Here is a 72,089-nt window from a genome sequence, read left to right as displayed (position 1 = left end):
TGGATGTTTTATTGTCCTCTGATTGGGGTCTCCCAATGTGTTGTGATGCCCCCACAAGGTCTTAGGAGCAAATTCCTTAATTGATGTAAAAAGACATAAATCCATGCGACACATTCATTCCAGCATTGAGAGTGTCAAAGGTCATCATAAATTTATACTCACAGACTCTTCTCTCTCTCTGAGATGTGAAGTTACCTTTCAATACCAGTAATTTCATATCCCTGATGTTGTGGTCCATCATACAAAAATGTTTTGCCACAGGTAGATCCATTCTTTTTTCTGTTATTGTGTGACGATGAGCATTCATCCTTGTTCTAAGCTTTTGCCCTGTCTCCCTCACATACAGACCCCCAGTTGGACATTTAGTACAATGCGGGATCATCTCCTACAAAGAATTATACAGGACACGATAAGTTCTTTTTTTGGACTACCCCAGCCTTACAGTTATTATTACTACCATTCACCCTTTAACCATTTACCTCCCTGCGAGGAGTGAAAACTCTGTTCCATTAAATTGATACCTTTTGTTAACCCTTGCTCTGCCTCTCGCCTGTCACTGCATCCCGCAACCTGCTTACATAACATGAACAATGTTTGTGCAAAATAAAATAGTAAATAAATAATAAATAAAAGAGAACGTTGTTCTTTACTCTATTACGTAATTTTTTGCAATTTGCAACCCATATGATGAAACATGCACTGGAATAAAGCATTTTCACTCTAACCCTATTGCCTGTCAGATATCACATACAGATTTGTTGCAAGCATGAAAATAAGACTTTTTGCTAGCTAAACCATACAAAGCTACAAAGAAGAATGATGAAGGGCATGTTCATATGAGGCAGATATGAGGCAGATATTATATCTGAATTTTCCAGACAGAAAATTTGCAGTACCAGCGTTGTGGATCACACTTTACAAAATTTCATCAACACATCGTAGGGTAAACCTGAAGCAGAAATTGACCAATACTATTAATTATAGCTACGGATATTCATTAAGGAAATTGGAGCCACGGAATTTACATAAGAAAGTCATATATGAGCCTAACATGTCTGTATTTTCACACGTTTTTTCAATGTCAGTGGTTTCCACTCTTGTTCTGAACTTCCTACTTGGGAAATTTTTTTGAGAATTGAAAGAAAAAAAGGTACATCCACAAATCTCATTAAAAATGTTACTTCCCTATTGATTTATCCATAAGACATAGAAATGAAGGGTTAAAATCCACATGGCCTGGTCTGAAATTCACTGACACTTTTCTGGAGCCTCAGTGCCATTATTTGTAGTTTGACACTACGTCACAGTTATCATAATTTTTGCCACTAGTGTGTGGAGCAGTGGTCCCCAAACTTTCTTACCTTGAGAGCCACATTACGCTTTGATGGCTGGTCAGGAGCCACATCCAGTCCCCCCCAGTAGTGATACCCAGTGACCCCATTATCAGTATAATAATAGGCAAAGCTGTCCCACAGGAAGCACACCAAAATCTTGTACCCCTCTCCTTTATAGGTAGTTTGCTTGCGTCCAGTGATTCCCACTCTGCCCCATTCAGTATTCTCGCATCAAGCACACTCACCACACTATTACTTTTAGCTTCAAGCAGCCCACTAACTGGCAGTATTAATCTATAATTCTCTTTCACCTGCCAGAATATGACCATCCGGATGTGCTCTTCTGTTTCGGGGCTACTCACAAAAGTCACCATGTGGAGATGTTTTCTTCAAAGCTGATCACCAACTGGAGACCTTCTCTTTACATCCTGAGCCTGCGAGCCACATTTGGCTCCCAAGCCACAGGTTGAGGACCCTTTGAACGGAGTAACATTTATGAAGGGGGCTCCAGATAGTTGTAAGATGTGCCCACTTTATTAAAAGACAGAAGCCTCTTAATCTAATATATAAAGCTCAAAGTGTGTATGTATGTGTGTATGTATGTGTGTGTGTATGTCCGGGATAGGCATCCGCACCGTCGCAGCTACAGCCACAAAATTTGGCACAGTCGCACGTCTGGACCCCGAGAGCGTCCTAAGCAATGTTGTGAGGTGAAATTTTAACCCCGCGCATTCCAATTCACCAAACAATTTTGCCCCTATCTACATACTGGGGAAAAAGTGTGTGTATGTCAAGCCCCGCCCCTCATTATGATGTCATAATGCCCCTATTTGCATACTGGGGAAACAGTGTGTGTGTGTATCAAGCCCCGCCCCTCATTATGATGTCACAATGGTTGCCATGGCGACGCTGATGTCATCGTCATCATAGGTTGCAAGCCCCGCCGCTGCTCATTATGATGTCATAATGGTTGACTATGGGATGGAGGATGTGTGATGGGTATATGGGCACTGGACTATGGGATGGAGGATATGTATGACACAATATTTATTATACATGGATTACATATTGACGTTATTCCTTTTTAAATACCTTTCATTAATTTGTTTTATTTTATCTTTCTGTTGCTTTACTTTTGGTAATTTCTTGTACATATTTACATAGGTTGAAAAAAAACACACAGGTCCATCAATTTCATCCGTTCTCAATCAATTCTACATTATCTATGACTAGATTTATAACCCTCACTGCCAGGTGCTTTGAGAAAAGCATCCAGCATTTTTAAATGCTGTTATAGTAACTGCCATTACTACCTCTTGTGGTTGGGGATTCCACAGTCTGACTGCTCTAACTGTAAAGAACCCTTTCCTATTTCAATGCCTATTGTTCTGTCCTCACTAAATGAAGCAGAATTCATGTAGCTTATACAGGCAGCTAAACCGCTATACCGGGGTCCAATAAGGAGAATGTAGTTGAATCTGTGCTTTATTGAACATGAAGGTATATTGGTGCAGTGAAACTACAAGCAAAACATATATATACACTCAGTCAATACAGGGTACATCAGGAATTCATATATACATAATACATTATAAATCAACATCTGCACTAATAGATAACCAGGGGAAGGACTAATTAACAGGCTAATAAGAGACAGGAATTAGATGCAGGAAGCATAATTACATATCAGCGATGCAATCACAAGGGGAGAAAAGAAATGAGATGCTTCCTGAATGCAGGCAGAAGGAAAATGGAGAATTGGAGGGAAATAGAGGCTGAACTAACCATAATCCTTTGCAAAGGCTACCAGGATGCACTGCAAGACTTACCAGAATGCACTGCAATGGAGGTTAATACAAGCAAAGTGAAAGTAAAACTACAATAACACTGCGGTTATGACTCTGGTCACTAGATGGAGCTAAAAACACTGAAAACATTAACAAGCAGATAATCGAGGATTATGAATCAGATGTCGGAGACAGAACAGCCATGCTTCCACACATAATGACTGTTTCCTACTTCTTTGTAAGGTCCTGGGAAAGAATAAATTATGTTCAAATTCTTTGAAATGACCACACATGTGTAAGGGCTGGTGGAATGCACCAAATTATAAAATAATAGTAGGTGTGTTCGCAGCCCGGGGTCCACCATGCAGAGGAGGTACACTGCTGCTAGATAATGGCGGACGCTCAATATGGTGGTATAATGGCGGAACACATGCGGGTTAAACGTCACCCGGTGTGAACAGGGCAAACTCTGTTGCTTCACAGAGCCGCTGAACTGCTAAACACAAATACCGAGCCTGTTCAAGCTCACAGAGCTCAGGGAGATGAACTCTCAGTATATCGTCACAGGACTCGGGTCCAAGGACACAAGGCCAGCGTCCCTCTAGACCTACTGAGCATGCGGCGTCGCAACTGCAAACGCCGCTAACTGAGGCTGACTGCAGCGGAGCAACAGTGACTGCCGCGGTACGATAGTGCCCTATAGTAGGCGACACCATCAGACGCTAGTGCTGTGGACTGATGTGCACTGTGGCCTATAGCTTAGCTACTGACTGACGCTGACTCTAATACTGATACCCTAACCACATGCGTAATATCCAAGGGAGGGAAATCTTAATAAGTCATTCACCAGGTACATGCATCCGTCATCATCCACATATAGCAACTAGAGTCTATATTAGCGCATGGCCGAGTGGCCATGCGAGTCTTTTATAGCCGAGACCTTCCGGAACCTTCCAGATCCCCCTGATGGACCAATCAGAACAGGAGAAGGACCTGAGCATGTGACTCCCGATCCCCAATGGGGAATCGTCCCATGAGCATCGTCAGTGGAGTGACGGAAGGACTTAGATTCTGGAGTCTTTTGCTGCTGGCCAGGGTGCATTGTCATACCTGACCCAGAGGTGGCAGCAGCAACTGCTGGTCTGGGCAGAGCGCCGGGACCGACGAGACTGCTGAGCAGGCTCCACTGTGGCTGAAGGAGAATGGGAGACCGCTGAGTGCAAGGCTCTGGATTCCTGTTGTGCAGTGGCAGGAACCCGACACCTAACAACATGTACTGTATATATACATAGAAATGTGAATGCCTCTGTGGCAACTTTTTTTATAATCAAAACAAGACCAATGTATCTAACTTCTCATTATTAGAAAAACCTTCCATCCCATGTAATAATCTAATTGCCTCCCTATATGGGAGCTGAAAAATGGATTCCATATTCAAGATGTGACCTTATAAAGGATTTACAAAGGGGTAATAATTAGTGATGAGCGAGTATGCTTTTTACTCGAGTTTTCCCGAGCATGCTTGGGTGTTCTCCAAGTATTTGGGCGTGCTCGGAGATTTAGTTGTGTCGCCGCAGCTGCATGATTTGCAGCTGCTAGACAGCCTGAATACATGTGGGCATTACCTGTTTGTTAGGAAATCCCCACATGTATTCAGGTTGTCTAGCAGCTGCAAATCATGCAGCTGCGGTGACACAAACTACTCGGAGAATACCCGAGCATGCTCGGGAAAAGTCGAGTAACAAGCACACTCACTCATCACTAGCAATAATACATTGGGTTCATAGGTTTTTATTTCTCTTTTTAATCCCTACCACATTTACATTTAAAGTATATGTTGCAATTACTATGCCCTAGGGGCATTACTTTACAGTAAAGGGAATCTGTCAGCAGGATTTCACCTAACCCAAAGTGAAATTAGCGCTTGAATTGATATGCAAGTGAAGATGTAGAGCAGAAGATTTTGTCACTCCAGCTCTATTCAAGTAAGAGCTGTCAAGTAAGAGGCAGCAGCGCTGCAAAGGGGGATCGAGATGGAGTGCAGAGGCTTCAGATCTACCATAGCCCTTCAGATTAACTTGCTTATCAATTTAAACTCTGATTTCTTAAAAATGGAGTAACAGAATGGCCATGTAAAAGTATTGCTACACTTGTCTTTGAAAGAGGCATATAGTACACATATAAATAGTTTGAGGAGTGAAATCCTGCAGTCAATTTCCCTTTAATTAATATTAAAATTCATGTGCCGTGTTCTTATAATTGCGGCCAGCTTACCCTGGTGTTTCTGAAATCTTTATTCTATAAAATTTTGTGCTATCAGCAAAGATTGACACTTTACATTCAATCCTCTTCATAAGGTTTTTAATAAAGAGATTAAAAACAACTGTGTCACATTCATGTCTGACCATACTAATGCAACCCCTGGCCTGGTCACTGGGCAGCGCTGCACTAATACCATTATTAAAGCTGGACATCGGCAGCATGTGCTAGTTTAATATTTAGATTGCTGAGACTAGTCATACTTTTCCCAACCACTGGTGTTTTGCTGCAGTGAGATGGCATGTAATTAGATATCTGCTGGAAGCCATAGGTGGAACTCCTTACTACTGTGTATAAACCCCAGCAGACAGTCTCTAGCTGCCAGTTATTTAGTCCAGCTAGGCAAAGTCAGAAAGGACGGTCTAGATGGAGCACCAGGCAGGCGGCCAATTGAGGGAGGTCCACTGCAGCTCCAGCCGGGTACCTCGGGAGAGGAGTAGACGGAGTGATGAAGACGGATATACACCGTCGAAATGCGTTGTGGATAACAATAAATTAAGTTTTAAATAACCTCATCTGTGTCCTTCGCGCTCCCCTGTGACCAGGTTTTTCATTCATCATTTAGTCCAGCTAGACCTTCTTACTTTGTTAATTTGCTCCTGTGTGCTATTTTGTATATGAATAAATGGAAGAGGAACCAAGTTCAAGGAACAGGTTCTTTTTTATTTAGATGAAATTCATACAGAGGACACCTGGTAAGATGATATCAATTGAATTGGTGCTAACATAGCAATGGCATCTAAGCCTTTCAGGTGTCACAGCACCATTTATCATGATGATGATGACAATGAGTCTGCTTACACATTGTTATAGGAGTCTGTATATAAATTGTAGTCTGGAGTCAGTATATTTAGTTGTACAGTAGTCTGTATGTAAAATAGAATTCTATACATGCTTTATTCGCATTTTTCATAGATAAATAAAGACTATTATATTCTTTAAGTCTTTTCACTTGGAAGTCTTGGTCCACAAATTAAAACAGATATGTCCAAAAAATGCATCTCTTACCCATTGCAATGTTAAAAACAGACAGGACATGGTTTGCACACAGATGGCATCCGCTAGCTGTCTGATTTTCAATGAACCATAGATTTATATGGGTGATTTTAATTTGAGACAAAACTGGACATGTGTTCATGAATTTTGGACCTGTGAAAAGCAACATAGTTTAATGGAGGACTGTAACTAACCAGTGACTAAGTTACCCAGCGGTAACTAAGGTACACAGTGGGTAACTAAGCGACGTGCATCGCTTGTTACCTGCGTGTCGCTGGTGCTGATCGCTGGTGAAGCTGCCTGTTTGGCAGCTCACCAGCGATCATGTAGCGACACATCAGCGATCCTGACAAGGTCATATCGTTGTCGGGATCGCTGGTGCGTCACAATGTGTGACAGGGCCCTAAGTCTTTTCACAAGTCACTCCCTCCAGCAGGTACCAGGAAAACCCTGGTCTCCACACTTTAATCCATGTACAGGGATCTGGACATACACTGTACCTCCTGTGTTGTGTCCAAGGAGTCACTGCTGGCCGGTGGAAAAGGCTGGCAGAAAATAGTCAGAATTTTCAATCAGAACTAGGCGGTATGTTTCAGGAGTAAAACAAACATGTAGTTGGCTCGCCAAGAATGGGAATAAACAGGCTGAGTCAGAGAATCAGAGTTGAACCAGAGTAAAGCCCCGTCACACTAAGCGATATTTGATTTGTTTTGTGACGCAACAGCGATCTCGCTGTGTGTGACACGTATCAGCGACCGGCCCCCCCGCCGGGTATCGCTGATCGTGCTCTAATGTCCTGGGTCTTTTTTTGATCGTTGGTCTCCCGCTGGCCAGCACGCATCGCTGCCTGCCTACCGACAAAGACAGAGTTAGTGGGAGTGGTTCAGACATGGAGGTTACACATTGCTTATAATACGCACATGTTCTATCCATGACCACATACGTACATGAAAAAAGAACATATAAATGAGGCCTAAGCTGCAGTATTTTAAACAGAAACATTTTTAAAACTAAATGCAAAATGTGGCACATTTGCTGTTAAATTTGAGACGAACACGTGGTGAACGTGCCATAAAGATGCTTGTCTGTATGCAGATTGCTCAGTAGAGCCAACATAAATCTATGGTTATACGGCGACTTTAACCCCTGGACACAAAGTGAATTAAAAAAATGTAAGCGGTTTCTCTGCAGCTTGATGTTCCATGGCTATTTCGGAGGTGTGATCGGCTTTAAAGAGACAAACCTATCACGGCCAGTTCTTTGGTGTCAAAGTTTGCGACTTGTAATTAAGACTCGCAGGTATTTTGTATTTTGGCGAGTCATATAACAATTGCTTTAAGTTGCATGAAATATTGTGTACATGCACTGCTATAAAATTATTTTCTTTTAGGCATTGGCAGTGCGAAAATAATGAGTGGAGTCATACTCATCTTCTATAACTTCTGGGAGCTTAGCACTGGCCATTCCGCTGAATGGTGTCGGCTCCAGAAGCAGTGACTATGTATCCAGATGTCCCAGCACCGCTGAAGTCTGTACTTAGTTTCAGAGGTCAAATGACATCCAATAACTGGTTAAGTAAGCTGATCGCTGCAGCCAATCACAAGTGTTAGCTGTCCTGTCACAACCAGATGTGCCATTCATTACTTCTGGGGCCTGCACTTGAAACAAGGAGGTGACAGGAGGTATATATGCCTATGTTTTATTTCAGACCCATGCCTAGAAAAATGGAAATGCTTGCCAAAGCCAGGGTCAACAACAGCTAAACAAGCCAGCTTCATACAACCTTAGGCCAGAGTAAGACGGCTGTATTAATCAGAGTGAGATTGGAACTCACTTCCTGGACTGGGCGGCGGCTCTCCTGTCCATGTGCGACAGCTGCATGTATTTCTATGAACTGTCACGTTTGGGTCAGGAGAGCCGCCAGCCAGTCTGTGCACTGAGTATCGATCTCATTCCAATTTACTGTATACAGCCATCTTTTAATTTCTCACTGTGGATACATACAATTTTATGTAATTACAATTATTAATTGACAAAAATACATGTATTTTCCCCTCTAGGGATTTTATTAAAATCACATGTGATATTGTGCAATCATGACTTTATGCAATGTGAATATAAATTCTTTTAGCTTCAAATAGAAGGGTCCCTCTACTAAATTATAAATGCATGCTAATCCACAGGGGTTAATTGGTTTGTCTGAGTGGATAATAATAATGACCTATCTACAAGTAGTGAATATCAGATTGGTGGAGGTCTTAAGCCCCCGTCACACATAGCAATCTCGCTAGCGAGACACTGACCAGCGACCGGCCCCCCTGCCGGTTATCGCTGATCATCCTGAAATGGCCAGGACATTTTTTTGATCGCTGGACTCCCGCTGGCCAGCACGCATCGCTGCGTGTGAGAGGCGGGAGACGAGCGATCAGCGCGCTGGTAACTAAGGAAAACGCAGGGTTTCTAAGCAGCACGCGGTGCTTAGAAAGCCGATGTGTACCTTTGTTACCAGCACGCTGATGCAGGGAGCTGGTAACCAAGGTACACATCGGATTTCTAAGTGTACCTTAGTTACCAGCTCCCTGCATCAACGCACTGGTAACTAACGTACACAGTGACGCGCCCGCTCGGCGTCGCTGGTGCTGATCGCAGGTGAAGCTGCCCTGTTTGACAGCTCACCAGCGATCATGTAGCGACTCACCAGCGATCCTGACAAGTTGATATCGTTGTCGGGATTGCTGGTGAGTCGCTATGTGTGACGGGGCCATTAGACCCAGCCCCTCTTATCAGTTGTTATTCACTCTGACTAGATGGAAACTTTATGCTGGGGCTACACAGCAACCTTAGCCACAACAAAGATTGGATGGCCAAAAAATCTCCCTGTGCCGCTGCTACAACGCAGCGTAGTACATGTGAGTGAGGCCGCACGGAGAACCTACGGTTACGTTCCCACGTTGAGCTTTTGGTGCATTTTTAATGCTGCAGATTTTTGCTGTGTCAAAATCGCAGGGTCTTACAGTTCCAGCAAAGTGGATGGGATTTATAGAAATCTCGTGCACACTGAGGTTCTTTTTAATTAAGTATAAACTAACCCGCAGAGCGTGTTTCACATCCTCAGCATGTCAACTTCTCATCTGGTACACTGAGTTTTCTGTGTGGAATTTTCCCATAGACTTACATTAGGTGCAGAATTCCACAGGTATAAAACGGACATGCGGTTTTAGTGAATTTCAGTGGCGAAAATGAGTAGAAAACGTGTAACCTGCTAAGCATATCAATAGCATTTTGTCAAAGCCACATATCAGGAAGTATCAAAAACAAGGCAGCTTTATGTAAAGCATGACACACCAAGTGGAGACAAAAAACGCAGAGTTAAAAACGCGATATAAATGCATGTTAAAAAAACCACACACAAGAACGCAAAAGTACCTCATTTAAATAAGGCTAGTTTCACACTAGCGTATGCCCGAGATGCAGACAGCTGCAGGTTTCCTCTGTGAAGCTCCGCCCCCGGGCCACACCTCCTCTGTTCAGCCCCGCCTCTGTTGGCATGCCGTGTTACGGGCTGGTGGAACGCACCAAATAATAAAGATGGTATTTAGGTGCGTTCGCAGCCCGGGGTCCACCGTGCAGAGGTGTTAACTGCTGCTCGGTAATGGCGGACGCGATACGGTGGTATAATAACGGAACACACGGGGTTAACCCCACCTAATGTGTACAGAGGCTGACTCTTATCTCCCAGAGCAGCACAACCGCCAAATAATAAATGGCATAGCCTGTTATTGCTCACAGAGCTCAGCAGTGTGAGCGCTAGCGTATAGTCACAGAACTCAGCCCTTAGACCGCAGGACTGAAGTCCCTCTAGACCGCTAGTGCTCGGCACCGTGACTGCAATGCCAGCAAGGGATAAATAAATTACGCATGCAAGTGTGCACAGTGCCACTCAGGTGGACGCCACTAATCGCCCTGGGTTGGGCCAGATAAGCGCACAGGTTGCGCAAGGCATTGCACCGGCGTGGCTGTCACTTGCAGCGGTTTGATAGTGCTCTGCAGTGGGCGACACCATCAGACGCTAGTGTGCAGATGGCTGGTATGCACTGTGGCCTATAGATTAGCCACTGACAGGCGCTGACCAGGGCCAGACTGGGACTAAAATTCAGCCCTGGCTGTTATGATTGAGTCACCGTAGGAGGCAAAAATAGAAATGCTAGCTAAGTCCAGAAAACCAGAGAAGTTGGCAGCTATCGGATTGCAGACCCCTGAACCTATCAACACAACTAGCAGTAGCCGTGGGGGGCTCCTACGATGCCCTAGGCCCCTCGATCACAGCCGGAGGACTACATAGCCTAAAGACAGAAAGGGAAATCTAAACTGCCCCAGAGCAGACCCCAAAGCAAAAGGCAGCCCCCCACATATAATGACGGTGAAGCAAGAAGAAAGAACAAAACACAGACAGAAAGATAGACTGAGCAAAGATGGGGCCCAAGCTAGCTTAAATAGGAAAGGACAGGAAGGCTGCTGTATGCAATCCGTGAAAAACCCTATGAAAATAAGAGCCAACAAACTGACAGTAAAAAAGGCCCTGAAGACGCTAGGCTTCAAAAAAGCTATGTCAGTACTCAGGAATATTCTGAAGACAGAGCAACAGGCAAAAGGAGATTCAGCTCACCCCAGCAGGGAATGGCAGAATCCAGAAAAGCAAGGAAAACAAAACACTAATGCAAAAAGGCAAAGCAGAAATCTTAGCTTTAGATGAGCAGGAATCAGACTTGTTTCCTAGAAGTCCACAGAGAAATCACCCGCAGGCTAGAAGGGCGTCGGCAGCCTTATATCTAGTCATTAACTCCACTCAGCCAGTCATCATCATCAGCCCCAGGTGTTTGACAATCAGGCTCACTACCTTTCTTCACCAGAAGAGGGAGTTCCTCGGGCCTCAGTAGTGAAGGGGAAAATGAACTCACAACACCTGGCATTTGAAGTTGCACAGGCCTGTTAAGAATGAGTCACCGTAGGAGGCAAAAACAAAAATACTAGCTAAGTCCAGAAAACCAGAGAAGTTGGCAGCTATCGGATTGCAGACCCCTGAACCTAACAACAACTAGCAGTAGCCGTGGGGGGTTCCTACGGTGCCCTAGACCCCTCGATCACAGCCGGAGAACTACATAGCCTAAAGACAGAAAGGGAAATCTAAACTGCCCCAGAGCAGACCCCAAAGCAATAGGCAGACCCCAACATATAATGACGGTGAAGCAAGATGAAAAAACACTCACACAGATAGAAAGATAGGCTGAGCAAATGATGAGGCCCAAGCTAACTAAATAGGACAGGAGAGAAAAGCTGCTGTCTGCAATCCGCCAAAACCCTCTCAAAACAAGAGCCAACAGACTGATAGGGAAAAAAGCCCTGAAGACGCTAGGCTTCAAAAAGACTATATCAGTACTCAGGTAATTTCTGAAGACAGAGCAAAAAGGAATTCAGCTCACCCAGCAGGGAAAGGCAGAAATCCAGAATAACAAGGCAAAACAAAACCAAAACACAAATGCAAAAAGCAGAGCAGAAAACTTAGCTTTTGAGGAGCAGGAATCAGACTGGTCTCCAAGAATCCCTCAGAGAAATCATCCGCAAGGCAGAAGGGCGTCGGCTGCCTTATATCCAGTCAGCAATTCCAGTCACCCAGTCATCATCATTCTGCTCAGGTGCTTTGTAATCAGCCTCACTACCTTCCTTCACCAGAAAAGGGAGTTCATCAGACCTCAATGGTGAAGGGGAAAATGAACTCACAACACAGGCCCACTAGTCACATGGCGACTATATAATATCTTTGTACACTTGTAGGTTACAAGAAGTGAGAGGAGATTAACACGACTATATAACATATAGTCACAGCTGTGCCCAGTGTTTCAGCTCAGTCCTATTTATTGCTTTTAGGTACAGTACTCCTCCCAAAGCTCTGTCCCCTTTTGTACGCATGGTGGCAGAATTCCTGGCAGAACTGCTATCCATTGGGCAACCAGACCCCCTGGTCATAGCTGCCCCTATCATACCTCCCAAGTTTTGAAGAAGGGAAAGAGGGAGAAAGATAGCGGCGCGCGCAGTGCACCACTGCAAATTTTAGGCCACGCCCTGGCCATATCCATTTCGCAACTAGTCACACCCATGTCCACGCCCAACCGCACCCATTTAGCACTGCTGATCACACTGACTGGTACTGAGGGCACAGTGGCTGGCATTATGGGCACACTGACTGGCACTAAGGAAGAGAGAAAATAGAGAGAGAAAGAAAGGAGAGTGAGAAAGAAAGAAAGAACAGAGAGAGAAAGAAGAAAGAACAGAGAGAAAGAGGGGAAAGAAAGAACAGAGAGAGACAGAGAAAGAACAGAGAGAGAAAGAAGTAAAGAAAAGAAAGAAAGAACAGAGAGAAAGAAAGAGGAAAAAAAAGAAAGAGGGGAAAGAAAGAACAGAGAGAGAGAGAAAGAAAAAAGAAAGATTAGAGAGAGAGAGAAAGAAAATGAGGGAAAGACAGAACAGAGAATGAGAAAAAAAGAACAGAGAAAGAAAAAGAGAAATAAAGAAAGATTCTATAAAGATACTATAACAGCCCGACTCCCATTGTAGTGCCCACCTGAGCCTCCCAATGCAGGACATATCATGATCCGCTCACATGGCCGACATCCCCGATTCCAAGGTGATCCCGCTGTCGGAAGAGGACATGGTGACTGAACTGAAGCATTCCTAGTTCCGTCACAATCTCCTCATGAAATTATCTAATTTCCGGTCAGCTTCCAGCACATCACTTCCGGTGGAACGTCATGTGTGAGTTTTAAAATGCTCCTCGGGGCTCCGCCGTGTATTCCTGTGTCCGTGGGAAAAGCCCGCTTTGTATGCTTCGTACACACTTGGCTCCGCACATCCCGTACACATATGGCTCCACTCCGTACACACACGGCTCCGCTGCGTATACCCCCTGCAGTGCGGGAGGGTTGGAAACTATAACCGCCGTGCCCGCAGAGGGCTCGCAGCAGGAACAACAGCCAGGCCAGTGGCCGCATCAGCTGGGAAGCGGCCAGATGAGCGGGCGCTGCCGCCCGCGGCCCACATGACAGCAATCCAGTGCCTGGTTGGTTATATTAACAATCCGGGCCTGATTCTAGCAACAGCAGGGAAAATATTCCAGAGACAAAAACTTCCCCAAGGAACCAACTTCATTTCCCTTCCCCCTGATCCCCGTCCTCTCTGGTCAGGGCTGGAGTCCATGTGTGCGGTACTTGTACAGCTCAGTGCAGATGGACAATGCACGGAGGACTGAATAGTAGGAATAGTTATAGGGTCTCTCTCTTGGAGACCACAGTGCCGGGTACATGGAGCATATCCATTGTGGGGGTCTCATTAGTGACAGAGCAGAGTAATGCAGCCTTTTTGTAGCTGTATTTTTTATGAGTCAGACAGAGTCACTCACTCACATCATGGCCCAGTGCCAGCCCAAGCCCAGGGTCGCCACTCGCCAAGTCCGACTCGCCCACCCACGCCATGCACTCAAATTACAAATCGCCGCGGCCGCCAGGTTTCCTCCTGCTCCTGCTGCTGTCCGGGGGCGGGGCCTTGTTGACCGACGACGTGCAGCGTCACCACGTCGCATCATGTTTTTAACCCCCGCTGCCTGCCGCCTTGCCAGAAAATTTAAAGGGCCGGCGGCAGGAAAAAAGAGGCCGACCCGCGCCGCCAGCGGCCCATCACCTCTTGAAGATGGCAGCCCAGCGGGAAAATGCCCGGTTGGGTAAGTGGCCAATCCTGGCCTGGCGCTGACTCAGACTCTAAACCCTACCAACATACGCATCAAAAGGGAAGGGGATTCATAATGAGTCAGTTACCAGAAACATGCATCCATCATCATACACTCCAAACTATTTGAGTCTATACTAGCACATGGCCGAGCGGGACCTTCCTGATGGTCCAATCTGAGCTGGAGAAGGACCTGAGCATGTGACCTCCGATCTCCAATGAGAGATCGTCCCACGGGCATGCTCAGTGGACCGAAAGGAGGACTTAGTCCCTGGAGTAGCTCGCTGCTGACCAGCATGTGTTGCTATAGTTGGATCAGAAGTAGCAGCAGCAACTAAACCTACAGAGTTGGTCTGAGCAGAGCGCCTGGATCGACGAGTCTGCTGAGCAGCCTTCTGTGCGGCCAGAGAGGAATGGGAGACTGCCGAATGCAAGGCTCGGGATTCCTGCTGTGCAGTGACCGGAACCCGATGCCTACCATGCGGCCTGCATACCCTATCTTTAGCATTATGTAAGCAAGCCATGCAGAAGCCTCCGCATGCTTCTTTTTGACGGTGCGGTGACCTGCGTCAAACGCAACGTGTTGTATTTTAGTGCGCTCACCGCACCGTCAAAAAAGACACATGCGGGGGCATTTGCATTCATCAGCACGGCCTGCATACCTAATGCTAAAGATAGGGTACGCAGGCCGCATGCCGACAGAGGTGGGGCTGAATAGAGGAGGTGCTGCCAGGGGCGGAGCTTCACGGAGGAAGCCCGCAGCTGTCTGCACCTCGGGCATACGCTAGTGTGAAACTAGCCTAATAGGTGCGGAAATATGTGTAGATTTGGTTTCCAGTACCATCTCTATGCTGATGACACCCAATTATACGCTTCTTCTCCTGACATCACGCCAGCCTTTCTAGAAAACACCAGCGATTGTCTAAACGCTGTGTCTAACATCATGTCCTCATTATATCTGAAACTGAACCTGTCAAAGACTGAACTCCTTGTGTTTCCTTCCGCTACTAATGTACCTATACCTGAGATTGCCATTTCCGTGTGTGGTTCCACTATTACTCCCCAGCAACATGCCCGCTGTCTTGCGGTCATACTTGACTCCGAGCTTTCCTTTGCCCCCCACATTCGATCACTGGCTCGCTCTTGTCATCTGCACCTCAAAAACATTTCTAGAATTCAACGCTTTCTTACTTTTGACTCCGCAAAAACTCTTACTGTTTCTCTTATTCATTCTCGTCTCGACTATTGTAACTCTCTTCTAATCGGTCTCCCTCTTACCAAACTCTCCCCTCTCCAATCTGTCTTGAATGCTGCAGCCAGGATCATATTCCTCACCAATCGTTACACCGATGCCCCTACCTTGTGCAAGTCCTTACACTGGCTACCCATCCACTCCAGAATTCAGTATAAACTTATTAGCCTCACCCACAAAGCCCTCCATGGCTCAGCACCACCCTACATCTCCTCCCTTGTTTCAGTATACCACCCTACCCGCGCCCTCCATTCTGCTGGTGACCTGAGGTTAGCATCCTCAATAATCATAACCTCCCACTCCCGTCTCCAAGACTTTACACGTGCTGCGCCAATTCTTTGGAATGCACTTCCCAGGTCAATACGATTAGTCCCCAATCCCCACAATTTTAAGCGTGCCCTGAAAACGCATTTATTCAGACTGGCCTACCGCCTCAACACATTAACCTAATCTATCCCTGGGTGGCACAGTCAAAAGTTTTACCATAACCAGGTTCCCCGCATCATGTTCCCACATGCTTTATGCATCCATTAGCCCTCTGTGTCTGTACTGTTGCACACTTAACATTATGGCTGGTCCATACAATCAGGGCAACTGTTACCACACACCTTTCGTGTCTACCTCTTTCCTCATAGACTGTAAGCTTGCGAGCAGGGCCCTCATTCCTCTTGGTATTTGTTATAATCTATGTGATTATTGTTATGCTGTAATGTCTATTGTCTGTACAAATCCCCTCGGAAATGTAAAGTGCTGCGGAATATGTCAGCGCTATAGAAATAAAATTTATTATTATTATTATTATTAAATTCTACAGCATCATAAATTCATCAAAAGCTCATCATGGGAGAGTAGCCTTAGGGTACCAAATCTATGAGAAGCAGGTTGTAAAGATACTGAATGAATGAAACGTTTTGCGACTTGCTTGTTGTCGGACCATAGGAGATGTGATGCGACACCATTCACATGCATTACACTGGGCTGTAGCAGAAGTATAAAGCGATCTTTGACCCCATGATCTACAGTATGTCGCAGTCAAAGTCGTCATGTAGCCCCACTTGTGGGCTTGTTCAGATGATTAGGGCTTGTTCAGCTCTATGTGCTTTCTATATGCAAAACAGATTACATATGGACAGCACTTTCGTTAATGCAAGTCAGTGTGGAAGTTAAAGGGAATCTGTCACCCCTGGAACATTTCTAAGCTACTACTATAGGCATACAGGTGATAGAATTGTTAAAATAGTCCTACCTGTATGCCTCACAGCCGTGGTCCTGTTGTTGAGAAATCGTCTTTTAATCCTTTATGATCATGAGTCTTTGCAGGCTCTGGGGCGTGCGATGCCTGGAAGAAAACTCCTTCCTCCGGTGTTCATTTACGAACCACCCACCTCTCATCAGCATCACAGTGCCCTGTGATGTGTACTGGTTGTCCTGGAATCTTGTACCTGCGCCCTGCAAGAGCGCAATTATACAGTACCTATTCCGCCATTCTATGGGCATTGGCAGTGTTCATCTGCGCCAGCCCTGGCGAGTCACTGCAACTGCTGAAGTCCATTAACAGTGTAGCATCCACTGCTGAGAATTGCAGATTAGCTGCTATTTAGGTTTGGGGCTAAACGGCGACTTTGGCCAAAGTTTGCTATGTGTCACTGTTAGGGTATGTGCACATGCTGTGGATTCTGCTGCGGATCCACTGCAGATTTGGCCCTGCGGATCCGCAGCATTTCCACAGACATTGTACAGTATAATGTTAGCCTATGGGATTTCAAATCCGCAGTGCACATGCTGCGGATTATTCCGAGCGGATTTGCTGCGGTTTTAAATCTGCAGCATGTCAATTCTTTCTGCGGATTCCGCTGCGGTTTGGCACCTGTTCCATTGTCCAGATGTCAAACCGCAGGCAAATCCACAGATAAACCGCAGGTCGCTTTACCTGCAAATCCGCGCGGAAAAATCCGCAGAGCAATCCGCAGCGTGTGCACACACCCTTACACTGCACTGCAATATAAGTGATTTTTTGTGACTTACTTGTTGTCGCAGTACCCTCAGGTTCGTAACACAACCTCATTCCCTCATATTGCCCTGCAATGTAGCTGTGACACAGCAAACTTTGACCGTGTGAGTATGACCAGTGTTGGGGCCACACCGGATTGCAAGCGAACAGAGCACTGACCTGTGTTAGTCATCCTGCCAGTGGCCATAAATGTTTTATTTTTGGTGTGTGCAATGACCGGCTCATAACCCACTCGTGTCTGCAATGGTTCATGACTGGTCTGTGAATGCCAATATTTGTGAACTCGTTTGTTGTGGATAGTACAGATATACAGAATAAGGCTGGGTTCATATTGTGTTATGGAGCTGCGTTTAACGCATCCGTTACATAGCGGCATTAACACTATGTAACGGATGCATTAACGCACCTATAGATTGCCATAACGTAGCGCATCACTAACGCATGTCATAGTCGGCATGCGTTAGTGATGTGCCATCATTCTGTGACGGACCCTCGGACGCGGTCTGCAGTGTTCGAGGGTCCGTCACTGCTAGCGCAGATGGAGCATCTGCACTATCGCGATCGCATAACGCGATCAAAAATAAGGAGTAGCGTTAGCGCAGTCCGTTTAACGCATGCATTGAACGGACTGCTCTAACGCAATATGAACCTAGCCTTAGCCCCATGGGGTTTGCTGTTTGTGTATTTCTTGCCTTGGAAGGCTGCATTAACTCGACTGTATTTTTAGCCTGTGTTCTATCTGTAGAAAAAACTGGACAGCACTCGGACCAACATCAACATTATTCAATAGGGCTGCTCAGATGATCGTTTTTCTTCATGGACCGACTTTCCACCTGAAAAAAGCGCAGCACAAATTCATAGAATGTTAGCGTTGGAAGGGACCTCAAGGTGTCTGCATCTAGTAGTCTTCTCCATTCAGGTCTATGGGTGCGCAGACAAAAATGGATCCCATATAAGCCAAACATATAACATCCGATTTCTATGGATACAATTGATCGAGCCTGTTGAGCGTCACATCAGTCTTAATAAAGGGGTGGAGGGAAGAGTGAGGTTTCTGATTTATTAGGAGGCGTTCAGCTCTTAATAAATAAGGATCGTCTGATGAGTGGCATGTGTCCTGCCATAAATCTTACTCCCGACCCTGCTAGAGAAAGATTTGTGGCGTAGCAAATGCCGTCACTCATTAATTTGACAAGCTGTGGTCGCAACACTCCATCCCTCGCCATATTTGCCACTTTGGGCGAAAATGGCGTGAAAATGCCAATAGTCTAAAAAAATATAGAGCGGCCTCAAATTGTGCCAAAATGTTGCAGATTTTCACAGCTATGATGAATCGGGCCCATTGTTCTCAATGCAGGAAGCTGTTTGGTCTTATTAATTTTAATAACTGATTATGTATAAATACGGATGTCATACTTATGGGAAAAACGGGCATGGATGATTTTTTTTATAAACTTGTGTGAACTGAGGACGGGCAGGATTCATAGGTGTCGTCTGAGGTAAATCTCTGCTCCACAGCCACTAGTGGGCTGAAGTCCTGTCACGGGAGGACACTTAGTGAGAAACAGTCCCACATGGAGAAACTATTAGCCGGTCACTCGTGTTTTCTCCCTCACCACACACACATTCCCATGGCTCCCCACTCTTCAGAGAGGCCAGTAACCCATTGTGTGCCGGCATGCAGTGCTCCCCTTCTTCCCAAACAATAGTGCAAGTTTATCAAATGTTCCATTAAAGTTTTTACTTTCTCTTTTTTTGTAAGCGATAAAAAAAACCTCACAGCAGCCCAGAGGGTGATGGTCGGGACAGGATTGGCTGCTCCCTCATGGAGGAGGCCAAGCAGCTGATCCCGCTCCGTGCATCACTGGGCACAGCCCTCCACCCCTCCCAGGCTGTGGAACTTTAATTGATGAACCTCCATGCTCGTCCCGGAGCTCACTCCCCCTCCTTAATGAAGCTTTGACTCCAGGAAGGGCTGCTATAAAGGGCGCCCACTCCGCCTCACTTCTCCTGCACTCCACCTCAGCACTCACAGACACCTCTGCACCGCAGACATACCTGGCACCCGCACCGGGCACCTCCGCACCACATGAAAGTTGGGCACAAGCTCTCCCAACTCCAGCTGCAGGCACCACAAGTTGTGCGGCACAGGGGCAAGAAGGGGGCACATTCTCTAGTATAGCAGGGGACCCCACCACCAGCAACCGTGGACTCTGCAGAGGAAGCCGCTGTTGGTCTGTACGCCATGAGTACCCTAAAGTCTGACACTGAGCACAGCAGTAACCTAGAGGAAGAGGTGAGTGCTGCCTCTCCCACCCTCCATGGCTGCTTCTCCCATTGTAAAACCTCTCCTATCCCTTCTGCCTTTCATGTTCTCTCTGATGACTTTCTCAGTTCTGACTTGTTTCTCTCTGCAACTTTTTAGCTTTCTTGTAAATTAGTTGCTCAACTACACTTCCTCCAGCTGCACTGGGCATAATCTGCCATGATTCCTGAGTATTGCCTCTGCTTACTTCTTGCAGCCCCATGTAAAACTAGTGCTGTTGTAGGAAAGCTTCTGAACTTCTGCTTTCCCTTTCAAGATGCTGTGCAGACACTAGAGATTAATTCTGTGTAAACTGTTTCTATCTTCTCTCTGGCTTTGTCTAATGCCCCTACTAAATATTTAGTTGTCCTTACACCAGGCCAGTTCCTATGCTGTCACTGGTGAAGTAAGCCATGCCTCTGTGAGCGGTTTCCTTGTAGGTCTTGGGGCTCATTCAGATGTCAAGGTTTTTGTGCATTAACTTGGGACTTTTCAGCCCTTTTTTATTTGAGAAGGGGGTGGTGACATGCTTTTAATACCAGTGCAGGTAAATGGGGATATATAGATATAATTTTTTTTTTTATTTTTTTTGTGCAGTGTCTGGAGTCACAGATCAAACCTGCTATTGGTGTAATATCTTCTGACCCATAGACTTGTTATGGCAAATTACATGGGTCTAAACTAAGTTTTAGGCCTCTAGCTTGGTGATAAGTTTGGTTTGACTCCAGTCATAATCTGAGCATATGCACCAAAACAATCTGCAAAAAGTAGGTGTAAATGGACCATAGTGGTTATGGCTCTTATCCATGGAAAACACAGCTAAAATTAATGTGGAAAAACTGCTTTCTGAATGAGCTCTAACTGGAGTCTGGTTGTCGTAATGTAGTGGATATCAATTGTGCCACTAGCTACACATGTTCACCTGTTTACACTTTCTTGTCTATTAAGTGTTATTAAATATTATGAGAAGGACTGTGTAATTTTTTCTTTACCTTCCTGCACTTGTGTAATAAGTTACATAAACTAGGACTGAGTTTGATACAAAAAATATTGTATGTGTAACATAAATATAAAGCTATGGGTTTCTCTTTTAGTGAGAGGCTTAAACTCATTAACTAGTTAGTGGCTTCAACTTAACTTTTCTAATTTGGCGAGACAAGACTATCAAATCTAAACAATCTTGCATATATTGGGGGCATAAACTAAGCTCACAACTGAGCACACCCTCCCTGTAAGGGCATCCTAATGTGGCATCACTAACTCTTGCCCTTTGTTTCTGTCAACTGTATGACTTATTGCTACCTGCAGCAGGCATTCTGCTCTGTAAATGCGTATGTGCAGCAGAAATTTCTGCACCAAAAACGCATCTCTTGACAAGAAAAATGCTCTGTAAAATGCATGAACCTTTTATGACATGTTCATTTGAAGTGACATGCTGAAAGAATTGACATACTGCAGACTTAAAGTCAAATTTGCAAGGAAAAAGCAGCAGCATGAGCCTTCAGAAATCTCTCAATTTGCTAGTACTGTAAACTTTAGTGTTCTGGGGTTTGTAAATTGTTGCAAATACTTAAATGTGTGCAGTACCCTATAGTGGGCTTTGTTCCCATGGAGTCTTTGAAGCGTATGCACTTGACAGACTTCTCCTGTTCAAAATCAAAGTTAATTCGCTTTGCTGGTCACATGTTCATGAAATCTAAACTAGTGTTTTTGTTGTGTTGTAAAGAAAGCAACTGCCAGCATAGATCTCAATTTGGCTATAATCGTAATCTTAATGTTCTGGGAGCTGAATAATTCCTGAATTGCATATGGTGCCCCTCTAGAAAACTAGTATTGAAAAGGTGTTTCTTTAAGGTATGAATCTCCTTCTCCCTTTGTAATAACAGTTGAGGTGTTCAGCTATTTTAGAATAAACAGTCCCAGCAACCAGACCTACTAATGTTGGAGCTGTTGCTATAAAAACTGTATATGGAAACTTTCAGTTACTGATCACTTGGAAAGGGAAAAAAGTAACATTTCCTGCAATGATATGGTCAGTCTGTGACTATGTTGCTGGTTTTGCAGTGTATCCATACTGGAGGGTTATGTTGTGCTTGGTGTTCTCATATCGTAACTGTTCGCAATGTGGCATTTATGGTCTCGCTGTAACTTGTGATTAGGATTACGTGTGTGTATATATTTATACAGAAGAATATTCAGAATTGAGTCGTCAGTGGTTGACTCCTTTTAATGGCTAACTGAAAAGATGTTAACACACTGCAAGCTATCCAGACTACTCAGGTCTCCATTAGGCTAGCCTAATACAACATCTGAAGAATCACATATTTATGCACAATACAGCACAGAAAAAAAGCAGTAGATAAGACAAGTGATGTCAAGCAGAACTCCTTATGGGAGACAGATAAATATTGGACCAGTTCATAGATAAGGAGTCTAAAATGTTTTATTGCCTTCTGATTTGGGTCTCCTAATGTGTTGTGATGCCCCCACTAGGTCTTAGGAGCAAATTCCTTAATGTAAAAAGACATAAATCCATGCAACACACTAATTCCTGCATTGAGTGTCAAGGGTTGTCATGAGCTTGTATTCCCAGACTTTTCTGTCTCTCTAAGATGTGAAGTTACCTTTCAATACCAGAATTTTTAGAACTGAGTCCTCAGTGGTTGATACATTTTAATGGCTAACTGAAAAGATGGCAACAAATTGCAAAATTTTTGAGACTACGCAGGTCTCTTCATCAGGCTAGACTAATACAAAATCTGAAGAATCACTTCAGATTTTGTATTAGTCTAGGATCTGTGTAGTCTCAAACTTGCAATTTGTTGCCATCTTTTCAGTTGGCCATTAAAATGTATCAACCACTGAGGACTCTCAATACTAAATATTCTATCTACTGGCTAACACGGTACAAAGATTTATCTTTCCTCTTTCAATACCAGTAACTTCATGTCGATGGTGCTGTGATCAGGCATACAAAATGTTTTGCCACAGGTAGATCGTGGTTTTTTTTTTGTTTTCTTTTTTTCCTCGTGTGACTATGAGAATGAATTCCTCCTTGTTCTCAGTTTTTGCCTGGTCTCCCCCACATACAGACCCCCAGTTGGACTACAAGATCCCAGCTGCATTACATCTAATGTACACCACATTAGATGTAATGCAGCTGGGATCTTGTAGTCCTGATGCGAATTGGGGCTCTTTATCTTGTCCATGGTCATTATAAATGCACAGGCTTTATTTTCATTTTTTTTCTGGTTGCAAGGAAAGGTTCCTGCAGCTGTTGGAGAGGACAGGGAGCTTCTGACAATGATGCTGCTTATATTTGGTTATTTGGTGGCTGCCTAAAACAGTGGTGGTCTGGAAAAATGGATTGTAATCAGGCATCTTTTTGTAGTAAAGGCTGTAATTTCCATGCAGCTCCCTGTAGCACTTCAGATTTGCATTGTAGGAGAATATATTCTTATCTTCAATCTAAAAATTTTCCTGGCCATTCCAGGATGATCAGCGATAACTGGCAGGGGGGCTGGTCGCTGGTAAGTGTCACACACGGCAATCTCGCTGGTGCGTCACAACTTGTGACTCGGCAACGATCTCGCTAGCGAGATCGCTTTGTGACATGGGCTTTAGAATGTGATTTATTAAACAATATAGACTATCTCCCCCTCCCCACATGTTACTCTTAATAACAAGCTTTTAAAAGTTATTTAAGCTTATATTGTTAGTAATTGTCAAAGTTTACTCTTTTTGTAAAGCAGAAATGTCAAAAATTGTCATGGTGCCCTTCTCCTTCTGGGACAAAGTCGTGGCAATAAACAATTCTCATTGGAGTCAATAGGAAAGCTTGTTGAATTTTAAAGCAGAAACTTCTCCAAAATTCAGACAAATTCCATTCAGAATTGCAGTATTTCTCTTTAATGACCTGAACGGTGCACAGTATTGCAGTCTGCACTTACAGAACATTGTATATGTCTTGGAGACCTACTTATGTTCTAGCACCTCATAGGCAGATGATCATAACTGATAAACTAGATGGAAAAATCTAATACTGGTCTGCATCGGATGGTAGCCTTGTTACATATTTAGTTTGTTTAAAAAAAAAATAAATAAATAAAAAAAATGCCTAAAACATCCAACGTATAGCTAAACTTTTGCACAACATCAAGCTGAGCAGAAATGTTGCTACTTTTTGACAACCAGCTTTACTGGAATGGGCATGGTGAAACTTGCCTGGCAAATACTTATAAATTTTACACTTCTTTTTTTGTTTTTTTGTTTTTTTGTTTTTTTTTTTTTTTCTTTTAGTGGCATAAATGTCAGAAATTTACTTCAGTCCCTGACTAGAAATACTTTTCTGGTGGTGCACGGCACTTCTAGAAGCATCACACTACAGTAATGATTGGTCTCGTCATTCACAGCACTGGTGATGCACTACAAATAAGTAAAAAAAAAATGAAGAAAAAAATTTGAGCTAGAAAACACAAAGCTACATTCAGCGTTCCCTCTAAGTCTACTTGTAGTTGAGCTTCAACAAATGCTGTAAGGTGACTTTAACCAGTCTATGCTGAGGGTGCACAACCTGGTGGTAACATGTTCCCACCATGTCTTGTGCAGTAGCTTCCCAACTTTCTGTTTTACATTAACATCTGACAGAGGGGAGAGTAACTGATGAAACCATATCAGGTTATACAGTAATCATACATCAAGACACTCATTTAGCACTTCAACAAGCGAATGTGAATTATGGGGCTGGAAGGTTACAAGCAAGCAGGATCTACTCTAAAGTACTCATTCATGGAGAAGACCCCTATCTTACAGATGTGGGAATATTGATGGTGGATCTGGCATCTTACTTGTGGCCCTCAGAGCATAAAAATTTTTGCACCCCCTGGTCTATACCAGATTTTCTAAAAAAAGAAAAACCTTGTGCTTCTAGACCTGTAGTGTGTGGAAATTAATAAACACAGCATACAGTTTTTAATATGCCCTGCTTAAGTGCCTATGAAAATTGCTAACCTTAATTAAACATGTCACTTTGAGAACTACAAATGCAAAAGAGCTGTAAGCCTGATGTGTAAAACAACTGATGTTCTTGGCTATTAATCACAGAAAAGCTTTATTTCTCAATCTAAATAGAATAATCAACATTATGTATTCCCATATCAGTGGAAGTACAAGTCTCTTAATGGAAGAGCTTTACTATGCATGTAGTATGTGATGCTTAGAGCCTTATAAGTACAGTGTTCTTGTTTAACTGCATCATAACATTCCATCTGACTACAGTCAGCCTGTACTGTATCTTGGTGACATTTAATGTGGCTCACTGCCACCAAACTGAAGACTTTTTTTTTTTTTTTTTTTTTTTTTTAGCTCATTCTAGGGTACCATAAAACAAAGCACCTAGGTCTGATCACTAGAGGTAACAAAATACTAAACAAAAATCTGCGCTATCTTCAATTTGGCATAAATACTGCATTTTCTTTTTCCCCACTGCCTTTACTCTTATTTCAGAATCTACATTATCTGGCCAGGCAAAGATGTAACTTCAAGAGCTTATGGCTCCTGAATGGTGGCTGCAGCTGGCTACTGCATATCCACCCCTAATAGTTTGAATTGCAGGTGGATGTGCAGTACCCAGCCACTACAGTTGACAGCTATTTTGGCAACGTGAACAGCAGATCGCTGGGAGTGACAGACGCCACGCCAACATCAAACAAACATTGACCTATCCTGTGGCTAGGCTTTTGGTGTTATTGTCCCAGACAACTTCTTGGATGCTCTCACATTGAGTTCTGTGTCCCTATTGGGGCATATGTGCAAAATTGGGTTCAGATACATTCAGCTACAGGGTTATTGATGACCGCCGAGTGAACGTGCACTCTTTTGCAGTCTGAGTGTCTGCCTCCTGTAAACATACACTCCCAAAAATGATGCATGGAATAGCTCACATTTGCTCTGCAGTCAACATTAGTCTATTGACCCTCCCCTGTCAACACATGCATCCGGCCCCATTTTGTGTGGGACTTGGGTTGAATATCGTGACTGGAATGAAGAACACAATGTGAAATTACCCTTGGTTTTCCATTGAACCATGAGAATGAGCTTATGGACAGATTCTTGGTAAAACTATTCTGCAGCCTGGGCCAATTACAGAAATGATTGGCCAAGCAATACTTAAATTCTTGCGTAGTAACTAATGTTTTTGTCATCGTACTTAAAGTTGTCAGTCTGAATTTAACCCCTTAATGACCAGAGGTATTTTGGTTTTGTATGTTCAGCTCAATTTCCAGATCCATAACTTAAATGATCGTACAATTTTGAACACGGCAATACCAAATTTTGTGTAGCTAAAAAAAATTTTGAATAGGGCAAAAGGGGGTTATTTGAACTATTTAACTTTTTTTTTTTTTCTTTTGGCATGCTTCTATAGTCTCCATGGGAGACTAGAAGCTGCACTTGTCGGATTGGCTCTGCTACATACAGGCAATGATCAGATCGCCTGAATGTAGCAGAATTGATAACTTGCTATGAGCGACTGCCACCAAGCGGCGTTCATGACAATCTGGCAGTGACTGCCATAGAGGTCTGCTGGAGACCTCTGGTTCTCACGGCAACTCATCAGTGACCTGTTATCACATGATGGGGTCACTGATGGGTGTGACTTCCAGCGTTCTTGCTAGAAGCACAAGTTAAATGTCACTGTCAGACAGCGACATTTAACAGGTTAACAGCCACTGGTGGATCACTATTCCACCTGCAGCTGTTAGTGGCACATGTCAGCTGTTCAAAACAGCTGACCTGCCAGAAAAGATGTGGGGTCAGTCCCAGAGCCCACATCAAAGGGAGGGAGTGCACAGATGTTGTCTATTAACCCCTTTCCAACATTGGGTGTAAGGCAGGTGTGGGAAAGTGGAAGCTGCCAAGTAAGATATTAAAATTGTTAGTTTAAGAAATTCAAAGTAAATGAACTAAAGAGAAATCTAAATTGAATCCATTTTTGGTATGACTTTTTTTTTTTTTTTTTTTTGCGCCTTCAAAACAGCACTTAATTCTTCTAGGTCCACATTCATAACCAGTTTAGGAAAACTCTGCAAGGATTGTTCCAAACAACTTGGATAACTAACTACAGAGCTTTTGTGGATGTAGGCTTATACAAATCAATCTCTATGTAATCCCAGACACTGACATCAGGCCATATTAACACTTCCAGGACTCCTTGTTTACACTGAAGATGCACAGCATTGTTTTATTGCACTGGGCTCCTAGGCTAAAATTTCATCTAGGACAACACCTGCAAGGAAGACTGTATGTTCTCCCAATGTCTGTGAATTTCCTCACATCCCAAATACTGATGCAGAAATTAGATTGAGCCCCAATGGGTAAAAAGTGACATGTAAAGTGCTGCACAATATGATAGTGCAAAATAAATGGAAGTAATTCTTAATGATATTGGCTGTATGTATAGTTGTTGGCTCCAACTTCTTCTGCAGGGAGATTGATTGCCTCCTTGATATTGCATTATGGATAAGTATCTGCCAATCAGCACTGATGTCATTAATCTTATCCAAACCCCATTTGCTGGCATGCTGCCCCAAGCATGGCAGGATCCTCCTCCATTCATCACTGTTACCTGCAGGCAAACTGAAAACTACCTTCTGTTACAGCCAAATACTTCTCATTTTGATCTGTCGGGGCATATACAGTCTCCTGCACCTCCCATTCCTGTCTTAATACATGGTTCAGTCACTTACCTTTTTGACACAGAAATAAAGCTGTTTGTGTTTAAAGCCCAGTCTTCATTTAAGTCTTGGGATAGATTTTGCTGATGCAGTATAACTACTTTGCTTTGTTACTGTGTTTTTAGTTTTGCTATGGTGCATGACACCTGACTTGAAACTGTTCAACAGCCTTACCTTTTTATAACGGAGTTTAGCTTTTCGTCAGTCTTAAAAGGGTTGTCCAGTCCAAGTCAATAAGTCTGCAGTCACTGTGACTAGCAAACAAAAATTTAAGGACAGTATACATGTTATAGGAAGTGGCCCTGATCACAGCCCCCGACAAAGACCACGCAAAACGCGCGTAGGGGCTACACGTGCGGTGCACACTCCAATTATGGGTAAGATTTACTAACTACTATGGCCTGTGTGTGTGGTCTTTCTATTTTATATGTGCATTACTATGTTGGATTAGATAATCTTTGATATGATCACATACTAGGCAATTTGATTATCTGGACAAAATTTGAAGCACTGTCACTTTATTATATCCATTTTTTTTTTTTTTTTTTTTTTTTTTCTTGCCTGTTTGGTATTGTGCTACTGCATGTGTTTTTCTGCACCTGAATTCCTTTTTCTAACGGAACTTTGTAGTATTGTGATGTTGTCCTTATTAAATGTATTGGTGACTCATACATATGAGTTTAATAAAAAGTATTCTACTTTACTTTTTCTTGTGGATTCTTTTGCTCCAATCTTTGTTAAACAGTCACTGTGTGACTGTAGCCTTATGAATGCTCCAGTGCAGGGACCAGAGGCTCTGTTGCATGAAGTCCTGGCCAGTGGGCGCAGCTTTGCTCTCCATATACTTGCATGAAGCGAGGCTTCATCCTTAATCAAAATGGAACAGAGGCATCTATCACATGCTGATAGATGCTGCAGATCATTAACTGAAAATAAAGATTAAACCACAAGGGGGTGTGCACACGCTGCGGATCCGCAGCAGCTTTGGCCCTGCAGATCCGCAGCAGTTTCTGCTGCAGTGTACAGTACCATAATATCCTATGGGAAATGGAAACCGCAGTGCAGATTTTTCCACACGGATTTGCTGCGGTTTCTAATTCGCAGAAAGAATTGACAAGTCAACTCTTTCTGAGGATTCCGCTGCGGTTTAACGCAGATCAATCCGCAGCGTGTACACACCCCAAGATGGATCTCATCAACAAAGGTATTTTAATCTGTATCATGGCACCAACAATACTTTGTTACTTAGCACTTTATTCAGTCGCCATGACAGCACCACAAGAGAGGGGAACCGCCCTTCAGGGACAGGAAACCTACAGACATAAAAAGGTGGCCCTCTCTCCTGTTTCAGTTGGTTTCCTGTCCCTGACAGGGGATCCTTGCAGACATACCTCATAGCAAAGGAGCGTTCCAGGATCACAGAAGTCCCAGGCCTGGCGGCTGACTCAGGCAGCGGGGGTCCCCTGCCTCGGCCTGACCAGGGCCATGGAAGCGCCGCACAGCAGGGGAACTGTCGGTGCAGGCGGTGTGACTGTAGGTGGTCTCCAGGGGGAGTGTCCACTACAGGGAGCCAGCATCGGTACCAGGTAAGTGGGCCCGGTTCCCTCTCTTCTCCTCGGCGGTGCGCGGGCCTGGGTTCGTCCACGCCGGCGCCCACTTCCGCTTCAGGGGGCGGCCGACAGTGTGCAGGTGCGGACTGACGCGGCCGGTCGTGACGTGCTGGTTGGGTGCCTCAGGCTGCTGCCTTGGCGTCACAGGTGTGCGCCTCTGTGGGGAGGCAGCAGATGCGCGTGCGGCGTCCGGTGTGCCGGTTGGACGGGGGGGTGCCTTGCCGGCCCCTGCCGGGGAGGGGAGGATTCTTGGTTGCACAAGAAGGAAAGGGTACTCAGTGCTGATGTAAGGCACCTGTGAGCCCCAGAGGGGGCGGTGCCATGGCTACTTGGGTGCCCAGGCAGAGGGAGAGCTGCTTCTGGCCCTGTACCAGCCCATAATGGCGTCGCAGGAACAGCCAGAGCCTCTGGAGGAGACGCAGCCTCAGTCTTCAGAGAAACCGAGCAGCGATCTAGCAGCAGCCGTTCTGAGAAACCTAGGTCTACTCGAAAGGCGAGACCGTAGAAATCCATGAGCCGTAAGAGTTTGGCGGCTCCGATGGACCCCCCCCCCCCCTGCAAAACCCAGGGAAAGTGTCCGGGGAAGAGTAAACAGTGTGCGGGGTCCCCCTCCCGGACGGTCAGTGAAGAAATCTCTGTAGACCCTGTATTAACCACCTGGTCTCGGAAGAGACGGCTGACTTCTTCTCCTCCAGTATTAGGGAGATAGCCAGGCAGGAAGTCAGTGGCTCAGTTAGAGCACTATCTCCAGCAAAATCTAGGGGAAGGTCCCCTAGATTACTGGTCCTAGTCTCCAACAGTGACTCACAGGAGCTAAGATCAGATTCACCATCTTCCTTGTCATCTGAAACCAGATCAGGACGTTCCTGTTTCCCACTGGAGCAGGTCAATCATCTGGTAAAAGCAGTTTGTATGTTCTCCCCCAGTTTCCTCCCACATTCTAAAGACATACTGATAGGGAATTTAGATTGTGAGCCCCATCGGGGACAGTGATGAAAATATGTGCAAACTGTAAAGCGCTGCGGAATGTTAGCGCTATATAAAAATAAAGATTATTATTAAAAGCAGTAAATACTACTATGGGAATTGAGGCAACCCCAGCGGAGAAGTAAGTTCAGGACTCTATGTTTTGGGGTTTGGACCGAAAAAAATTTCGAAGGTCATCCCCTCTAATAGTCAGTGCTCATCACAAGAGAATGGAAAAAAACCTGAAAGGAAGGGCTCCCTACCTCCAGCCTTTAAAAGAAGGTATTCATTTGAAGAGACAGATTCATCATGGGACAGCCCCAAAACTGGATGCGGCTATAGCAAAGGCTTGCAAAAAGACTTCCCTTCCCTTTGAGGATCTGGGTAGCTTAAAAGACCCCCCCCCCCCCCCCCCCCCCCTGGATAGGAAGGCGGATGCGTTCCTTAAGGGAACCTGGGAGACATCTGGAGCCCTTCAGCCACATGCACCACCAGATCCTTAACGGTTTGGTTAGACCAGCTGGAAGAACAAACTAGGAATAGGGTCCCAAGACAGACATCCTTTCCTCCCTCTCTACAGCTCAGGGAGCAGCGGCCTTCCTTTTTGATGCCTCGGTGGATTCTGTGAAATTAGCAGCCAGATCCACGGCCCTCTCCAATGCTGCCTGCAGGGCCTTGTGGCTTAAGTGTTGGCCGGGTGATATGCAGGCCAGATCTAAATTATGTGGAATCCCATGTGAAGGGATTTACTTGTTTGGAAAAGTTCTGGACGAATTGCTGGAAAAGGCAGGCGATGGCAAACGCTTCCCATATTTAGGTAGACCGCCTTTCAGAAGAGGCTCTTACAGAAGGTGGTTTGATCGAAGGAGATCTTCCAGAAAAGGACCCAGATATGCCAGGAGAAGAGGTAGGGGGTATATGTTTAACACCCCTCGAGACCGTAACCAGCCCAAATGACTGTCGGACCAGGTGGGAGGAAGGTTGCTATCCTTCTACCCGGCCTGGTCGCGTATCTCCAATAGTCCTTGGATCCGGAGCATCATAAGAACAGGACTAAGACTTGAGTTCCAGCAGTCTCCGGGTGACAAGTTTATCCTAACTTCCATCCGTTCTTGGTCCACAGAGCAGAAGGCGCTGGAGGCGGAGATCTATGATCTTCTCCGGAAAGGTGTATTGGTTAGAGTTCCCGAGCTACTAGTCAAGAAGCCGGATGGCTCTTATCGCACCATAATCAAACTCAAAGGCCTTAATAAATTAATCTATTCTTTCAAAATGGAGTCTGTAAAATCGGCAATTAAAGTACTGTTCGGTGGGTGCTTTATGGTAGTCCTAGACCTTTAAAGACTCCTATTATCATGTCCCAATACATGCAGATCATCAGCAATTCCTACAGGTAGCCATCTCACTGGGGGGAGAGAAGCCATTTTCAGTATACATTACTCCCCTTTGGAGTGGCAGTGGCACCCCAGGTCTTTACAAAATTAATGGCGGAGGTCATGGCCCATCTGCACGAGCAGGACATTCTAGTAATTCCCTATCTAGACCATCTCCTGATTGGGGAACTCGGAGTCTCATTGTGCCACCCAATTAAGGAAGGTAATTGCCAGCCTCCAAGATCTGGGTTGGATCATTAACTTTAAAAAATCACAGCTACGACCCACAAATACAACAGTTCCTAGGCCTTACCATAGACTGATTTACAGGAGTGTAGGTTACCAGAGTCTAAAGTTCTGAAAATCCAGCATCAGATACATGGGGTAATAGATAAGCCATCAGTTACCCTTAGAGGGGCTATGTCACTTTTAGGCTCTCTTACGGCATGCATCCCAGCAGTTCTCTGGGCACAACTCCACACAAGAACCCTACATTGGGACATGTTACACAACACCCATCAGCTGGAGGGTTGCCTCGAGACTAGTCACCTTATCTAACGTTACTACTCAGTCCCTTCACTGGTGGTCCCTAAGTTCAAATCTGCGTAGAGGTTCCTTGGATTAACCGAATCTCCCCAATTCTAACCACAGATGCTAGCCTCAGGGGTTGGGGGGGCCCATATGGGGGGTAACTGGGTCCAGGGAGTGTGGTCTCCCTCCAAACAAAGTTTCTCCTCTAACCTTGAACTGCTAGCGGTAGAGCGGGTGGTAAATGCTTTCCTTATGCCCTTACAGGGCGAACACATCAGACTATTTTCAGACAACCAGGTAATTGTAGCCTACATTAACCACCAGGGGGGAACCTGGTCAAGGCCCTTAATGGATGAAGCAAATCGTATTTTCTAGATCGCCGAGCTGCACCTCCTATCCCTCACAGCTCTACACATAAAGGGAAAACAAAATCTAACAGCCAATTTAAGTCGCAACAGGCTCAAACGGAGACTGGACACTAAAGGCCATTTTCAGACAGGTTGTACACAGGTGGGGCCTTCCAGAGAGACTTGTTTGCCAGCAGAAAGAACAGTCAACTTCCTCTGTTCTGTTCTCTGGATCTCAGAGAACCTGTATGCAGTGGACGCTTTCCTGGTTCGGTGGAGCTTCGGCCTAGCATATGCCCCCCCCCCCCCCCCTCTCTGAATCTGATTCCAATGGTGCTAAGGAAAATCTGAGAGGACAGGGCCAGTGTTATCTTGACATCCCCATTCTGGCCCAGGAGGTCATGGTTTCCTTGGCTGAGGAAGATGTCTGTGTCCCAGCCATGGATTCTCCCTGAGCTCCCAGACCTCCTATCCCAGGGTCCAGTATACCACCCACTAGTCTCCAACTTGCATCTAGCAGCATGGAGTTTGAGGGGAGCTGCTAAGGGGAAAGGGTTTTCCCAGGGGCTAGTTAATACCCTCCTAAAAAGTAGGAAAGTCTCCACAACAAATATCTATGCTAGAAAAGGTTTTTGGCAGTGTCAGGAGCAGAAGTCGGTCAAAATCCAAATTGATCAGATTCTGGAATTTCTTCAGAAGGGGTTGGAGATGGGTCTAGCCACGAATACACTTAAGAGTCCAGGTTTCGGCACTAGAGACCTTTTACAACTGTAACTTGGCGAGCAATTACTGGGTGGCAAGATTCATTAAAGCAGCAGCAAGATCCAGACCCATCATTAAAGACAGGCTGGTACCATGGGACCTCAACTTTGTCTTATCAGCACTAACAGAGCCCCCCTTTGAACCTATTGATTCTATTCCCATAAAGATACTGTCATTCAAAACTGCCCTGTTTGCCCTAACATCAGCCAGGAGGGTTAGTGACCTGCAGGCCCTCTCTAGAATATCACCACCATACACCCAGTTTAGGGAAGATGGGGTCACCTTAAAGCCAGACCCCTTATATCTACCCAGTCGCCTCGAAATTCCAGTCGTCAAGAAATAGTACTCCCATCCTTCTACCCGAACCCCCTCTAACCTGTCCGAGCAGAAGCTTCATTCCCTTGATGTGAGACGGTGCCTTCATAGTTACATTTCGGCCATGGAAAAGGGACAATGCCCTATTTGTATCTTTTACAGCTCACAAATGTAGAGGGCCAGTTAAAGTGAGCAGTAGTGTACAGAAGATACTCACAATTCAGTATTACTGGGACAGACACTCTGGACTGGGTCACTACAAATACTTGACAGGTAACTGATCAGTGAAAATGAGGCTTGGGCATATTTTTTTTTTTTTTTTTTCTAGTTTCACAGCATTTGGAGTTTTGACTGCCACACAAGACAATGTACAGAGAATCCTATGAATATTTTCTCTAGTGATATCACAACTGTAACGCTGGGCATCCATTATTTAAAACTAATCTGTAAGCAGGTTTTTCTATGCAATCTGAAGACAGCATGAGGTAGGGGTTAAACACCACTTTAAGCCATACATTAGGCTATTTGGTTACAATGAAGGTTTATCACATGGTGATTATCATTGCACGTTCAACAGTGCCTGCATGCCTGTCCAACTCCTGTGATAGCAGGCCCATGATCAGTGATGTATATGGGTAGCCTTGGCAAGGTTGGCTTTCTCTGATGCTTTTTTACATCTAAACTCAACTGCTGCACCCAGTATACAGAGATGCATCATTTGATTTGGATAAGACTAGGATTTTTTTTCTCTATTGTGCTGCTCTCAAATTAGCGAACTACGTTTTAAAGCAGATGGCCTTTTTATTTGTCACCAGGCCACAAACACAACTTGAGAGGGTCAGTGGGCCTACATCAGGACACTGATATTGAAAGCTGTGGCAGTTACTGGCTGAGGACTCTTAAATAAGCCAAGGGCTGGTTGCAGGTAGTACTGGTGGAGGCTTTTTTTTTTTTTTTTTTTTTTTTTTTTTTTTTTCAAATGAGCTGCTGACACTCGTATCAGGGGCTTATCTACAGCAGGGTTCCCCAACTCCAGTCCTTAAGGCCCACCAACAGGTCATGTTTTCAGGATTTCCCTTGTATTGTACAGGTGATGCAATTCTCACCTTGGCAATACTAAGGAAATCCTGAAAACATGACCTGTTGGTGGGCCTTGAGGACTGGAGTTGGGAACCCTGATCTACAGCATTCTGTAATGCTGTAGATAAGCCCCCTTTGTAACCTGAAAGATAAAAGATTATACTCGCCCCCGGTATTCGGTGGGTGTCGCTGTCTGGTGCATCACATCTTCATACGATGCCATCCTCTTTCCTTCCTGTTGTAGAGCAGAGTCCTGCAGTGTGCAGGCTATGGGAGGTCAGGTGCCTGCGCACTACAGTATTTTGCTCTGCCCTCAACAGGGCAGTGCGTCTGTGCAGGAGCCACAACAGGAAGGAAAGAGGACAGCATTGTATGAAGATGATAGGCGCTGGACTGCAACACCCATCGTACCAACACTCCATTTTCTTAGGTTACATCAGGGGCTTATCTGCAGCATTACAGAATGCTGTAGATAAGCCCCTGATGTCTGTGCCAGCAGCTCATATTCAAAAAAGGGTGACAAATTCCCTTTAAAGCCATGTTGTAGCCTTGTATTTTGAGGGTAGAATTAAAGCACTCCCATCATAATTTTTTTTTTTTTTTTTTTTTTTTTTTTCCCTCTACTATATAGCACTGTGTAAATAGAAATTGACTTTGCCCTACTACTCAGCGGCTTTTTTTTTTTTTTTTTTTTCCCCGTTAGGGCTATGGCCTCACACGAATAAAAACCAAGTGGAATCTTAAGCTGTATGTACAAACAGGAGGTCAATTTTCCTTGAAGTCATAAACCACTGCAAAAGTCCCTGGCAGGGGAGGGAGCAGCTAGATCAGGAGTTGAAGAGGGGAATGACAAATACAGGGACAAAAGACTTCCTGTTTCTATATAAAGCAAAAAAAACTAGCTGGGTAGAAGGCCAAAAGGAGCAATTGTAGGTTCAGGTTGGCTGACATCTTATCTTTAGCTCTCCAACACCACCATAAACTCTGGCTTCCAGAACACAGGAACAAGGCTAGACTCATCTAGCAGTGGTTTATTCCAAGCATACAAAAAAGGCTCCTGGAATCCATCATGCTGAGGCTTTTCTGTTCCAAAAAGGCGCAGGACTCTGGACTGTCAGAAAATATCATCTGCAGTTTGACTTTTAATTAAAAGCTGCCATTTATCAGCTCCCTGTCCTGAACTCTGCCACTGCATTCAGCTACAAATGGCAGTTGGTCACTTTTTTAGACCAATATCTAAAAAGGAATTTACAGTCCAAACTGCAAACTATTACCACAGTACCGAAGCCTTAAGCTGTCCTAACTTGCTTGCTAAAATCTCCTATTGCAGTGAGCCAGCTCACTGATGGATTTTCAGGTAACTAATCCTGCAGTTAACAATAGACTGCAATTTACATAATTGTAATTTTTTTCCAAATGAGATTTGTAAAATAGGGGGCAGGTCGCTGAGGGTCAGTGTTCTGTCATAAGTCCATACAGATGAATATGTAAGCGGAGCACAAGAATCTCAATTCCCAAAACTACAAATAAAGATTAAACTATCACAAGACAGATTTCATCAGCCAAGGTATCATTGTAATCAGTATAACGGCACCGACCTGACACTGTCTGTAGATTACTGGGCACAATCCTGCTGACAGGTTCCCTTTAAGAGTAATGCCAGGATAAATGCATAACAAGCTAGAACCACTTTTGAGCCTAAATCATCCCACCATGATGCCTACCAGTGCACATTAGACATGATTAGACATAACTGGTAAATATCTTAAAGGTTATAGGCGCATTTGGTTTTGATGTAGTGGTTTGTCATTGCTTGCACAGAAAACATCCCTGGTGGTTTAATAACTGAGCTGCTAACACAGGTGGAAGTAAGCGCTTATGACAGATGAGAGGAAGCGAGTGCAGCTGATGACCATACTGTTTGTGTGTTTTGGGTTTTTTTTTTTTTTTTCCCGTTTATCAAACCCAGGATGGTAAGTGTTGAATTTTTCACTGCAGAATCTGCATGTTGGGCTTACTGAAAATTCCACACTATGAAATCTGATAGTGGAAATGCAGTGGATTTAAAATCCACAACTTGGTTAAGTTTACAAACTTTTTTTTTTTTTTTCCCCAGCCTGTGGATGAGACTTTTGTATGAATTTGCTTTCAAGTCTTGACAAATCTACACCATTTAGATTACATGTGAATACACCTCTGCTCTAAGTTAACCCACTTTACCCCAAAGCAGAGGTTTATCTAGGCTTTCTGGCACCTGGGGTAAGAATTCAGTTTGGTGCCCCCTCCTGCACACATGCAATTTGCAAACTTGGTCGTGTACCGATAAGCCACTCTCCCTAATGCGCTCAATGTTCACTGAAAAACTGAAGCTGTCACAGGACCAGAAGTATGAAAATCGCATATGAGAGGTGTCCATGTGATGAGTACTGTAACCTGCAGAGCTGAATCCTGATATTGCAGGCTTCTGAATTCTCACAACGAATGCACTGGGCACTTCTAGGATTCTTCCATGCTGGTGGCAAGAGTAGTCATGTCAGCACAAGCATGTGATTTATATACTTCTGGCCACATTCTGACTAGACATGCCTGGCCTTGCTCCGTTCATTTTAAGTGAGTGAGGCCACACATGTCTAGTCAGCAAGTGACCGAATGTATGAAATCACCAGCACAAGAGAATCCTAATGGCATTCAGTGAGCACTGTAAGAACTCAAAGTCTGCAGTCACATGGAATGACTGCAGACTTGGCACAAACCTGGACAACCCCTTTGATGCCCCTAACATAAATAAAAACCTAAGAATTGGTCAGTTTCACAAATATTTACATGCAGGTACCTTATAGATGTCTCTGCTCTTCTTCATCTTGTCAAGACCCCATGATGAGTCTTCTCATCCACAGCCATCTCTGCAGACGACCATCTTCTCCAGTATTCTGCAGCAAATCTCCACACGATGCCCTTAAAGATGGCAATGTCATTATAATGCTCCTGAATAAAAATATCTGCAGTATGCTGAGCCCCTGAATAAATTGCCCCTTGCGGTCTGTGCAAAATCTGACCCCACACTGTCCCTCTCCTGGGACATGCTCTTCCCACTGACCTCTCCTTTCCAGACTGGGATACCTTTTTACACTGTCCTCCCTATAGGGCTCAGTCTCTATACTGTACCTTTTCATCACTCCCAAACCCCCCCTCCTTGGTATACTGTCCTCTCCTGGCTGTATCCTTAAGGTCCCGTTACACATAGCGATGCACCAATGATCCTGACAATGATGCAACCCGGTCAGGATCGCTGGTGCATCGCTAAAAGCTCACTAGTGAGCTGCTAAACAGGCAGATCTCACCAGCGACGTAGCAGCGGTTGGTGGTCGTTACTTACCTGTCGCACGCAGCGAGGGTGACGTCTTCCGCCTGTGTCCATGGAGCCAGCAGGAAGCCGACGACGAGAAATGGACCAGGCCGATCTTGTGCGATCAGCGATATCCAGCGGGGAGCCAGGTCGGAGGTAAGTGTCACATGTAGCGATATCGCTGTTGCGTCACAAAATCGGTGCTGCTTTAGCAATATCGCTAAACACTTCCCCCCCCCCCCCCCCCCCCCATACTGTCACCTCATACTGTCTGCTCTCACCCCCCCCTGTTCACATACTGTCTCCTCATATCTTTACCCCCTCACTCTCTATACTGTCTGCTTACACATACCCCTGACTCCCCATATGGTGTCTGCACACATCCCATCACCCTCACTCCTCATACTGTGTCCACATTTTTTTTTTTTTTTTTTTCCCATCACTACTTGTATTGTCCACATAATTCACCTGTTCGCTCCCCATACTATCTGCACCCATCCCCCCCCCCCCCCATACTGTTTCCTCATACACATGCTCCTCACTTTGTGTCCTCAAGTCTCCCCACAGACATTAAGGCTATGTGCCCATGTAGCGTTTTAAAACAGTGAAAACCAGACTCCTTCCCAGAAATCACACGTTTTTTTCCGCACGACTTCACAGCGATTTTACTGCAATTCTGTTTGCGATTTTGCTGCGATTTTGTCAAGCACTTTCCAAGCGATTTGAAGCATCGCTTGGAAAGTGATTGACAGGTTGGTCACACTCATCAAACATAGTGTTTGACAAGTGTGACCAGGTTTTTACTATTGAGGCCGCCTATGCGGCCTCAATAGTAAAAGATAAAATGTTAAAAATGATAAAAAATAAAAAATCAGGGTATATTTACCTTCTGACGTCCTGCGCTGCCATCCCGGGCCTCAGTGTTCCCAGCAATGCCTTGCGAGACCTGTGATGACGTTGGTCTCGCGTTGCTATAGCGATCTCGCGAGACCACGTCATCACAGGACCTTGCCGCAAGGCATTAGGCTGGTTTCACATTTGCGCTTTTGTGCGCAGCACATCGTGCGCATGCGCACTGCACACCTATGTTTAACATGACGTGCGCATGGTCTTGCGCACACTTGCGTTTTCATGCGCATGCGTTTTTTTTGTCTTGCGCGCCAGATGCAACATGTTGCATTTTTTGGTGCGCCCTGTCTCGGCAAAACGCATGCGCATGGAATGCGCAAAAACACATTGAAGTCTATGGGAACACATGCGTGTGCATGGTCTTGCGCACGGTTGTGTTTTTTTTGCGCATGTGTTTTTGAGTTAAACAAGTCTAGAATGTTCTCTAGACAATGGAAAAAATGTCACACCTAAAAACGCATGTGCATAAAAAAACGCAAATGCATGTAAAACGCAAGCAACGCTGCGTTTTTTGACGCATCAGCGTGCGCATGACATAAAAAAAAGTTTGTTTTGTGTTTTTCTTTACTTTTTTGATGCGCTGCACAAAAAACGCTAATGTGAAACTAGCCTTACTGGGAACGCTGAGGCCCAGGAATGCAGCGCGGGACGTCGGAAGGTAAAATATATATATATATATATAATTTTTTTTTTTTGGCGATGCCACTGTGGAAAAAAGTGCAGCATTGGCACAGCATGGGGGGTGTTCGGTACACGCTTAAGCGTTTTTGCCGTGAAAAAAGCTTAAAAATCGCATCATGGGCACACAGCCTCAATCTCCTCATATTATGTACCCCCCCCCCCTAATATTCGGTGGTTTCTTCAGCTTGAGTGGAGCACTTGCCACTGATGCTCTTCACCTGTTGGCGTTGCACTGACCCTGTGGCCAGAGCTTTATTTGTACTGTACAGATGTGGGAACAATAGATCCCTGGGAGTCGGCCCGCTGGAGCTTCTGTGCTGGCTGTCATCTTGACAGCTGAGACAGAATGGCCACATCCCAGTCCTGGGGCAGCAGAATGCAGCTGGCGGGGGGGGGATTTGGGAGACACTGCAGACTGCCACATTAGGTGGCCTGACTGCGCCTGGGCTGCCCCAACCCCCGATGCATCTCTGCCCCGAAGGTAGTCTGCACATTAACCCCTTTGGGGCCAGTTTTTTTAAATTCTGATGTCACTTTATGTGGTCATAACTCTGAATGCTTCAACAAATCCCACTGATTTTGAGACACTTTTTTTTTTTTTTTTTTTTTTTTTGTGGTACATAATTTATGATAGTGGTAAATTTAGATTGATATGATTATTTATGAAAAAATATCAAACTTAACAAACGTGAAAAAATTGCAATTTTCAAACTTTGATTATCCCTTTTAATCCAGATAGTCATACTACAGAATCATTAATAAATAACATTACCCTCATGCCTGCTTTACATCAGCACCATTTTTAAAACTATTTTGTAAGCCTTTTAGGAGGTTTAAAAATGTAGCAATCATTTTTCAAGGAAATTCACTTTTTTTTTGGGGGGTGCTATAGATTGGAAAATCCCCAAACATGATGCCATTTTAAAAACTGCACCCCCTGACATATTGAAAACTGCTGTCAGGTAGTTTATTAACCCTTCAGGTGATTTTCAGGAATTAATACAAAGTGGTATAGCAGGAATGAGTGTTTACCACCTAAATGTCGCTAACTTCTGAACTGACCACTATATCCGGGAGACTCTAAAGGCCCCTTTACATTTAGCAATGCACCAACGATCCCAACCATGATATGACCCGGTCAGGATCGCTGGTGCATCGCTAAATGGTAGCTAATGAGCTGCCACACAGGCAGATCTCACAGCGACACATCGGTCGTTGCCTTTTAGACGCGTCGCTCGTCAGCGCCAGCAGGAAGCGCCCAACGAGAAAAGGAGCTGCGCGATCAGCGACAGACAGCGGAGGAGCCGGTCGAAGGGATATCGCTGCTGTCACAGAATCGGTGACGCTTTAGCGATATCGCATGTATAAAACCCCCTTAAGGGGTGATAATCAGTTGACACCTGGCCGCGATCAGCGGCGCTCACCAGTAAATGTACATATTGGCTGTCACAAAGGGGTTTAACCCTTTTCCTACAAGGGACGTAATATTCCGTCTGTGACCTGAGACCTAATTCCATGTGGTGAACGCCGCTGATCGCGGCCGGGTGTCAGCTGATTATCACAGCAAACACCCGGCACAATGTGTCATGGGCGGTCACGGACCGCCCTGACATGTTAACCCCTGGCACACCACGATAAAACACGATCGCAATGTACTGGGGGTTAAAGGGAAGCATCGGCAGGGAGTGGGCTCCCTCTGTGCTTCCCTGAGCCCCCCCCCACAGCAGCGCAGTGTGCAGCGCTGCTGCGGGGGCCTCCTTCCCTGGATTCAATATGGCGACAGGGACCTTCAGGGGACTGCAGGGAGCTGGCTTCCTCATGCTTGCAAAGCACAGGCAAGGAGGAAGCCTGCAGCACTGCCTGTGACAGATCAGCAATCTGTCACAGGACAGTGATGTCCCACCTGGGACAATGTAATAAAGTTAAAGTGTAAATTTAAAAATCGCTAAATTAAAATAACATTTTCCCTAATTCATTTTTTGGAAAAACAATAAAAGTACACTTAGTATCCGTAACGACCCGCCCTATAAAACTGTCCCATTAGTTAACCTCTTTAGTGAGCCCCTTAAAAAAAAATAAATAAATAAAAAAAAAGCAAAAAATTTATCATGACGCATATAAATATCCATAGTGCCGCCGAAAACATCATCTTGTCCTGCAAAAAACAAGCCACCACACAGCGTCATCAGTGAAAAATAAAAGCTATAGCTCGCAGAATAAAGCGATGCAAAAATAACTTTATATAAAAGTGCCAAACATAAAAGACATAAATGAGGTATCTCTGTAACCGTACTGGCCCGAAGCATAACTGCTTTATAAACTTTACCGCACCCGAAACAGTGTTAACGCACCCCCCCCCCCCCCCCCAAAAGAAATTCATGAAATGCTGGTTTTTGTTCATTCTGCGTCCCAAAAATCATAATATAAAGCGATCAAAAAATGTCACGTGCCCGAAAATGGTACCAATAAAAACGTCAACTCGTCCCGCGAAAAATAAGACCTCACATGACTCAGTGGGTCAAAATATGGAAAAAATTATAGCTCTCAATATGTGGTGATGCAAAAACTATTTTTACAATAGTGTCATTTAGCGTGTGACAGCTGCCAAATATAAAAACTGCCATAAATAGTAAATCAACCCCCCCCCCCTGTTATCACCCCCTTAGTTAGGGAAAAATAATAAAATGTAAAATATATCTCCACTTTCCTGTTGGGGTTAGGGCTGAGATTAGGGTTAGGGGTGTGTTGGGGTTCGGGTTTGAGTTAGAATTGGGGGGTTTCCACTGTTTGGGCACATCAGGTGCTCTCCATACACAACATGGCATCTAATCTCAATTCCAGCCAATTCTGTGTTGAAAAAGTCAAATGGCGCTGCTTCCCTTCCAAGCTCTGCCATGCGCCCAAATAGTCATTTACACCCACATATGAGATATTGGCGTACTCGGGACAAATTGCACAATAACTTTTAGGGTCCTGTTACCTTTGGGAAAATAAAATTTGGGGGTGGAAAGATCATTTTTGTGGAAAAATTATTTGTACTGCTGTACATTATAAACTTCTGTGAAGCCCTTGTGGGTTCAAAGTGCTCACCACATATCTAGATAAGTTCCTGGGGGGGTCTTGTTTCCAAAATCGGGTCACTTGTGGGGGTTTTTTACAGTTTAGGCACATCAGGGGCTCTCCAAATGCGTCTTGGTGGCCGATCTCAATTCCAGCCAATTCTGTGTTGAAAAAGTCAAATGGCGCTCCTTCCCTTCCATGCTCTGCCATGCGCCGAAACAGTGGTTCCCCCGACATATGGGGTATGGGCATACTCAGGACAAATTGCACAATAACTTTTGGGGTCCAATTTCTTCTGTTACCCTTGGTAAAATAAAAAATTGAACCTGAAGTTGTTTTTTGTGAAGTTAATTTTTTTAAAATATTCAAAAACTTCCTGTGAAGCACCTGAAGGGTTAATAAACTTCTTGAATGTGGTTTTGAGCACCTTAAGGGGTGCAGTGTTTAGAATGGTGTCACTTTTGGGTATTTTTCTATCATATAGACCCCTCAAAGTGGCTTAAAATGTCATGTGGTCCGTAAAAATAAAATGGTGTTGCAAAAAAGAAATCGCTGGTCAAGTTTAAATCCTTATAACTTCCTAACAAAACATTTTGGGTCCAAAATTGTGCTGATGTAAAGTTAACATGTGGGAAATATTACTTATCAAGTTTTTTTTTTTTTGTGCCATATCTGATTTAAGGGCATAAAAATTCATTCAAAGTTGGAAAATTGCAAAGTTTTCAAAACTTTTACCAAATTTCCTTTTTTTTTTTTTTTTTTTTCACAAACACAAGTTATTTGAAAATTTTACCACTAACATGAAGGACAATATGTCACGAGAAAACATTGTCAGAATCACCGAGATCCATGGAAGCGTTTCAGAGTTATTACCTCATAAAGGGACAGTGGTCAGAATTGTAAAAATTGGCCTGGGAGTTAACATGCAAACCACCCTTGGTAGTGAAGGAGTTAACAACCAGGCCAACTTTCTTTTTTTTTTTTTTTTTTTTTTTTTACAATTCTGACCACTGTAATTTTATGAAGTAATAACTTAAACTCTTCAGTGGATCCCGGTGATTCTGAGTTTCTTCGGTATGACTTAATTGTGAAAAAAATGGAAACTTGATGAATTTGCAGTTTTTCAACTTTAAATTTTCATCCCTTAAATGACAGATGTCACACAAAATGGTAAATAACACTTCCCACATGTCTACATCAGCACAGTTTTGGAACCATTTTGTTAGGGTGTTATAAGGGTTAAAAGTTGACCAGCAATTTCTCATTTTTCCATCAATTTACAATACCCTCTTTTTAGGGACCACATTACATTTGAAGTCACTCTGAGGGGTCTATATGGACAAAATACCCAAGTGACACCACTCTAAAAACTGCATCCCCTCAAGGTTCTCAAAACCACATTCAAGTTTATTAACACTACAGGAATTTTTGGAATGTGGGGGGGGGGGGGGGTAAAACACTTTGGGTTTTTTGTTTTTTTTTTCACAAACTATACTTCAGATCCAAACTTTACTTTGAGAAAGGTAAGAGCAAAAAGTGGACCCCAAAATTTGTGTAATTTCTCCTGAACGTGCCAATAACCCATGAGGTAGAAAACCACTGTTTGGCTCACGGCAGAGCTCCTGAAGGGACTAAGCGCCGTTTGACTCTTTGAATGTGCTGAGCCTTACTGCAATCTTTTGGAAGCAGAATCAAGAAATCAACAGCATGTGGAGAATGTGGTTTTTTTTTTTTTTGTTTTTTCATACCTCATGCATTATGTGATTAGGAAACTTTATACTTTGGGTCGGCACGATTAGTGATACCAGACTTGTATCACAGGAAAGATGTATATCATTGTACTGTTAGCCAGTAGATGGAAAAATATTCAGAATTGAGAGTCCTCAGTGGTTGATACCTTTTAATGGCTAACTTGAAAGATGGTAACACATTGCAAGCTTTCCAGACTACTCAGGTCTCTATCAGGCATAGACTAATACAAAATCTGAAGAGTCACATACTGATGCACAGCACAGAAAAAATGCAATAGATGAGGCAGGTGACGTGAAGCAGTATTAGGATTATGGGAGAGGGGAGAAACATAAATATTGGACCAGTTCATAGATTGAGTCTGGATGTCTTATTGTCCTCTGAGGGGGGGGGGGTCTCCTAATGTTTTGTGATGCCCCCAAAAGGTCTTAGGAGCAAATTCCTTAATTGATGTAAAGACATAAATCCATGCGACACATTCATTCCAGCACTGAGTGTCAAAGGTCGTCATAAATTTATACTCAGACTCTTCTCTCTGAGATGTGAAGTTACCTTTCAATACCAGTAATTTAACATCCCTGGTGTTATGGTCCATCATACAAAAATGTTTTGCCACAGGTCGATCCATTCTTTTTTTCCTCATTGTGTGACGATGAGCATTCATCCTTGTTCTAAGCTTTTGCCCTGTCTCCCCCACATACAGACCCCCAGTTGGACACTTAGTACAAATAATTGAGTACACCACATTAGATGTAATGCAGCTGAAAGTACCTGGGATCTTGTAGTCCTGATGGGAGTTGGGGATCTTTATCTTGTCCGTGGTCATTATAAATGGACAGGTTTTACATTTTTTCTGGTTGCAAGGAAAGGTTCCTGCAGCTGTTGGAGAGGACAGGGAGCTTCTGACAATGATGCTGCTTAGACTTGGGGGCTGCCTAAAGCACAGTAGTGGGGGGGGGGGGGGGGGGGGGGGGGGGGTCTGGAAAAATGGATTGTAATTGGGCATCTTTTTGTAGTAAAGGTTGTAATTTCCATGCAGCTTCCGTTAGCACTTCCTGATTTGGGTTGTAGGGGGGGGGGGGTCTGTATGTGGGGGAGACAGGGCAAAAGCTTAGAACAAGGATGAATGCTCAAAGTCACACAATAAGAGAAAAAAGAGTGGATCTTTCCCCATTATGTAGATGGGGGCAAAATTGTTTGAATTGGAACACATGGGGTTAAAATTTCACCTCACAACATAGCCTAGGATACTCTCGGGGTCCAGACGTGTGACTGTGCCAAATCTTGTGGCTGTAGCTGCGACAGTGCAGATGCCCATCCTGGAGATACGCGTGCACACACGCTTTATATATTAGATTTAGAACTTAATACCTTGAGAATATCCCTTAAGGTGACACTTTGATGAATCAAAGCCTTAGCTTGCAATGCTATAAGTAGCCACAAGCTGTTTGCCTATTTTCTGGGGCATAATCTGGAAATCTGCACTGATCATCAAAGTACAATTGTGCAACCTATATTCCTACGTGCGTTCAGCAATTGTCAGCCCCTAAAATGTGCTTTGGGGTTCTGTTCATGGAATCCCCCCCCCCCCCCCTCCAAATACATGGTAAAGTGCAAAAAATACAACTTGTGAGTGAGGAGATTTGAAATGCAATGTAACCACTGGCCTTCTGCATTTATGATCTGTGTAGTAAAAATTGCTGGCAACGAGGTTCGTTGTTTCTAAAAGTTTCACGATTTTGACAATTTCACTGTAACACCTACTTATTTTCTTAAACTACAGTACCAAGTGTAAATCTTGGCTTGGTGTCTTTCTACAGTGTTCATCTTCAGTGTTCATCAAGTGCCTATCTTTGTAAAATCTGTTTTGGATCTCCTCAGACACTGTACTAGGTGGCTACTATCTTAAACTTGATGTTTTTTTTGTTAGAAAAGAGAATACCCCGTGCTATACTGGGAATTATAAAGCAAAAATAACAAATTACTCACTTGTAGATAAATGGAAAAATCATGTGGTAATGGGTATATAGCAGTGTCCTGAGGCTATCCACTTTGGCTTTGCCTTTTTAGAACTGCTGGTAGAAAAGTTTAATGACAGGCAATGGGTTAAAGAAGCAATCAGCTGAACTTACTCACACTGATGTATCAGAACCAAATGAGCAGCATACTGTGAATAAACCGTTGCTTAGATGTTAGTGGAATGATGTATCCTGATTAGCATATGGATAGTAAGATACTGATTGAAAATCAAATAATAAAAAATATATATACCACAGAGGATGGTCAATAGGCAAGTTTAAAATGGGGACCAGGTGCTAACCTTGCTGGATACTAAATGCCCTCAGTATGGTTAAAAAACTTAGACCTGTGTAGATACACATGGAGGCACAGATCCTGCAAAGTAAATAAATATCAGTGACAGCTTGTGCCCGCTAAAGGTGCTAGAGTGTGAGGCACTCTGACATGCCAGTGATCAGTGAAGCAGGCTTGCGTGCTTAGCGTGGGGGTTACAGCTGAAACAACTTATCCATGGAGCAGTGAAAGCCGCCGCTGCCTCGCGTGCTCCGGCCGTGAGCAACGCTAAGGAGATCGGCATGTGGTGGGGTGGGGTTAGCATGATGTCACACTAGGGGAAGGGCAGTGGCATGCAAGTGGCACAAAACTGACAGGTTTCAAGAGACAGCTGCTCTCTATCAGGGTCAACCTGATTGGTTCTGATACACTGATGTAAGTTCACTTCAGCTGATTGCTTCTTTAACCCATTAAGAGGTGTGCCTGTCATTAAACTTATTTCTACCAGCAGTTCTAAAAGGCAAAGCCAAAGTGGATAGCCTCAGGACACTGCTATATACCTATTACCACGTGATTTTTCCATTTATCTACAAGTGAGAAATTTGTTTTTGCTTTATAATTCCCAGTATAGCACAGTGTATTCTCTTTTCTACCAGCTTTCCTTTTTTAAACAGGCACCAGCACAGAGCCTGTTCACCAGCTGCATCTGGGAATATTGGACCTTCCCTCTCTGTTCACGTGGCGTGGATTAGCGCCAGTGTGATATTCTAGTCATACAGTGACTAAAATTCAGTCACACAAGAATTCCACTTATTCCCTGATTTGCCTTTTTTGACTTTAAACGTCTCCAGTTTCCACTTCGTATTGCATTTGCAATGTCCATTCACAAGGCTCAGGGACAGTCCTTGAAAGTAGTAGGGATCAACTTGCAATCTCCATGCTCTTCTCATGGTCAACTTCTACATGGCCTGTTCAAGAGTTGGAACTGCCAAAAATCTGTTCACCTCTGCACTGAAAGGAAAAAAAAGTTAGTTATAACAAACAGTTACTATGCCAGGGCAATGCTGGGCTCTTCAGCTAGTGTGTATAGTTTTCTATATGAATTGCCAGCTTTTCAAAGGACACCGGTGCGTTAATCAGACATGGTGCGAGTGCCGTACTTGGTGTTTACAGCATTCATTTTGAAGTAAAAATGATTCCCCAGGTCATTACAACTACACAGATGCTATACATGATTAGTTGTTTTACTTAATGTAAATTCGTAAAGATTGAGTAAAGCAATTTTTACTTTCTGAGCTGTAACATTCAATTTTTGGAATAAAGTTGAGGGCCACTGTTTTATCACTGTAGGGTAGATGCGATGTTGTAATTGCTGCTTACCACTTTTTTGTAGCAGCAAAAACAAACCTAAATAAACCCATTTTTCTGCTCTTAATGCAATTTACTAATTACTTGGTTCTATTAAAATCTAAGTCTTTTACAAATGTAGCAATGTCAAATATTACTTTATTTCTTTTTCTCAAGAAATCAGTCTAATCCATTGAATGCGAGCCATGAGCTGGCTTTTACAGGAGTAATGTCATGACGGGAATGCTGGGTTTAAGCAGACTTGTGCCCATCAGCAGTCCATGACACAATTGCCAAAACAGCACCCATCTGATGTGGTGTGAATACTACTGGCACAGAATGTCAGCATCAACCACCACTGTCAAAGATGCAGGTTCAGTTTGAAAGCCCACCTCAAAGGCAGAGCCTACATATGACATAAACTGAGGGTATGCTCACACTGGGTGTTTTGGCTGCATTTTTATGCGAATTTTCAGCTGCTCTTTACAGTGCCAGCAAAGCCTGAGATTTCAGAAATCTCATGTGCACATACTGGTTTGTCATCTGGATTTTGCCTTTAATTTTTTTCTTAGAGCATGTCACTACTTTCATCATTTTTGCAGCATTTTTCACCCATTGGCTTGAATGGGTGTCGACAAAATGCTGCAAAAATGCAGGTATCCTCATTTGCATAATTTCTTCTGTAGAAAATTCATGGGCATTAGCATAAACAAAACACCTAAACCTGCACTTTTGCCCCAGCTTCTTTCCTGCCAAGAAATCTGGTTTTGCTTCAGGAAAAAAAGCAACAAAAACAACCAGTGTAATCGTACCTGGGTTAAAGCATTCTTTTCATACTACAATGGTCTTTATCATAAATGTTACCTATAAATGCCTAAAAATGCATCATGAGTGCTATATATTGCCCCATAAAAGTATAAAAATTACAGGTTTAAAGAATTGAAAATATTAATTTGCAAGTCTTCAGTAGCTGCCTTTTTAATAGTTAACTTAAAAGATGGTAATGGCAGCTTTAAAGATTACTGAGGTCTCCATCAGGCTCAGTATAACACAATCTTGCTTATGAACTGCTCCAATATTTACCACCATGACTTTTCACCCCTTCCCACAATGATGGTTCTGCTTAATGTCACTTGTCTTATTGCTGCACTATTCCTGGGTCTGTGTGTATGTACACATGCTATTTATTGCAATCTTTTCAGTTAACAAAGGGGATCAACCCCTAAAACTTTAATTCATCTACTGGCTAAGATAAGAAAAATGCCTATATTTGTACTATAAAAAGCTACTTTTTATCTAAAATGAGTTTTTTTTTTGTTTTGTTTTTTTTTTGTTTTTTTTTTGTGTTGCATGCATCTTAAAGTGACACATTCCCTCTTAATCATGTGTTTGTGTTTCAAACATGATCTGTCTGGAAAGCTCTAAAGTTGTGAATACTGTAAACTACAGCTACTCAACTTGACAGTGGCCTTACCAGTAGGACCAAAATGACAGCCTTTCAACTGCAGTGGAATTAAATGTTTTGTCTCCTGAGCTCAAACACAAGCTTAACCCCCTTTCTGCCATTGGATGTACTATCCCGTCCATGTGACCTGGGACGTAATTACCATGGACGGGATAGTACGTCATAGCGATCAGCAGCGCTCTGGGGGGGGTGGGGTGCTGCTGATTGCAGCCAGGGGTCAGCTGTTTATCTTGGCTGGCACTGTCAGGGGCGGTCACAGACCGCCCCTGACTCCGATCAAACATGATCGCGGTGTACCGGGGCACAGTGGAGAATTGCAAAGGGAGGGGCTGCTTCCCTAAGACCCCCGGAGCAACACAATGTGCTGCGTTGCTCTGAGGGTCTCCTCCCTGCAGGCCCCCAGATCCAATGTGAGTGCAGGGGCCTTCAGCGTCCTGCAGGGAGGCAGCTTCCTCAGTTCCTGCAGAGAGCAGGCATGGAGGAAGCCTCTGCAGCGCCTGTCAGATCATAGATCTGACAGTTTGCACAGCATTCTGTCAGATCAGCGATCTGACACTTTACTTTAACTTTATTATATTGTCCCGGGGGGGGACAAGGGGACATCACTGTAATCACTTGTAAAAAATTTTATAAATTCTTAAATAAAAAAAATCAAAAGTACATATTTAGTATCGCTGTGTCCGTAGCAACCCGCCTTATAAATCTGTCCCAGTAGCGAACCCCTTTAGTGAACCCCTCCAAAAAAAGCAAACAATGCTTTATCATACTGCCGAACAAAAAGTACAGTAACACGTGATCATGAAGACTGATGGGCATAAACATGGTACAGCTGAAAGCGTCATCTTGTCCCACAAAAAGGAACTGCCACACAGCATAATCAGCGAAAAAATAGTTATAGCTCTCAGAATAAAGCAATGCAAATTTTTTTTAGATAATTGTATTTATTGTATAAAAGCATCAAAACATAAAGATATAAATGAGTTATTGCTGTAATCGTACTGACCCGAAGAATAAAACTGCTTAATCAATTTTACCACACACGGGACTGGGTAAAGCCCTCCTGGAGCCCCACCTAGACCTTTTCTGGCACATCTCCTCAATTGCAGGGACAGGGATGCGATTTTACGTCTAGCGCGACAGAAGTCCCATCAAGTTCAACAATGCCACGATCTCCATTTTTCCAGATTTTTCTATGGAACTCCAGAAATAGCAGGCACAATTCATGGACATCAAGCGGCTGCAGGAGAGGAATGTTGTGTACTCCATGATCTATCCAGCCAGGCTCCGGGTGGTCCATGAGGGTTCTTCAACTTCTTTTTTTTTTTTTTTTATGGTTGCGGTCCCACAAAAGGTCTGCTGCGAAGGAATCCTGATATTTCTACTGTTAATCAGAATTCTTCTTATTGATGGTTCGATTGGAGCTTTTTTCCACAGGTGTCCGGATTACCAACAATACCAGACACTGAGCTCGGTGATGGTATCCCCTTGTCTATTTCATGATGGGAGAGCAGGACTTTGCTCCCATATTGTTTTGTTTCTTTACTTTGTTTCTTTATAGTGGTTTTATCTGTTTTTAGGTAGAATTTGCAGCCCACAGCAGTTTCAATCTGTGTGGTCTCTAAATTTTACTTGTGTACTGATGTAGGCCGTATCCAGCGGAGTAAACATGGGGTCTGAGATATGTATGACATGGAATGTGAGGTATAAAAAAACAAAAAAACCCTGGAAAAAGGTCAAAAGTTTTCTCGCAGCTTAGACATTACCGCCCTAACATTGTGGCCTTTGTGGAGACTCATCTGACCAGGGATACAGCTCGGTGCGTGCAGAAACCATAGGTACAATGGTCTGTCTATGCATTCCATACTAGTTACTCGAGAGGTGGTGTTTCACTGTTGGTGCATAGAGATGTTAGATGGGAAGCCAGGGAGACCCGGAGGGATCCTGAGGGTCGTTTTGACTTCGTATATGCATCGATAAATACCAGGGAATATGTAATTGTATGTGTTTATAATCCACCCCAGGCTAATATGTCCAATCTTCAGAAGGTGATGAGCTTTGCCCTAAACTATGCAGATGTTCTCTGTATGGGGGACTTCAATATGGTCATGAATAACAGTTTTGATAAATTGAGATTGGATTATGGAGTATCTGGGGGGGGGGGGGGTTCCTTCGCCGACAGCAACCCAGCTGTCGCTATTTATGGAGGGTAGCGGGGGTGGCTAGACTTGTGTAGAGTGTGGCACCCTGATTTGAGACAGTATACCTGCCACTCATCTACTAAGTGCTCCCTATCACGCATAGAATACATATTTGGATTCAGTGGTCTGGCGATGTGGGTAGATAATATAGAACATGGCAGAGGGATCTCAGACCATAGCCCAGTCATCCTTAGACTTAAGTATGGGACACTAAATAACAGGGTGGTTTGGAAGTTGAACCCTTTCTGGCTGAAACTGATTGATAGTACCCCCCCCAATAGAACAATCAATTGCATGCGCAATTATTCTTTGCTCGCCAGTCTTATTTTGAGCTGGGAAACTAAGCAAGTAAATTTTTGGCCTATCTGGTGCGCTAACATAATACCTCTAACATAATACTACAGATCCGTAAGTCGGATGATTCGTTGGTGTCTTCAACTGAGGAGCTTCTCGGCTGCTTTTGAATTATAAGTCATTATGAATCTAAAAGTGGCTCTGATTTGGGGTGTCTGGATTACTTGTCAGATGTAACATTCCCTAACTTAGATCCTGATCAGTGAGCCTTTATGAACGCTGAATTTACTGTGGAGGAGAATGCCATAACAGACATGGCGTCTGGGAAGGCTCCTGGGCCAGACGGGTTCCCTATTGAATTGTATAGAAAATACCGAGACATATTAACACCACTTCTGATAAAGGTGTTTCAGGGAATCTATGCCTGAATCCTTTTACGAGGCCAATATCATAGTGCTGGGGAAGGACCCTTTAGAATGTGGATCCTATCATCCCATATCAGTAGTAAATGTGGACTATAAAATCTTTACTAAGATTCTTGCCACCAGATTAAATTCAATTATAATAAACCTTATACGGTACATCCTGACCAGACGGGCTTTATGCCTGGTATGCACTTCAATTAACATCAGACGAGTCCAGTCAATGGTCTAATATAGTTCTCTAGTGCCAGACAACAAAAAGGCACTGGCATTGCTAGATGCCGCCAAGGCTTTTGACTCTCTTGTGGCCTTTCCTCTCTGCATGCCTACAGAGATGGCTTTGGTGAGAAGTTTATAAAATAGTTCAAAACACTATATATGAAACCTAAAGTCCATATTATTGTGAACAATTCTATATCTGAGTCCTTTTCATTACACAGGGGAACCTGTCAGGGGTACCCTTTTCCCTTGCAATTGAGTCATTGGCAATACGTATAAGGTCTTCCCCTGGTATTAGGGGTATAGATGTAGCGGGTCGGGTAGGTACCATAGGTTTATATGCAGATGATATGGTGATATCTATGGACGAGGCGGAGGAAACTTTGCGTCAAGAGATTGCCACCAGAGATTGGATTCAGTAAATATTCGGGCTTATATATAAATTGGGAAAAGTCTGCCCTGTTACCCCTATCCCATTCCCCAATGCCTCGACTTGAGGCTCTCTCCACGTTGTCTATTGTATCTAGCTTTAAATACCTGGTTGTCCATGTATCCCATAACAGTACGCTTGGAAAGGAAAAATACAGGGCGCATCCACTGTGTAAAATCCGTATCAAAAAACACATTAACAGAGAAAAAGGAAGGTGCTCACCTATTCGGGTTGTGAGAAAGTCACAACACCCATAAACACATGAGAAGCAGCAGCAAGTCTGCACAGGGTCCTAGGACAAATTTGCAAAGACGGCGTGAAAGTGCAATGAGGACTGCGCTTGCTTCTGGTAGAGTACAAAAGTTCTTTATTCAGCCAACGCGTTTCCTGAGCCTACTGGCTCACTTCATCAGGGCAGATTACATTTAAAGACAATGAAACATTCTTATAGAGAAAAAAAAGAGAGGAAATTTTGGCGCCAATGCAGGGTTAAAGGACATCAACAAAGGTCAAAAAAAAAAAGGAAACCCAAAAACAATGAATTTTATTACAAATGTAAAAACACTACAATAAAAGTGTATTAAAATAAGAAAGTATAAAATTATGCAAAAATAAAAGTAGAAAAGAGTGCTATGGGTCACGGGGTAAAAAGTGACTAAGGTTAGTGAAAAAAAGAAAAAGGGGGGGGGGGGGGGTGTGAGACCTCAAGGAGTATTAGAACTTGGCTCAAAGTACAGATGTACGCTGTAAAGTGCAAGTACCAGGTATTAGTCCACTAAACCATTGGATTTAGCTGAAGTGGTTTAAGAAAAATTTTTAAAGAAATTATTTGTTTTATAAAAGTCAAAATCAGGCAAAATAACTTGAAGTGGTATTAGAACCTGACTAAAATAGTGCAAGTACAGGTTGTAAAGTACGAGGTATTAGTCCACTGAACCATTAGAATAAACAGAAGTGGTTTGAAGAAAATTAGAGGAATTGTCAATTTTATAGGAATCAAAATTCAAAAAAACTTCAAATGGTATTTTTGTAAAGTCTTTTCATGACTATTTCTTTACAAAAATACCATTTGAAGTTTTTTTGAATTTTGATTCCGATAAAATTGACAATTCCTCTAATTTTCTTCAAACCACTTCTGTTTGTTCTAATGGTTCAGTGGACTAATACCTCGTACTTTACAACCTGTACTTGCGCTATATTAGTCAGGTTCTAATACCACTTCAAGTTATTTTGCTGGATTTTGATTTTTATAAAACAAATTTGTAAAAAAAATTTTTCTTAAACCACTTCAGCTAAATCCAATGGTTTAGTGGACTAATACCTGGTACTTGCACTTTACAGCATACATCTGCACTTTATGAGCGAGGTTCTAATACTCCTTGAGGTCTCACCCCTCCCCCCCCCCCCCCCCCCTTTTCTTTTTTTCACTAACCTTAGTCACTATTTACCCCGTGACCCATAGCACTCTTTTCTACTTTTATTTTTGCATAATTTTATACTTTTTCTTATTTTAATACACTTTTTTTATTGTAGTGTTTTTACATTTGTAATAAAATTCATTGTTTTTGGTTTTTTTTTTTTTTTTCTTTTTCTCTATAAGAATGTTTCATTGTCTTTCAATGTAATCTGCCCTGATGAAGTGAGCCAGTAGGCTCAGAAAACGCATTGGCTGAATAAAGAACTTTTGTACTCTACCAGAAGCAAGCGCAGTCCTCATTGCACTTTCACGCCGTCTTTGCATAACAGTACGCTTGACTTACAACTTAATGTCTACCCATTGCTAGAGCTGGTTAGAGTTAAATTTGCAACTTGGAGCAAACTACCGCTGTCTGTGGCTGGATGCGTTAACCTGATTTAAAATATTACTTCCGAAACTTAGCTATTCCCTTCAGCACAGTGCTGTAATGGTACCCAAGTCCTTCTTTGTGAATCTTAATTCCCAGGTCACATCTTTTATTTGGGGGGGGGGAAACCAGACCCAAACTTAAACTGTCCACTCTACAGAGGCCTAAAAATGGAGGTGGGGCGGAGCTGCCAGAATTCTTCCTATATTTGGCTGGCCAGGCTAAAGCCCTAAGTAAATGGATGCCGGGTAATTATCTTCCTAATTCTGAAAGTCACTTTCTTCACGTGGCAAAAACTGATTGCCCACTGGGTTTCCTGGAGTTGGAGAGGCCTAGTGTCCCTCATTTACTGCCCTTGCTCCATCTGGCACGATTAGTATGGAGGCAAATTAAGAAAGTGATCGGATTTAAGAGTATCCTAGCTGAAATGCCCCTATGGAAAAATGTCTTTTCCAGTATTACTAAGTCGCCCATCCACTGACTTTTGGATTCAACATAATGTCTCCTTGATGGGAGACCTGTACAATCATGGAACCTTAATGTCTTTCGAACAGATACAGGCTAAACGTGATGTTCCAAGATCTCAATTTTTTCACTATTTACATCTAAGATCTGCTCTTCAGTCACACGTAAGGTGTATGGGTGAGGGCCATGCCATTTCATCCCTACCTTTGATAGGAATGCTTAATTCACAGGGTCCCCAAGGCCTTATCTCCTCTTTATATACGTACATGCTGTCGGTGGGAGCAGAATCTGCCATAAGCTCTGTTAAAGGGAAGTGGGAAAGACTCATTCCTAATACGCAGGGAGAGGAGTGGGAAGAGATCCTGGAGTCTCCGATCAGAGTATCACCATTTATTAATAGAATGATATAGCTGTATATAACAAACCAATCATTTGACTCCGGTACGACTTTTTAGGATGAGTTGATTCCAATCAGTGTCTGCGATGTCACTCCCCAGATGCAGATTTTAATCACATGATATGGCAATGTCCCACTATCCTACATTACTGGAAAGAGGTGATGCTATTCTTGTCAACGTCTGGTCTGCTTGTTTGGGGTATGGGAGGAAGAGATTTGGGGTCACGATGTTGGGATTTTTCTACGTGAGATGCTGTTTATGGCACGGAAAGTATTGGCACTACGGTGGATGGGTAATTCATGTCCCTCTCTCAGAACTTGGATTGACTTGGTAAATACGATTGTTCCATATGAGCGCACATTATCAGAACAGGGGATGCTTGGGAAAATTTGAAAAGATCTGGGAGAGGTGGAATTCTCATCTTTGTAGAATGGAGACATTGCATATGAGAATATAGTGCAAGATGGTAGGCTGCGAATTAGTAAATAGTTGACGTAGTCGTAGTTTAGGAACTTATAATTAATCTACACTATCTGAGAGACATGATAAAGGTCTGTGAGATATGATGTACATGCTCATAATGTATAGTCTTTTGGTCTTTGTATATGCTTGGGGGATTATGCATATATTACCCGCATATTAAGTGTTCAACTTTTGTTTAGTATTTAACAATTAGACGGTAATGAATGTGTATGCTCTGTACAATGTTCACAACCACAAGCATACGTATGCTGTACATTACATCCTATTATTGTTTAATAAATGAATTTAAACCCCCCCCCCCCCATTATCACCCCCTTAGTTAGGGAAAAATATAATTAAGAAAAGGACACTTTTACATTTTCCAGTTAGGGCTGAGATTAGGGTTAAGGGTGTGTTGGAGTTAGAATTGGGGGGGGGGGGGGGGGTTCCACTATTTGGGCACATCAGGTGCTCTCCAAACTATACATGGCATCTGATCTCAATTCTGTGTTGAAAAAGTCAAATGGTGCTCCTTCACTTCCAAGCTCGGCCATGCGTCCAAACAGTGGTTTAACCCTACATACAGGGTTTCTGCGTACTCAGGACAAACTTCACAACAACTTTTGGAGTCCAATTTCTCCTGTTACCCTTGGGTAAATAAAATTTGGGGGCAAAAACATAATTTTTGTGGGAAAAATAGAATGTTTGGCTCTACATTATAAAGTTCTGTGAAGCACTTGGGGGTTCAAAGTTCTCACCACACATCTAGACAAGTTCCTTGGGGGGGGGGGGGGGGGGTCTAGTTTCCAAAATGGGGTTACTTGTGGGGAGTCTCCACTGTTTAGGCACATCAGCAGCTCTCCAAATGCAACATGGTGTCCAATCTCAATTCCAGCCAAAAAAGTCAAATGGTGCTGCTTCCCTTCTGAGTTCTGTAATGCGTCCAATGGGGACAAACTGCACAATAACTCTTGGGGTCCTGTTTCACTTGGGGAAAATAAAAATTGGGAGTGAAAAGATCATTTTTGTGGAAATTTTTATTTGTACAGCTGTACATTATAAACTTCTGTGAAGCCCTTGGGGATTCAAAGCTCTCACCACACATCTAGATAAGTTCCTTGGGGGGGGGGGGGTCTAGTTTCCAAAAAGGGTCATTTGTGGGGGGTTTCCACTGTTTAGGCACATCAGAGACTCTCCAAACATGACACTGCATCCGATCTGAATTCCAGCCAATTTTGCATTGAAAAAGTCAAACGGAGCTCCTTCCCTTCTGAGCACTGCCATGTGCCGAAACAGTGTCTCCCCTCCCCATATCAGATATCATCGTACTCAGGACAAATTGCACGATAACTTTTGCAGTACAATTTCTCCTTTTACCCTTGGTAAAATAAAAAAATTGGAACCTGAAGTCGTGTGTGTGGTGTTTTAACTTTTTTCACAAAAAAAAGTTTGATTTTTAAACATTCAAAAAAATTCCTGTGAAGCACCTGAAGGGCTTGCTATACCCATGAACTGTAAAGCATTTGGTCACATCTGTGAAATCTGCCTTTCCAGCAGCACTGCACCATCTAGTGAGGCACTCACTGGTGAGGCCAGCCTGTTTGAGAAGCTCTGCTGTAGTCAATGTCTGGTGTAATGTAACACTTAGTTAATCATTCTAAATCCTAAACTTTATTATGGCTCATGTATTTACATAAACCAAACTAAGATGCTGCTAATGTTGCTAGCCTACTCCTGCCTAAAATGAGTTGTGTGTGTGGTCAGAAAAAAGGCTGCTTTCTCTATCACTTATCTTGCTTTGCTCTGCTGCTTGGGAAAAGGGCAGTAGCCCACACAAACCATACACTAGCTGTATCACTTTGCTTCTAATGCACATCCTATTAGAGACCAATATTTTCTCTCGATGCTCCCTGGTTTTGTGGTGTGGCGTTTAAATCCACCATACAATTCCATGGATCTCATTTTTATGGCCTTTATCAAGAGGGCAGTGCTTGCATGTTTTCCTGTTCTGCATTACCCTGTGAGGATAGCTCCTCAATGAAGACCATTCCTATCTCTAGCATCTTATGGCAGACTTATGACTAGCAAACAAAATCCAACAAATGCAATGAGGGCATAGACTAGCTACTTGACTTGGTGCAGGTCCTTTAATAGTGACAATAGTAACCATAGGCTACTTGCATTTACAATTGTGTAACAACACTTTTTTTACTTTTCCTACCCACTCTTTCCTATCTGCAGGTCCGAACACTCTTCGTCAGTGGCCTTCCAATAGATATCAAACCCAGGGAACTTTACTTGCTATTCCGTCCGTTTAAGGTAGGAAGTGAATACACTCTTGGGTGAATGGTATTACAGCAAGTGATAAAAAAAAATAAGCAATGAAAGTAGGTTTGCATTCATAACAATCTTTCTTTTACCCTAAAGGCTGGCCAAAACAATCTAACTGATTTGGAGACTTTAATGCATTGTAACATTAAGGTGACTCTGTAAAGAAGGGAACCTCTCAGCCGGGAAGTGGTGGACACTTCTTCATTGACATGGAGACAATTGCATCCCTATACTTAGATTGTCCAAAGCTATGAAAGTGTCCTCAAAGTAGGTGGTGTGTTCTAGCTGAAAGGTTTCCTTAAATTATAAAATAAGCTTAATAGATCTATGAAAAGTAAGCTGCATGTCAGTTTAGCCAATCCAATTTACAAAATGACAGCTTGAAATTTGATCAAATGTCAGACACTTATAATACAACATGGGGTTGTTTCCCTGTGAATTAAATGCTAGATAGCTACCATCCCTTAGTTCTAAAAGAGGTAACTGGTTTATTTTTCTCTTCCCTTTTTTGCCTGAACTGGGGGTCTTACTACAGTGAAAGGTACCATTTCAGATTCCACCACTCTGCCACTATACATGAATCAAATGATGGGCAAAATTGACTTGGATTTTACACTTTAAAATGGACTTAATTGCTGCTAGCTTGACACTAAGTACTGTAGGTAACACTCTCAGACTTGTGTCTAATATGGCATTTTTAAAGCTTTGTATGTCCTTGTCAATTTCTTCTAATCTCATCAGTCAAATTGCACAGCGTAAGCACAAATTTCCACACTGACAGATCACAGCCTTAGGCACTGCTGGGAGGTTATGGGTACCACTTCAATTCTGCTACTTGGGACCACAGCACCACCTCATGGCAGAGGGTGCAGATACACTCCCTCTGCAGCTTGTCACTGCTGTCCCTGATTAGTCATGCAGATCTACCCTTTCCTAGTGTCCAGCACATCACATCCCAATGCTGCAACTACACAAAGCTTTCTATTTTTCCTAATCCCAAATCTTTTTAATTTGTCTTCTGCTTTTTAGGGTTATGAAGGATCACTGATCAAGCTCACCTCAAAACAGGTAATCTTTTGGCTACATGGGGTGTAAAATGTTGGCTGCCTTGCATCAGTGTCTTACATATTCTTGTTCTCTAGCCTGTAGGATTTGTCACCTTTGATAATAGAGCTGGTGCAGAAGCTGCAAAGAATGCCTTAAACGTATGTAGTCTCTTCTCCATTTAAATTATGCTTTTGAACACCATCTACTTGTATCGTTAGTCTATTCACAATTGCCACATAATCACAGCACATGCCATAAATGCTAAGAATTGCTTATCTTTAACTGGGTTTTGTCATGCAGTTGGCTTATTTCTGTGATGTCTGATAATTGCTGAGCAAGTGGAACCCCCTCATGAATTGACAACACTTTGATGCTCTGTTCGAGTTGCAGAAAATTTGCACTGCTGATTTAGTCCCAAATTCACATGCAGATTTTGTTTCAGATTTTAGCCAGCTCAATTCGCCCAGCTTCGAGTAGGTTGAAAATCCACAGAATGAGCATGCTGCAGATTTGAAAGCCACACTTTCTCTTTTGGGCAGAATTTTTCTGCAACATGTGACTGAGTTTAAAAAAAATTTACTTTAAACTTACTCTAAGTAGCTGCAGAATTCAGGACTCGAACTTGATTCAGTACTTAATGATGGGGCTTTGCATGTCTTAGTGACAGTTTACAAATGTTTTCTAACATGGTACTGTGTAGTTAGACATTACTGTCTTAAATTTACTAAGTATGAAGATTCATGGTGTTTGTTTTTCTGACTATAATAGTGTATAGTTAAATGTTACAATTTTGGGTAGGTCAAGAGACTTTCCATTGGTCCTTTCCTTAGGGTATCCGTTTTGATCCAGAGAACCCACAGACCTTAAGACTAGAGTTCGCAAAGGCCAACACAAAGATGGCTAAGAACAAATTAATGGCTACACCTAACCCCACAAACCTCCACCCTGCACTTGGAGCACACTTCATTGCACGAGATCCATGTAAGTTCTTACTAACTCTGTAAAGGGAACTTGTTAGTTGATTGATGCGTTTTAGTGGGAAGTTGTGTTATTACTGAAATGCCAGAAGTGTTCTAATTTTTCACGAAGAGCTACAGTTTCTGTTAAGACACTAACTTTCAACATATTTGTGACCATTTTTACATCTGACTTAAATGTGAACAGGACAATGCATATACAGGTCCCATAGAGAAATGCCATAATGTCTAGGCAACATTCTCTATTGAAGCCTTGGCTACATGCTGATGACATTCCCTGTGACAGAGGTAAAATCAAATTAAAAAAAAAAAATAAAAAAAAATTGGGGTTGCAAGTTTTCAACCAGAGCTGCTTGACTCTAGCAGTTGAAAATTGGTCATGGGATCTGTTAGACTGCAGAACAACTTTTACATTGAAGATGGCAAACTAATTTATTCAAGATGCTTAGAAAAAAAACACCCTTTAAGCAAAACCTAAAATTAACATGCCCCTACTCTGAACCTTCTAACTCCACAACTTCCTTAAAATGCAAACTGTTAAAACAGAGTTGTCCCATGAGACTAACCTATACTCAACCTCCCCAACCCACCCATCTTTCATTTAAGTTAGTCTGAACTTGATGCATTTTATTTTGTTCTCAACCATTTTTCTTAATGTACAGATGACCTAACGGGTGCTGCACTAATCCCAGCCTCACCAGAAGCTTGGTCTCCATATCCACTGTACACCACAGAGCTGGCACCAGCAATCCCTCATGCTGCGTTTACATATCCTGCGGCAGCTGCTGCAGCGGCAGCTCTACATGCACAGGTAATTCTGAATTAGAAGGGTAAACACTTGTTTCATGGTGTAATTGTTACATGTACCCCTTTTAATGGAACCATACTTGGATGGGTAAGTCATAAACAAATCAAAGTGTGATCTTTTTAAAGACACTCAAACTTTTTTATTTTTTTATGCTCATCACTAATTTAATTGATTTGCCTTGAATTGGTGCACTGACGGTGGTCCACCACTGGAACCCTACAAATTTTTATAGACAGGCAGCAGTAACTGTCTGTTGCCACTCTAGCTATAGCCATACCTTATTTTTGACACTTCTGATGGCTGATTTGTCCTCACCCACCATAGAAGACCTCAATATTTTGTGCCCTAGATAAAATGATGGCACAGTGGCTGATCTTGGCCACATGACCCACTCTGTCAACAAATGAGCTTGGTCTTCACCTTTTTTGTGTGAGGATTGAGAAAGGGGTGGTAATCCTTCCTCCTCACTCCACTGTAAATACCTCTTGCCAGTTCTATCACAACTTTCAGAAACCATAGAACCCAAATTTGAGTGGTGGGGGTATGTGCATGGGCCTCATACTTTAACAGAACTCTCAGACAATGATGTGACCAAAGCTGTTGGTTTAAAGTAATTGGCCATTTATGTACTTGAAGCATGAGTATCAAAGCAGAATGCTTATAACTGTAAATGGCTTACTTATTTGTTCTATTTAGTTAAACATTACATTCCCTTACTAATCCAAGACTGCTTGGAGCAATTTCACAAGAAAGTCTAAGTCCTAAGGTTTATTTAATCAACTATTAATCTGTGGCCTTATACTAAAATTGATAGAGCAAACTACAAAAGTCAGGGGTGAACAGTCAATCTTGCATATATAATTTGACCAATAGTCATTGCATAGCCAATGTTCAAAACTGTATTCCGTGTACAGTGACCATTGCGAAGTAGAAGTTAAACATCCTGAAAGCAGAAAAACTTATACTTTCTCATTTTCCCTCCCTCATGGGTTGCTCCACTTCCAAGACTTGTGGCATATGAACCCTTCACCCCCCACCACCACCACCAGGGAAACGTGATTTGGGGAACCTTAACGCCTTCTATAAATCCTTCTATAATCGACTACAAAATCTCAGCTGGTGGAATAGCTGTTGTATCCATCCTCATTTAAGAGGTCTGAAATAACAAATTTTGGCTTGGGCCTTCTAAAAACAATACATGCACAGCTTGTCTTCCAAAGCTGGAAAGTTTATGCTCCTCATAGGTCAGGGACTTAACTCGCTCCAATATGATGTAAAATACACTATCAGTCAAGGTTTTGACAACTTGGCATGAAGCTAGATGCCACAATGTACAAGAAAATCAAGTCTGGAAGACTAAAGGAATGAAGGCTGTCTTCCATCTTGGATGCCAATGCCTTTGACACTGTAACCATGCATTAAATGGGCCTTGAGCCAGTGTTGGGCTGTGTGCACACGTAAGCATTTTTTTTTTTTTTTTGCATTTTTAAGCCTTTACTGGCAAAAATCCTTAAAATTGCATTAAAATGAATGGGATGCTTCTTTTAAACATTCTACACTTTTTGTGCATATTTGTGTTTTCCATGAAAAAATGCATCGCGGTAAACGCAGCATGCTCATTAATTTTGCAGAAAAGTCTGCAATTTTCTGTTTTCTAGGAGACTGGGGATGCGCGGTAAACACGCGTTTTCTGGGAAGGAGTCTGGTTTTCATGAAGAAATTTTCTGCATACGTGGGCACATAGCCTTAACGTGGATAAAGCTAATACACACGTCAATGAAACATATCCAAATTAATGGCTACATCTGATTGCTTTCCCTTATGTGACACGAATGTTAATGGCACCCAGTGATTTCAAGGATTTACTCAAGGCCTAATATATAACAAACTAGGAATATACCAACATCACAAAACAATCACTGACCTCGGAGACCAGTCAAAGAAAACACTGAGCGCCTTTGCCGGCTGCTGCAATCACAGTGAAATCCTAGGTGCATTGCTCCCTGGGAAATACGAATATGCAAATAAAGTCCAGGGAGCAATGCACCTAGGATTTCACTGATTGAGCGCCTTTGCTGGCTGCCGCAGTGTTTTCTTTGACTGGTCTCCCTGAGGTCAGTGATTGTTTCGTGATGTTGGCCTACTAGGCATTGCTCCCACCTAGCCAGAATCCTACTCCACACTGAGGGGCAACACCCCAAAACAGCTGTCTGTGGATGGATACCTGGCCTTGGTATTTCCCTTGTCATATCTGTAAACTCGTAAAGAGCTGGATATTGACTTAAAGGGCCACTTAATATGGTGGTTTCCGAAAGGAGCCACTCCTTGGCTGGGTCCTTCCCTGGAGGAAGATCTGGTTAGTCCCGTGTTTGAGACTCTTAAATGAGGCTCCACGGACTTTAACTGCATAAACTAGGAATATATGCAAATACATTCATGTCTGCAGGACAAAGGTGCCCCTACCCACAGCATTGAATGTGTTTGGAGTACAGCCTCAACTTGTCTAAAAGTCAACAAATTGTGTGCTCCCAGTGGACCACATCTATCCCCTATGTTGGTTCAAATGAGTGGCTAGGCACTCTCATAAAACGCTCAACTTTGACAATGGGTATTGAATCTTTCATATATATGAAATATGACAGCTGCTACAAATATGCTAAATTGTCCCTCAACTGCTAAGTCTTTCCTTTGGGTTGTCCCTCTGTCACCTCAAGCTCACTTCAATTCTGCTGTGGCACAGGGGGAACTTAACAGTGCAGTGTACACACTACTCCGCTCTTTAAAGGAGAGCATAACGCTCCGTTCCCTGCTGTTCTACATAAACATGTGGTAGTTTGGTGTGTAAAGGTATTGTCACACTTGGCGATGCACCAGCGATATGACGCGGTCAGGATCGCTGGTGCATCGCTAAGTGGTAGCTAGTGAGCTGCCACACAGGCAGATCTCACCAGCGACATGGCAGCGGTCGGGGGTCGTTACTTACCTGTCAGACATGGCGATCCTGATGTCCTCCCTCCCGCGTCCACGCGTCGCTCGTCAGCGCCACAGGAAGCTGACGACGAGAAACTGTCCAGGACGTTCTCTTGCGATCAGCGGGGGGAGCCGGTCGGAGGTAAGTATCAGACATGGTGATATCGCTGTGACGTTATAGCGATATTGCTTAGTGTGACAGGCCCTTTACAGTGTACTGTAGCCTTTGGTGGCCCTAGGTATTCAGAACTGGTATGTCAGTAGAATTTAGGAAAAACTTTAGTAAATCCAAACACTTTTTTTTTTTTTTTCCCTATATCAAATTACTTTTAGTTTGCAGCTCTAGCCTATATAATGTGGTTTGCATATTTGTTTTTATTTGCTGACTTATTACATTTCCTATCTTAAAATCTAGATCTTGGTGTGATATTTCCGTGGCTGTTTATCTCCAAGAACATTGTCTAAATTTGTAGCTTCACCCTTGACGTAGATTCACTCCTAAAATGATGTTGCTTAGTAATGGAATGTTATCTCTTGCTCCCTCCCCCTTCTATTGCCGCAAACAAACTGAACAGAAAACATCTGTCTGAGAGGCTAACGGATAGCTGTGTAATATCCTCAATTGCTTATTTTACAAACCAAGGTTTTTTTTATTGGGGGGGTGGGGTATAGGAGTTTGTCATTTTGGGATAGATATGACATGTTGCTCCTTGCACGTTTGCTGTGTTGTAGCAGCCAAAGAACTGACATTTTGGTATTTTGAATCTTATGCTTAAATCTACCAATCAGCTAAATATATTTTGAGCAGCCCACTCTGGACATTGCAGTACCATATGCATTTTACTGCAACTATCTAATTGATATATACAGCAATGCCAGTATTACTGTAAATAACAAATCATGGTCTCCTTGAAGTGCAGCCAGTAGTAGTTGTGAAGTATCTCCATGATGACTGGTTGCAGTTATAGCTGGTGGTCTTTTGAGGTCCTCAGTGCCAATCAGCTTCCCACAATCTCATCACTGACCCCATGTCAGTGCACTGTTAATGCCACTTTCAGATTGACAACAGCATTTAAGGAGTTAATAGGTGGTACACTACTCCAAGCTGACAGTAGGTCTTTCTCTTGGCCATTATGTGCTCGGTATAGGGCACTCTCTCCCATGACCCCTCTCCATACAGCTGCTTCTTACCATACTTGGCTGGACATTTACTGAGTTGGTAAGGGGTTAATCCACCATAATTTCTGAAACCTTCTTGAACACAAGTCTGACAATGCTCTTTTGCTACCACATCTGAGCAGCATAATGTAGAGGCAGACTCTTGTTCCAGCAATGTATCTCTTGCTGTACTGCTTGCTGTTAATTTTAAAAAAATCCTCTTTATCTGCAGATTTAGCTGGGCTCTATATACTGTGGCGGCTTTCTTTGGTTGGACGTTGCAAACTTACAATCGGTGGAGAGGGATGTGGGTTATACAGAGCTCAGGAGAATGCTTGTCTACCTGGCAGTAGGTTTACTAGTCCTTTTAATCATGAGAAATCTGTTTATCAGAACTACATGAAGCATCCCAGTAAGTGATCGCTGGAAACAAAATCTGAATCAGATTCCCTGTAATTGTAGACTTTCTGCCCTAAAACTATTAAACTAAATCCTCACTAAAGGAATTCAGAAATAAATGCAATAAACAAAGCAGATTGCTAGTGTAGTCTTGTAGGGAAAACGCAGCAATTCCATAGGCATATGGAATAAGGGTTGAAAGCAAAAGCAGAAAAGTTAAGGTACTGTCACACTAAGCGATATCGCTAGCAATATCACTAACTTGTGACGGTATAGCGATATCGCTATGTGTGATATTTGCCTCTGACCGCTCCCCCGCTGGTTATCGCTGATCGCGCGAGAACGTCCTGGACCGCTTCTCGTCTGCTTCCTGTGGAGAGACGAGCGACGCGGGCGGGAGGACGTCAGGATCGCCTCGTCTGGCAGGTAAGTAGCGACCACTTAGCGATGCACCAGCGATCCTGACCGTGTCATATCGCTGGTTGGGATTGCTGGTACATTGCTAAGTGTGACAGTACCTTTACTCAAACCTCTTGTAGACAGGCAGTTGTCATTACCTGAAAACTGATCACTATGAAACACAAATTAAAGATGCCTACAGCTAGCTTTTGACTTAAAGGCCTGGATTACACATGCCAGAAACACAGCGGAGTCTCGTATGTGAATACCTGGCACTGCTGCTGGTCCTCGGATCGGAGCGTGCAGCCGCCTAGATATATCTATCTCCACAGGGTTTGCTCCAGAGTGCCAGGTAACATGCAAGACTCGGCTGTTTCTCACATGTGTGATCCTGGCCAAAGATTTTAAGTGAGCACTTGCCTGACTGAGTCACTCATTCATCAAATGACTAAGCTTGCTTAAAAAAAAAAAAAAGCTCTTGGATCACACTTGCCAGCACATGTGTAAATTGGACAATGAAATCCTTTGCACCCTAAGCTGAACAATCGCCACACTTCCATGTGCACAGGATGATACTGTCAACAAATTTGTTTATTGGCCAGTGTAAATGCAGCCTTGAGTCTGTTCTATGTAAACTAAATGTGCTACCTATGTAAATCTAAAACTGGTAACGTTAATACCTGAGGGCATGGAACTTAACTTCCTTCAAACTACCAGCAAGATTGGATTTCTTAAATATTGGTGCTGACCCCTGCTACTAATTGAAGTGCAGCTTTGACTTGTGGGAGTTGCCATGTTGTACAAATGTTAGCTATGTGTCCCACTATTGCTTCAAATGTTTTGTTTCAAGCTTAACTTCTGTTTTCCATGTTTACTGCCTTGCAAACAATGAATGAATACAGGCTCATCTCCTCTTGTCTGTGTATTCTAGTGGTGTAATTGACATTGCACTCACATCTACAGTCCATTGTCATATTTTTGCCTTTCAGATGCGTTGGTATCCACCATCTGAAGCAACCCAGCAAGGATGGAAGTCTCGCCAGTTCTGCTAAAGGCTGTCTACAAGGTAATTCTGCAAAGGACAATTTTACATACCTTATGTCCCAAATTCTGGGAAACTCTATGCACACTTTTATGGTAGGCTCTTAAGAACTAATAAGTCACTGTATATGGATTATTTTCTGTGTAAAAAGCTCTAAAAAATTTCATAATGGCATGCTAACTTTCTTATCCATATTATCCATAGGATTGAAGCCCAGCCCCCTCAACGACTGCTTTTTTTTTTTTTTTTTTTTTTTTTTTTTTTTTTTTTTTCCCCCTTCTCCATGAAGTGATGTACCAGACACTAACAATGGTATTCACTGAACATTGTATTTCTCCAAACACCCCTGAATGTTTGGTCCAGATCTCCCAACATGAAGTCTTCAAGTCAATTCCCCTAATTTAAGTATGAAGTCTGTGGAATTTCTTAATCAGCTGGGTATCTTGATAAACTTGGTAAAAATGAAGCAACCTAATGACTCTTGAAACTGTGGTAGGCCAAGGCATGGCTGAGGCCAGGCCATGCTTTGTTCATTTCTGTAATGCTAACAAGCCTCCTATTGCATGTTGCGTTTTTTCTGGCATGAATTTACTATTTAAGTGTGTGGTGAAGATCTATTGCTTGTGTACCAGTGCAAGAAGCCTGCCTTGTGACCTTATGAACCAGTCATGCGTCTAATCTGCTGCTCATTCCACCACCTCAAATGCAGTCAGTCTTCTAACCTGGTCTCAAACTCTTACATTTTCATTGGAAAGTCTGTTTTTGCCAAATAATGCAACTTTATGGGGAAATGAAGCAAAATAACAGTATTTTTGTAACCTGTTTAATAAGAAGAAATATTTATGCATCATGTGTTTGTTTTTTGTGTGGTATTGATAAGAATATATTAATTGGTCATAAGTTAATGTTCAGTTAAAGAGCTCAGATTCTGTATGTTCTGTCTACTGTACTCTATGAACAATTGTGCAATTTTGTTTTGCTGCAAACTTCTGCTTGGTATTGATGTGTTCAGTATTATGAGAGGTCTCCTGCTTGTATGGAGATATTGTTTCTCTAACAATGACTCTGAGAATGTGATACTGGATAAAATATAAAATATTTAAGAAATGTTGTGTGAATTTCTGATCAATTAAAGCAATTAAAAAATCTGTAGTGTTCTGTACTAGAAACTGCACTTCACACATCTGCATGCAAAACAAAGCATTTTGCAATAAGTCCAGAGGCTTATATAGTGAGTAATTGGGGGAAACTCACACTGGTGTTAACCATTTGACTTAAAATATCATCTGGATAAAAACATAAAGGGGTATTCCCATCTGCCAGATCCCATCACAATATGTAGTGGGTGTAGTAATAAATTCTAAGGGTACCATATGTTTCCACAGTCAGTAAACGCTGCGGATTGGACACTGCTATACATATCAATCGTCCAATAATTACACTGCCACCTTCAAAAAAACTACAATATAGCCAATCATGGTGCAGGAAAAAAATAATTAAACAATTGTTAAAATAAGACAGTTAATCTGCTAAATACATTTGTGTTCTGCTGTCCTAACTTAGTTTGATTGTTTTTCTTCTCTCCTTACTCGTTAGCAATCTTAGAACTAGCCTTCTATAAATTCAGAGCTAGCCTGGGGATGCATTTATGCAAGGGGCATTTAATTACATGTAATCGAAGTACATGTCTCTTGTCCTGTCTAACTGCCATGTTATAACTGCCAGCGTACTTTGATACAAGTAAGACAAATCTATTCCCTGTACATTTGGACTACCACCAATATTTACCATATGCACTTGTATAATTTATATCCTGGCCGCTGCATTCACATACATTCACCGCCCTGGCATTAACTCTCTATACTCCATCCATATTGGCCCCTCCCTCCTTTCCTCTCCTATGTATAGCACTCGTGCTCTCTTCACACTGCTACACAGCACAGATCCAATCAGTCCCACCATTCAACATCAGACACGCTATCATAAATCACTTAACCATCTGCTCACTTTCTATCCTCCTTCTCCTAGTCGCAGGAGACGTTGCTCCCTACCCTGGTCCCCCATGTTATAGAAAGTCAAACGCCCCCCAACTACTACACTCAGAAACCCCTCTAATCTTAATACCTGCATGCCATCTGTCTCTCAATTGTGCCCTTTGAAATTCTCACTCAGTGAGTAACAAACTCACCTTCATTCATTACTTTTTCCTTTCTAATTCTCTTAACCTTCTGGCTCTTACTGAAACCTGGATCCAGCAGTCAGACACTACCGCTGCTGCTGCTTTTTCATATGGTGGACTACACTTCTCTCATACCCCAAGATCAGACAATAGAGCAGGTGGAGGCATTGGTCTGCTCCCATCACCAAAATGTACCTTTCAGGTTATCCCTCAAGTACCCTCGCTTGTCTTCCCTTCTTTTGAGGTCCATGCCGTCAGACTCTACACCCCCTTCTCCATGCGAGGGGCTGTGGTATATCGTCCTCCCAGCCCCTCCTATCAGTTCCTGGATCATTTTGCTACTTGACTTCCACATTTTCTCTCCTGTGACATCCCTACCCTCATCATGGGTGATTTCAACATCCCCATTGCTCTTCCCCTCTCCCCATCTGCTACTCACCTTTTATCTCTAACCTCCTCATTTGGCCTTTTGCAGCTTACTAATTCTCCAACGCATGAAGACTGAAACTCCCTCGACTTGGTCTTCTCTCAGCTTTGTGCAGTGGATGATTTTGGAAACTCCCCTCTCCCGCTCTCAGATAATGAAAGAAGGTTGTGGCCAATCAAGAACTGCCAGGCTGCTCAGGTCACCCCCACTGTCCATATTTATAGAAACATACAGGCCATTAACACCCAGAAACTTATGAAGAACTTGCAGTCGTCATTGGCCCCTATCTCCCTCATGTCCTGATTCTACAATGAAACACTTCAAAGTGCCCTAGATGAATTTGCACCTCCTATACATAGAGCACCGCAGACGGCAACAACCCTGGCACACCCGACAAACACGTTTCCTGCAGCGGTGCTCCAGGTGCGTCGAACATCTGGAGAAAATCCAACCTACCTGAAGATTTCATCCATTATAAGTTTATGCTTTGAACATACAACACTGCCCTTCACCTCTCAAAACAAACCTATTTCAACACCCTCATCACCTCACTGTCCAGTAACCCTAAATGTCTCTGACACTTTTCATTCTCTACTCAACCCAAGAGTACAGGCCCCAACCACGGAGCTTCGAGCTGACGATCTGGCCAATTACAAGAAAAAATTTACCAGATCCAACAGGAAATTATCTCCCAATCACCTCATACCATGCACTGTCCTCCCTCCCCCACTACATTTAGCTCACTCTCTGATTTTGAACCAGTCACAGAAGTAAGCAGGCTCCTTGCATCTTCTTGCCCAACCACTTGCACCAGTGACCCATTTCTGTCACAACTCCTCCAGTCCCTTTCCCCTGCTGTCACCCCCTCACCTAACTGAAATATTTAACCTCTCTCCTGGTATTGCTCCCTCATTTAAGCATGCCATCATACATCCACTACTTAAAAAAACATCCCTCGACCAAAACTGTGCCACTAACTATAGACCTAATCTTCCCTTCATCTCTAAACGCCTGGTCCACTCCCGTCTTATCCGCTATCTCTTTGATAACTCTCCTCGACCCTCTCCAATCTAGTTTCTGCTCTCTACACTCTACTGAAACTGCCCTCACTAAAGTCTCTAATCTACTAACGGCTAAATCAAATGGTCATTACTCCATGCTAATTCTCTTAGATCTCTCTGCAGCATTTGACACTGGGGATCATCAGCTCTTCCTCACTATGCTCCATTCCAATGGCCTCAATGACGCTGTTCTCTCCTGGTTCTCCTCCTATCTGACTGCTCCTTTACTGTAACTTTTGCTGGCTCCTCCTCTCATCTTCCCCTTACTGTTGGTGTTCCTCAAGGATCAGTCCTAGGCCCCCTCCTCTTCTTTGTATACTGCCCCTATTGGTCAAACAATCAGTAGATTGTTTCCAGTAACATCTCTATGTTGATGACACCCAATTATAAACTTCTCCTGACATCATGCCTGCCTTTCTAGAAAACACCAGCAATTGTCTAAATGCTGTGTCTAACTTGTCCTCACTATATCTGAAACTGAACCTGTCAAAGACTGAACTCCTTGTGTTTCCTTCCGCTACTAATGTACCTATACCCGACATTGCCGTTTCCGTGTGTGGTTCCACTATTACTCCCCAGCAACATGCCTGTTGTCTTGGGGTCATACTTGACTCCGAGCTTTCCTTTGTCCCCCACATACGATCACTGGCTCGCTCTTGTTATCTGCACCTCCAAAAACATTTCTAGAATGCAAACTTTTCTTACTCTTTACTCTGCAAAAACTCTTACAATAGTCGAGAATGAATAAGAGAAACAGTAACTCTCCTAATCAGTCTCCCTCTTACCAAACTCTCCCCCCTCCAATCTGTCTTGAATGCTGCTACCAGGATCATATTCCTCGCCAATCGTTACACCGATGCCTCTACCTTGTGCCAGTCATTACACTGGCTACCCATCCACTCCAGAATCCAGTACAAACTTATTACCCTCACCCACAAAGCTCCCCCATGGCTCAGCACCACCCTACATCTCCTCCCTTGTTTCAGTATTCCACCCTACCCGTGCCCTCCATTCTGCTGATGACCTGAGGTTGGCATCTTCAATAATCAGAACCTCCCACTGCCATCTCTAAGACTATACACGTGCTGCGCCACTTCTTTGGAATGCACTTCCCAGGTGAATACAATTAGTCCCCGATCCCCACACCATTTTAAGCGTGCCCTGAAAACTCATTTATTCAGACTGGCCTACCGCCTCAACACATTAACCTAAT

The 72,089-nt window shown here is 43.3% G+C and overlaps 1 protein-coding gene across 1 annotated transcript; it reads left to right on the top strand.

Moving 5' to 3' along the window:
• Nucleotides 1-19,431: 19,431 nt before the first annotated feature.
• On the top strand, nt 19,432-68,357 carry RBPMS2 (RNA binding protein, mRNA processing factor 2). The gene is made up of 8 exons (XM_073579570.1): nt 19,432-19,771; nt 58,320-58,397; nt 59,439-59,477; nt 59,552-59,614; nt 60,287-60,437; nt 61,096-61,244; nt 67,157-67,233; nt 67,414-68,357. Exons 1-7 carry the CDS (start codon nt 19,721-19,723, stop codon nt 67,217-67,219), a joined length of 594 nt encoding a protein of 197 aa, XP_073435671.1. The 5' UTR covers nt 19,432-19,720; the 3' UTR covers nt 67,220-67,233; nt 67,414-68,357.
• The last annotated feature ends 3,732 nt before the right edge of the window (nt 68,358-72,089 follow it).

This window comes from Dendrobates tinctorius, unplaced genomic scaffold (assembly GCF_039654945.1).
Source record: "Dendrobates tinctorius isolate UK_male_01 unplaced genomic scaffold, ASM3965494v1 ptg000062l, whole genome shotgun sequence".
NCBI classification, from domain to species: domain Eukaryota; kingdom Metazoa; phylum Chordata; class Amphibia; order Anura; family Dendrobatidae; genus Dendrobates; species Dendrobates tinctorius.
Note: the sequence above shows the minus strand (reverse complement) of the source record. Positions and strands in the feature narration are given on the sequence as shown.

Bases quoted from the DNA above. Each gene is read 5' to 3' on its own strand.
- RBPMS2 (XM_073579570.1), top strand. From the start codon at position 19,721: ATGAGTACCCTAAAGTCTGACACTGAGCACAGCAGTAACCTAGAGGAA. The intron at 19,772-58,319 runs GTGAGTGCTGCC...TCCTATCTGCAG, and splicing joins GCAGTAACCTAGAGGAAGAG to GTCCGAACACTCTTCGTCAG. The intron at 60,438-61,095 runs GTAAGTTCTTAC...CTTAATGTACAG, and splicing joins CTTCATTGCACGAGATCCAT to ATGACCTAACGGGTGCTGCA.